Source organism: Chiloscyllium plagiosum, unplaced genomic scaffold (assembly GCF_037043375.1).
Source record: "Chiloscyllium plagiosum isolate Xiang-an unplaced genomic scaffold, Cpla_swu_hap1 HiC_scaffold_21, whole genome shotgun sequence".
In the NCBI taxonomy this organism is placed as follows: domain Eukaryota; kingdom Metazoa; phylum Chordata; class Chondrichthyes; order Orectolobiformes; family Hemiscylliidae; genus Chiloscyllium; species Chiloscyllium plagiosum.
This window is the reverse complement of record NW_028270159.1, coordinates 8,736,435-8,797,337: the sequence shown is the minus strand read 5'-3', so window position 1 is coordinate 8,797,337 and position 60,903 is coordinate 8,736,435. Positions and strand designations below refer to the sequence as shown.

The window sequence follows — 60,903 nt, the reverse complement described above, 5'->3', positions numbered from 1 at the left end:
TTGCTGCTGCTGAACTTTCAGTATTACAACAACTAATAACGTGACTCCAAAAACTCAGACGTGTTCCCCAATTTGCCGGACTTGGCTATCTAACATCATGTCAGATTTGAGTGAAAATGGCAACCAATGCCTCAGTATTAGAATTGTAATTACTGTTTCCAAACCACTCCACGGCCTCACCTTCTACTCCAATCATATGTCCATAACCCCCTCCTGCTCGACAACTCTCCAAGATCTCTGCGTTTCTCCAACGCTGGCCATTTGCTCATTGGTTTCAATCGCTCCACTATTGGTAACAGTGATTCAGCTGCAGTCTGGAATTCCCTCTCTAAATCTCTCTTTTCTACCTCCTTTGCACCAGTGACCACGATACTAATCTCTAAAAGATGGAGATTGTAGGGAAAACCTGAAAGGGTTGCCAACACTTCATGAAGACTGCTTCAGTTTAGATGATTAGATTAGATTTCCCTACAATGTGGAAACAGGCTCTTCAGCCCAACAAGTCCACATTGACCCTCCGAAGAATAAGCAACCCAGATCCATTTCCCTCTGACAAATGTACCTAAAACTATAGGCACTTTAGCATAGCCAATTCACCTAACCTGTACATCTTTGGACTGTGGGAGGAAACCGGAGCACCTGGAGGAAACCCAGGCAGATACAAGGAGAATATGCAAACTCCACACAGTCATCTGAGGCTGGAACCAAACCCAGGTCCCTGGTGCCGTGAGGCAGCAGTGTTAACCACCGAGCTACCATGCCGCCCCTCTCATGATCAGTTGACTTTTGCATAATATTCTAGCTGTCAATGTGCCTGCTTTAACTAAGATTGCTGAAGGAGCCCTGGGGAACAGCAGGATCAGAGCAACTTTATGTGTATATTCAACGCAAAAATCATTAGGACTCTCTGAATTGGAAACACTGACCAGCACTGAATGCAAAACTGGTCTGGAATAATGCCAACTTGTTTAATTTTATTATTGTGTGGATCATTTCTAGAATGACCTGCATTCTTAGTTGTCTGAGTGGAGTAACTGTATCACTTCCTTTGCTAAAGTTCTTCTTAACTCTGATGAGAATTGCTCCAAGATGGCTTCGAAATACCAAATATCCTTTTAATTTCCTCATGGGATTGTGGTGTAGTAAGTATCCAGGTCAGGCAGCACTCTCTATTTTCAGCACTTCCAGCATTTTTGTTACTGTCATTGAGTTGTTTGAAATGTGCAGGAGGACACAGACATCAAAGGTTACTGCTCTAACTCTCCAGCTTCCAAGTAAACCAATTTTCTGACTGTGCTAAAATGGAAACTTTACTTGCTCGATTTCATGTTTTTAAACAAGACAAATCCACTCCTGTGGTGAAATATATTCTTCAGTTGTCTAAGAAATTGCAGGCTGGTCAGTGTAACTTTGGTGGTGAAATTTCTTCCCTCAGAGGGAAGTATATCTGTGGAAATCGTTACCGCAGAAGGCTCCCGAGGCTGTACATACAAGACCGAGATCGACCGATTTTTAATCAGTAAGGGAATGAAGGATTATGGGGAAAGGCAAGCACATGCAGTTGATGACCATCAGATCAGCAACGATCTCATTAAATGGCAAAGCAAACTTGATGGACTGAATGAGTCAAGATCAGAGTGGTCTGGAAAAGCACAGCAGGTTAGGCAGCATCCGAGGAGCAGGAAGAATCAATGTTTCAGGCAAAAGCTCTTCATCAGGAATGAGGATGGACTGAATGGCCTACTTCTGTTTTGTGATCTTGTGTTCTTATGGTGAGGAATTTATTAGAAAGATTTCTGAGGGATAGAATACATCTACACTTGAAGAGACATGGATTAGTCATGAATAGTCAGAATGGATTTGTTAAGAGATGGCTATGTTTGACAAATTTGATTGAAACCTTTGAGGAGTTAACCAGGATATTAAACGAGGGTAATGTGTTTGATGCGGTCTACATGGATTTTGGCAAAGCTTTTGAGGAAGTCCTTCATGACAGGCTGGTCAAGAAGGTAAGAGCCAATGGGATCGAAGGCAAAGTTGCATATTGAATCCAACATTGACTTAGAGAGGCAGGAAGCAGAAGAAGATGAAGGTAGAGGAGCGTTTCTGTAACTGAAGCTCTGTTTCCGGTACAGTTCCATTGTGCTCTTGCTGTTTCTGGTATACATTAATGATTTGGACTTAAATGTTTGGGGCACGATTTGCAGAAGAAACAAATATTGTTAGGGTGGTAATCAGTGTAAAGAATCATAAATTACAGGAGGATATTAATGGACTGATCAGCTGGACAGAGAAATGGCAAATGGAATTCAACCCAGAAAAGGGTGAAGTATTGGAAGGTTTGGTTTCAGATGTTTTGTCACCATATGGGCAGCATGGTGGCTCAGTGGTTAGCACTGCTGCATCACAGCGCCAGGGACCCTGGTTCGATTCCAGCCTCAGGCGACTGTCTGTGTGGAGTTTGCACGTTCTCCCCATGTCTGTGTGGGTTTTCTCCGGGTGCTGTGGTTTCCTCCCAAAGATGTGCATGTTAGGTAAATTGCCCATAGTATTAGGTGTATTAATCAGAGGGAAATGGGTCTGGGTGGGTTGCTCTTCGGAGAGCCCGTGTAGACTTGTTGGGCTGAAGGGCCTGTTTCCACACTGTAAGGGAATCTAATCATATTAGGTATCATCAGTGAACCTCCAGATGAAGCACTGGTGGTATAGCCTGTTTTTTATTTATTTGTGCGTTTAGGCGTCCTTTGGTTGGTGATGTCATTTCCTGTGGTGATGCAATTTCCTGTCTTTTTTTCCTCAGAGTGGTAAATGGGATCCAAGTCACTGTGGTTGTTGTGTGTTCCGGTTGGAATGCCACGCTTCTAGGAATTCTCACGCATGTATCTGTTTGGCTTGTCCTAGGATGGATGTGTTATCCCAGTCGAAGTGGTGTCCTTCCTCATCTGTATGTAAAGATACTAATGAGAGAGGGTCATGTCATTTTGTGGCTAGTTGGTGTTCATGTATCCTGGTGGCTAGTTTTCTGCCTGTTTGTCCAATGTGGAATTTGTTACAGTCCTTGCACGGTATATTGTAAATGACATTAGTTTTGCCTGTTGTCTGTACTGGGACTTTCAAGTTCATTAGCTGCTGTTTTAGTGTGTTGGTGGGTTTATGGGCTACCATGATGCCAAGGGGTCTGAGTAGTCTGGCAGTCATTTCCAAGGTGTCTTTGATGTAGGGGAGAGTGGCTAGGGTTTCTGGACGTGTTTTGCCTGCTTGTTTGGGTTTGTTGCTGAGAAATCGGAGGACTGCGTTCGTTGGGTATCCATTCTTTTTGAATACACGGTATAGGTGATTTTCCTCTGCTTCCTGTACACATCCATCAACATTAACCTGGCCAAGGAAACACTGACTACACCATTAGAAGAACCAAAGGCACATACACCAAACACCACTAACTTCATCAGCAAGGATAACATAGTCAAGCTAGTGGACCTGTGCCTTACCACCCACTTCACCTTCAACAACAAAACCTACAGACAAACCAAATAACACCCATAGGATCGCCGAAATCAGGGTTCTTAGCAGAGGCAGTACTGCAGAGATTTGAACAAACAACTCTGCCAACCATTCAACCCAAACTTTGGATCTGCTATGCAGAAGACACCTTTGTTATCACTAAAAACACATTCAAGAAAATCTTCAAGACCATCAATAAAACCCTTACCATCAAAGAAATTCACTAAAGAGGAGGAAAACAACAACAAACTGCCATTCCTAGATGTTGCAGTAGAGCAAACAGCCAATGGGGAACTTCAAACCAGCTTCTACAGGAAAACAACACATACAGACCAAATACTGAATTACAGAAGCAATCATCACAACACCCACAAACAAAGCTGCATCAGAACATTATTTCAACGAGCCACCACACACTGCAGCACAGAGGAACTATGCAGAGCAGAGGAAAAGCAGAGGGAGAGAGGGGAAATGGGAGAGAAAGACGAAAGAGTAAGAGGAGAGAAGCGGGAGAGAGAAAGAGAAATAAGAGAGAGGAATAGAAGAGTCAAAGGAGAGAAGAGGAGAGAGAGGGAGAAGAGAAAAACTACGCTCTAAGTCCTGACCACCAGAGAGGGGAGTGGAGACTGGAGCTAATTTAAGAAGTTGGGTTCAGCAAACACTGATCTCTGTTCACCTCTGATGGGCCAGATTCTGAGCTGGACTTCATGCAATCCACCTGAAATTGGGAGCAACAACTGGGTTGTGGATTTTCCTCCTTTCCCAGCCTGCCTCATGGATAGGTTTCTATAGGGTGGAGGGAGAGAGGGGAGGGTGGGTGTATTCTGGCTCAGTCCCACTCACCTATCTAATCAGCACCCCACTCACTTGTCACACTCCCACAAACCCACACTACTACTACTGCTGCGGGCCAATGGCCCACCTACATCTCACCAAACATCCGATAGCCAGTCAGACCTACTCTCAGCCCATATCCCCAGTACCTGATGGTATTCCCATTCCTCCCCAATCCAGTACCTTTCTGAAAGTCTCCCAGTTTTCACGTACCTGTCTCCCTGGCCTAGGTCCACACCTCAGGCAGAGTGAAGCCACTTGGACTGTGCTGCTCAGTTCCGCTCCAACAGCTGCCTGTTTCTATCCAGCACTTGCTGCTGATTAGGCTCATTTGTGGTGAATTGATCAGAAGCCTTTGACTGGTACAGTAACTCCTTTAAAAACATTCCAGCTACAATTACTCATGTTCGGAATCACAGCTCAGTGCAGGACCTCTGAGCCAGTGCTTGGTTCAGGGAGATATGACTCTCCTGGGCAGGATGCATCAAAGCCATCAATAATCTATTCAAAAATTCTGGCATTTTGTTTTTATGTAAACTGGAACTTCAGTGGCAAGGATGAAATGACCTCCTTTCTAAGTCAACTTAATGTTACTTTCCTTCGGCACAGCCATGAGATTTCTTCTGGATTTGTAGAGTTGTTGGATGGTATAGGCAATACTTAGATTATGCTCATCTTGAACTAAATGTGAATAGCATGTTGTCTCTGTTTACATTTTGATGGAAGGTCTAGAGTTTACACCAATTTTTGTATAATACTTAAGAGCTTTAATCTTTTCACAGCCTTTATTTCTCCGTGACAGACCTCCAAGGACTGACTCAATATTCAAAATTCATCAATAACTGTGTAGGACCAATCTTTACTCAACTCAGATTTTATCATAACTGAGCACATGTACCTCAAACAGAACTTTAATGGGCAGTCATAATGAGTACAGTACAAAGACACAATCTATATACTTATCTGCAACAGCGATACACAAGACATTTCATGTACACAATTTGTATTCCTGATTTTAATACCATCTGTGTAAACTTCTAATTAGAGCAAAACAAGGCTGGGTTTGAAATTCTAAACATTGCTTGTGATCGCAAGAGGAATGGTCACAGCAAACCAGACGTTCAAACTTACTTCACCAGTCCAGTAAAAATAAAAAAACTCAATAAAGTCAATCAACTAATTTATAGAAACAAGGGTTAGAGTTTCTTCAAAACAGGTTTAAAAGTAGTGTACATGTATTTTCAGATCAGTGAACTGAATGAACTATGAATGCCAGACTTAAAGAGGCTTCTTTACATTTAGGCAAGATTGGCAGTAGCAGTGTTTAAACTCTCACTGAGAGCTTTTCTGTCATAAGGCACTAAACCTAACATAACAAGGAGCTGCCAAAATTGATCATAATTTGGTTATGTTAGGAATAACTATAATACTTAAATGTCATGACAATCTGGCTCATATTGTCGTGTTATATCCACTAGAATACTGCAACATCTCTGGATAATAATCTTTGCCTCAAGAAGCAAAAAGAGGCATCAGCAGTCCTGGACAGTCCCCTGTGCCCAGTACTAGCATTAAACACTACAAGGTAAACAGACAGTATTGTGTCTGATGCACTGTAGTGCTCTCAGTACTTGATGGCAGTGCAGCATCCCATCCACATCAGAAGCCCACTTCACAGCAAGTTATTAACAGTCAATAATCTGACCTATTGCCCGATGACAAAATTATCGTAAATTTATGTAAACCGTAATCTTTTAAAGTGCCTGAATTTCCAAGTTAGAGCTCAAACCTATTTTATAATGAGCGTGCTGTCCTTTGCTTCAGATAGATGCTACCGTCTACGTATGAGAATGTCCCAGTTGTCTTTCCAGCGCAATCCAGTTAACTCAGCTGCTGAAAGAGCTGGATACCCATAGGTGAGAGGACTAAATGTCTGATACACCAAATAGATGGAGGAGATCCATGCTAGCATCACGGCATTGAAGGTGTTTCTAGAGATAGAAGACCTGAAATTGGAACAGAAAGAGTTCAGTATTTTGTATTAGTTAATGCTACATTAGATTTTTTTGTTGTGCTGACTTGAAAAGATCTGTCTTGCTGCCAAGTGGTTCACTGAAAATACAATGAGAACTTGGGAAGATGCAGCTTACAGGGTTCGTCGACTTCCCTTCAGAATAACAGTGCACTGTACATACCTGAGGATGTGATTGTGGATATGCTCAAGAACGATGGGCAGTAAAAGGATTTTGAAGGTGAGACCAGGCAGGTAATGGTACAGAAAGAGTGTTTTCTCCATCAAGAAAAAAGGTAGATAATTAACAACCCATCCTCCAACGCAGACAGCCCCAGCCAGAACTAAATGCTGCCAGGAATCTAATAGAATAGAGACAATAAGAACGTTCAAATTATAAAAGCAGTAGTAAGATACCAAACACATCATATATTGAGTAGTTATTTATGAGATCATAATACTTTATCAATTGGAACTTTCCTCAGTACCAGTAAACCAAAACTCATTGGCCATTTTAAAGAGTACTTTAAAAGTAAAGTTATGTATTTCATTACAAATAGTTTTGAACATGGTTCCTATATAGCATATATGTGAAATGCATTCAAAACTACTTAAACAGAAATACATAAAAAGTAAAAATAAGTGAACTTTGGAACGTTGCTCGGTTACAAACAGCACTCTCTTGCTCTTCCCACAAACTCCATTAAGTAAACATTGTGATAGGAGAACACATGCGTAGTGTCTTCTTTCATCTGTACATGCACTGGTTTGCAGTATAGTCAAGAAGCATCTACTAAAACATAAATCATTACAGCCCATAACTCACTGCCCAACAACCGAAGTATTGGTCTACACATATATCACAATTGTTGTAGATATCAAACAAATTAACTGTAGCCTCCATTGGCCTGGTTGTATTGTAAAGGTAATAAGGCAAAAAACTGAAACAAGAAATTCAGAGAACTTGAATGTATGTCTGGAAATACAACAGCCCATCTGCTTTAGAGGCGAACAAAACAGGAGACTCCGAAAGATGTTAATGCTCCTTCGGAACAAATTATTACATAAGGGTCAACCAAAGTTGAGTGGAGGTGGAGTAACTTATGAGTCAGACTGAGTAGAGATGGTTACTGAAACACTTCTTTTAATTTAAAAACAATAGTATTCAGTTGTTTATTTCCAATTCAATGAACATACTTTGACAACACACAGTGGCAGCTTTGGAACTTAATTGTTCAGTTGCTCATTATGACCACTGCTCTAAGCCAAACTTATGAAATGTTGGATAGGTTAAGGTGGATTGGTGCATGCAATCCATTTTTTTTTTTTAGGTGGGATATTGGAGTTACTTTATAACAGAAACTTACCTTGTCCTGCAACAAATTGGCTTTACAAAGCTTTCATGACTACTAAAATTCTAACAAGCAATGCATTCCTGATGAAGAGCTTTTGCCTGAAACATCAATTTTCCTGCTCCTCAGATACTGCCTGACCTGCTGTGCTTTTCCAGCACCACTCTAACCTTGACTCTGATCTCCAGTATCTGCAGTACCCACTTCTGCCATAACAAGCAACTCAGCTCCTTCCCAATGAGGGAGTACTGTGTCGTGCCAGATGATGCACTACCGATGAGATGGTAAACTGAGGTTCCACGTGCCCCCCTCAAGTGGATGCAAAAGATTGCATGCTACTGTTCGGAAGAAGAACGAAGGCTCTCTCTCATGACGTGCCCAACATTTATTCCTTAATTAATGTCACCAAACATATCATCTGACTATTGCTGTTTGTAGGGCCGTGCTTGGTGTAAATTCGTTGTTGTCTCACTTACATCCTTACAGTGGCTACACTTCAAATGTACTACGCAGCTGAAAAACACTTTGGGATATTTCCGAAGTCATGCATAGTGCAATGCAGGTTCTTTCATACTTCCATATTTGTAAAACCAATCGTATGCATCATGTGTTGGAACAGCTAAAACATGTTTTGCATTTAATCTGAAATGTGTGTTTAAAGAAAATGTTAACTGAAGTTAACAGAAGTTACCTTCTGGGATGGTGTAGATTCTCCTACGCTGCCTCAGCAGATGCCAGAAGAAAAGTAGCAGATAAACGAGAAGTCCAGCAGTTGCTGATGACCACGTTATAATATTTCCAATCAGCTGTATTTGTGCCTTTGGAGCAAGATCCAACATACAAAAAGGAAAGATGCTCTATTAGCATTTCAACATAGTGAGACTTCTCATATCCCTGAAATTATAGGGTTTTTTTGCAATAAAAAAAGTTTGCTGAATTTTAATCTGTTAATTCAAATCGAAGATACTTCCTGTCCTGTTGTATTTCAATCACTTAATTCCAACTGGTGAATAACAATCTTTTTATACAAAGTGAAAGATGTAAAACTAACTTGAGTGGATGACAGCTGCACACCTATTGATTTTGTATAAACTTGCCCTGGGCTAGCTAATAGCAGGACTTGCTTCTGCCATTTTCCTGTTGGCAAACTCCAGAGGCCAGTTAAATTATTGAGGAACCTACTGAGTGCAGGCAAGGGCACCTAACCAATGACATATATCCAACGAGATACTTCCCGTCAGAATTTCTGATCATTGCCACCCTACTGTTCACTAAAACATAGGAATACTGTTACTTTCCACACCGCCAGAATCCAAATTTCCTACCTTTTTTAAGGTAGCTATGGGATGACATTGATAGCAGTGCATTGTTCTTCTCGATTGAGAAATGGTATGCCATGTGAGCAGAACACCAATTTGTATCCATTTCAGTAGCAAATTCTCAAAGGGCTTTTTGCAAGGTTTGTAGCTCAGGTTGAGATTTAGGGTGTAGGCTTGCTCGCTGAGCTGTAGGTTTGATATCCAGACTTTTCATTACCTGGCTAGGTAACATCATCAGTGGTGTATACCAAGTGAAGCGAAGCAGTTGTCTCCTTTTTTCTATTTATATGTTTGTCCTGGATGGGGTACCTGGGGTTTGTGGTGATGTCATTTCCTGTTCGTTTTCTGAAGGGTTGATAGATGGTATCTAGATCTATGTGTTTGTTTATGGCGTTGTGGTTGGAGTGCCAGGCCTCTAGGAATTCTCTGGCATGCCTTTGCTTAGCCTGTCCCAGGATAGATGTGTTGTCCCAGTCGAAATGGTGTTTTTTTTTCATCCGTGTGTAGGGCTATGATGGAGAAAGGGTCGTGTCTTTTTGTGGCTAGCTGGTATTCGAGTATCCTGGTGGCTAACTTTCTTCCTGTTTGTCCCACGTATGTTTGTGGCAGTCCTTGCATGGAATTTTGTAGATGACGTTGGTTTTGTCCATGGGTTGTACTGGGTCTTTTAAGTTTGTTAGTTTTTGTTTGAGAGTGTTGGTGGGTTTGTGTGCTACTAGGATTCCGAGGGGTCTTAGTAGTCTGGCTGTCATTTCTGAAACATCTTTGATGTATGGTAAGGTGGTTAGGGTTTCTGGCTGTGTTTGGTCTGCTTGTTGTGGTTTGTTCTTGAGGAATCTGCGCACTGTATTTTTTGAGTATCCGTTCTTCTTGAATACGTTGTATAGGTGGTTCTCCTCTGTTTTCCGAAGTTTGCCTGTGCTGCAGCATGTGGTGGCTTGTTGGAATAGTGTTCTGATACAGCTCCGTTTGTGTGTGTTGGGATGGTTGCTGGTGTAGTTAAGTATTTGGTCAGTGTTTGTCGGTTTTCTGTATTCTGACAACGGAGAACTACAAGCCTGCGTATACCCATGGAAAAAACCAACGTCATCTACAAAATTCCATTCAAGGACTGCCACAAACACTACGCAGGACAAACAGGAAGAAAGTTAGCCACCAGGATACACTAACACCAGCTAGCCACAAAAAGACACGACCCTCTCTCCATCGTAGCCCTACATACGGTTGAAAAAAAACCACCATTTCGACTGGGACAACACATCTATCCTGGTACAGGCTAAGCAAAGACATGCCAGAGAATTCCTAGTGGCCTGGCACTCCAACCACAACGCCATAATCAAACACATAGATCTAGATACCATCTATCAACCCCTCAGAAAACGAACAGGAAATGACATCACCACAACCCCAGGAACCCCATCCAGGACAAACATAAATAGAAAGCAGGAGACAACAGCTTCGCTTCACTTGGAGGTCGCCACTGATGATGTTACCTAACCAGGTAATAAAACGTCTGGATAGCAAACCTACAGCTCAGCGAGCAAACCTACACCCTAAATCTCAAAGGCTTCTTTTTGCTTCTAGTTTGAATTTGCTCTTCTAATATAAAGTGTCGACCTACAAATCTGCATTGGTGTTTTGCACCAGAATTCAGCAATTTTTCTTTTAAGAGCAGAACTAGTAGGCAAAAAGTATAAATGAGAGTTGAAATTTCAACAGCACATTTTTATAACAATAAGTACTGTTCGATTTGATCATTACATTGGTGCTAGGATGAAGCCAATAGGCAATATTGGTGTCCATGTTTATCCATTCCAGAGGAGTCGAGCTATACTTGTGTTCAGTCTCTTCACTCTTCAACATCATCATCTTCAGCTGAAGAAAACATAAGAAGCTCATATTACACTGAAATTGTGACACAGAAGTAAGCCGGTTAATCCTTGCCCAAATTCATGCTTCACGCGAAACTTGTCCCACCATGCCTCATCTCACCCAGTCAGCTTATCCTTTTTAATCTTCACATCTTTCCATTTTTCTCTACTTCCCCTTAAATTAATTCTTCACATCCTGAACCACATCCTGTGATTGCAAGTACCACAATCTAAGTACTCTCTGGGAAAAGACAATTCTTCTGAATTCCCTAACGGATTCATAAAAATATGCATTTTTATAATCTTCTCAGATCTCCCTTCACAATATCAACAAGTCTTTGAATTCAATATACAGTATAACTCTTACAAGTTCTTTAGAATTTGTATTTTCCTCTCCAGCTTCTTTATGAAGAGGCAACTGAGGGACAGGCAACTTACCTTAAATCACCTGCCAATGGCCCCAGGGAAAGCTGCAAGAGCATTCTGGATGATTCACTCTCCCACCCTCCCATCTTTCTGTGGGGAGTTAGCCATCCCCATCACATTATAGTGTTTGCTGTGGCTCAGGACATAACACACTCACCTCTGCATTCTAGAGACTTGAACACAAAACCTACACTGACATTACAGCGCAGAACTGAGGGAGGCAATGAACTTCAAATGAGATGTGAAACAAAGACCCTTTCTTCCCCCTCAGGAGAGGCACTTTACCAAAGGACAGCAGGCAAGCTCTTTTCACAGCACTGGTCAATATTTATCCCTCACCCAATATAACTAAAACAAATTATTTGGCCATTATAATATTGCTATTTGTGGGAGCTTTCTATGTACAAATTGGGTGCTGCTTGTCCTACATTATCACAGTGCTCTGGGACTCCCTGGGATTGTGATCGGTGTTATATTAACTCAAGTCTTTATTTCGTTCATACTGGGATGGCAAGACTGAGTTACAAACACACAGAGGGGATCAAGTAAATAAACCTGTGATTTAGAAATTTCAATACAGAATATTACTCTCCATTTCACCTGTACACTTTGTTCAGCTTATCCTGTGCAGAAGGTAATTTACAAAAAAATAAACTCTACACTTCAGAGCTTGTATTCATTCTGCCTTTACTAAAGTGATGGTAAGGGAAAACGAACTAACTGAGCTAAAACATTACATTCAGCGTGGTGGCTCAATGGTTAGCACTGCTACCTCACAACACCAAGGACCTGGGATCGATTCCAGCTTTGGGCGACTGTCTGTGTGGAGTTTGCACATTCTCCCCATGTCTGTTTGGGTTTCCTCTGGGTGCTGTGGTTTCCTCCGACAGTCCAAAGACGTGCAGGTGGGGTGTGGAGGTTACATGCATTAGTCAGGGGTAAATGTACAGTAATTGGGAATGGGGTTAGGTGGGAGACTCCTCGGAGGGTCGGTGTGGACTTGTTGGGCCGAAGGTCCTGTTTTCACACTGTAGGGATTCTAATTCCAGATTCCCTTCTGATAATCATTTTATTTAAACTCAATAAATTAAAGGTAGCAGGGCAGCCTTGTTAGCTCCTAGAATGCAGTTTACATTTTTCAAGCAGATACCCTTCAGTAAATTGTTTGATCTTTTCATGCCTGAATGCATGAGCCAATGCTTCACTGAGTTTTACATTCTTTTTATAATTAATGAAAGCCCAGGGATAACCTAAGACCTCTCAACTGACTATTAATGAAGAGGGGGTGGGGGTGGGGCCAGTATTTGTACCCCAAGGTGGTAGAGCACTGAAAGGCAGTGTTTGAACACTGAAATATGAGTAATTTCAGCTGACACCGATTTACTCCAGCCTTTCAAGTCTCAGATTACCCCACAAACCTGAATCAACACCTGTCCAAAATGTTTCCAAGTTTCCCTGTTGCTCATTGCTTCAAAAATGAATGTCATCCCCTTCCTGATAATGGCAGAATCAAAGACCGATACAATCAGCAAACATTGTTTGAAAGCAGTTCTAGTCTTTGCGATCTGAAATATGCCTGTTGCCTTGGAATGCGAATAGACCAATTTTAGACCAGGACAGAAGCTGAAGGTGCTTGTATCTCATAGGAATCTCCGTTTTCTCTGTTATAAGTGGGAGCGTTGAGGCACATTGATGCTGTTTGAGCAGAAAGGAGGATTTGAAGCCTCATTTGGTGCTCAAATCGAGTGGATACCCCTGAAGGACAATGAGTTGGAAAAATTACTTTCAAAAAGCACTTTACAAACACGAACGCTACTTGAGCATCAAGTCTTAACCGTTGACTTCATCTCAGTATGTATTAGCTAGAATCTTGAAATCCTTGCTGATCTCCTAGGTTTAAAATTTAACTGGCATTTAAATAGTAATGAATGAATACTGGGAGATCAAGAAATGGGAAATACAAGCTCCTTGCAATAAACTCCATCTGCTAAATGGCAGGGCAATGATGGCCCTTGCTAAACAAGATAAAGGCAACCCAAGGCAACAGCTGGACCTCAGCACAAATGCATGGTGCACCTTCGGAGTGCCCCTTCTATGGACTGACTGACAGACTACTCACTTTAAACTGAGCAGATGTGGTGGGGATCACTAGTCTTCAGGAATTTACATTCATAAACTAAAATACATTGGAAGATCTTAGCAAGGTTAGTATAAGTATGCTTTTGTGATGATAAAAATAATCAAATCTGAGATAGAAGGGAGAAGGAAGAAAAAAGTATCAGGGAGACCTATAACTGCCTTGACTAGTACTTGGCAGCATTGGTGATAAGTAGATAAAAGGCATTCTAACTCGAGTCAAATAGAGAACTTCCGGTTGCATGATGCAACTGAGTGGGAATGGCAGGATAATAGAAAATTAATTGCAGAGAACATAAAGATCTAACATTCAAATGTACAGTTCAAATACTAATTTACAGCCTTAAATAATTATTTCTGGAAAAAATGTCACCAGGTTTGACTGCCTACTTATTAATGGAGCTTATTATACTTATTCAGGTGTCTGTCTTATATCTGAACTTCCCTCTGAATTGAGAAGCTCCACAGACTAGAGCTCTTAATCTCAACTGACACGTTTGCGTAGCACTGAGGTAATGCCATAGTGCCTGAGATGCCTTTTTTTTGGAAGCTTGCTAAACTGAGACCCTGACTATCTTGAGCACACATAAAAGATCCAACAATACTTTACAGAGACAAGGAGTGTTTGCCAATATTTATCCCCCAAAGCATATAACCAGAACAGGGTACCCTGACCATTGCTGTTTGTGTAATCCTACTGTGCACAAATTGGTTGCATTTCCTATGTAACAGCTATAACCTTCACAAGAAACTTATTGTTTGGAAAGCACTTTGGGATGTCCTGAAGTTACGAAAGGTACAATTTTTTTTTTGCATTCTACCTACTACATAACTAAGTGAACTTCATTACACTGATAATGCCATTACTTGTAGTTCCAGGAATTTAGCCATAAAACTGATGTTCTTGCTGACATCCATCTGTGCTGGAGTCTGAAGTTCTAGCTCTCTCTCCTTTTGCTCCTCACCTTGGGGGAAAAAAATGAAAACAAAAGACATAATTATTTTTAAAAAGTCACCACTGTAAAATGTAATAGGTTGCAGAAATGCCAGAGTTTTCAGCAGAAATATCCCTTTGCATTTCAAAGCACATTTCCAGCTGTTACATATCAACATATTCTACTTTTATCACTTTTGTTGACTAATTTTTAGAAATTAATACATTTTAGTGGCTTTAGTGGCTACAAGGCAATCAATTTTTCAAATATCACCACACAAAGTGGTGATTTCGCATTTTGACTCGTTTTTCAAACTTCTGAAGACTGGCTTTCCAATAAGCCATCCTAAATTTCAACAGACTAGCAATTGTAGAAAACTACATTTTGGATATTGTTCTATACATAGGATCCAAGTGCCTTTTAGTGAACACAGCTACTGATTAGTTTGAAAAGGTAGTACTGAGAGAGGGAGAAAGCAGAAACAAAATGGACACTTCCTGGTTTCAAATAGTGGTTTGCCATGAATACATTTCCTTCTGCTGTATTGATCAGTCCATACCTTCTGGAAAATGGTGAGGGCATCTGGAGGATTTAAGAGGATTGTGCCTCCCAGGCATCACTGTGGCAAGCCAATTGTTTTTAGAACTCAAAATTCCTCTTGCTTACAAGTGCCTAATTTCCAAATGAACTTATGGAAACACCAAATCCTACCCATTTCAACAACAGTTTGCACGTCATTATATAGAAACATGGAAAATAGGGACAGTAGCTGACCCTTCAAGCCTGCTCCACCATTCAACATGATCATGGCTAAGCTAGTTATATCACACTGGCAATATTGCAACAAGTCATACGGGAGAGTGGTCAAACTGAACCACATAAGGAGACATTTAGGCAGACAATAGCTTGGCCAAACATCTACTTAAAGGAAGCTGGCAACGTAGTGATTAATGCTACAGTGATTAAAATTGGGAATATTTACTGAGCCAGAATTAAAATCAAACAGCAGCAACAGTCTCAGACGACTGTGGGCTGGAGGAGACTGCAGAGACAGGGAAGGTTCCACCCCAGAGGCATGAGGAAGCAAGAATGGGAATTTTAAACCCCCACCCCACTGATAATTTGTACTCCTTTGTATATCCTCAATTTCAGGTCTGTTTTTAATGGTCACCAAAGAGCCTTACTTTTTCCATAACGGTGCTCCTCCACATTCCATGCCATGTTCTGGTGATAAACCTGGGAGCTTTTATCCCCAACAATCTCCAACTGGTGATATCCCCAATCAGGCAAAGCAGTACCACTAAGCTATGAGGGAAAAAATATGCAACAACAATCACTGGACTGAGAAATTCAAATATAGTGAACGGTTTAAAATAACACTAATCATACAAATACCAATAATGATTTATGAGGAGCTGAAAGGTAAATAAAGGCAGTGCCTTCCCAAATTAACCCAAGAAGACATGGACTTTTAACAGATATTAGAGAGATCGGCTTGCTTCATCCCTTTAAGGGAGAATTAGACCATTAATTAAAACCTAAAGGTAAACCTTTAAGCACAGGGTTTCCTATTGCAATACGTGGATCTTCAGTCAAAACCTAATGTTGCTATAGTGAGCTTATACAGGCATTATAAGCTTGTAAAGGCATGTAAACCATTTGGAGAAAGATCAACTTTCTGGTTTTCTTCATGGCAATCCACCTGGCTCCCCAGTGCTGCAGTCAAGGTAATGAATCTGGAGTGGGGAGAATGAAGGAAAAGCTAACTGAACCACTTCCCACCACACTGCTCAAAGGCAGCATAGTTTCTTACAGCATCAGTCAGCTATCCTATGCAATTCCATAGTGACTCGATTGCTCCACTGGGTCAGTTGAGCTGAAGGGTCTTTCTGCATTATTTTGATTCGAAGACAATGATTTCCATGGAACCAGCATTAAAAGTAAGGGTATCTGAACAATGAGCATTATTATAAGGGAGTGAAACCTAGCACTCTTCAAGCCAGTAATGTACATAGAACATAGAAGAATACAGCGCAGTACAGGCCCTTCGGCCCTCGATGTTGCGCCGATCCAAGCCCACCTAACCTACACTAGCCCACTATCCTCCAGATGCCTATCCAATGCCCGCTTAAATGCCCATAATGAGGGAGAGTCCACCACTGCTACTGGCAGGGCATTCCATGAACTCACGACTCGCTGAGTAAAGAACCTACCCCTAACATCTGTCCTATACCTACCACCCCTTAATTTAAAGCTATGCCCCCTTGTAATAGCTGACTCCATACGTGGAAAAAGGTTCTCATGGTCAACCCTAACTAAACCCCTAATCATCTTGTACACCTCTATCAAGTCACCCCTAAACCTTCTTTTCTCCAATGAAAACAACCCCAAGTGCCTCAGCCTTTCCTCATACGATCTTCCTACCATACCAGGCAACATCCTGGTAAACCTCCTCTGCACCCGTTCCAGTGCCTCCACATCCTTCCTATAGTATGGCAACCAAAACTGCACACAATACTCCAGATGCGGCCGCACCAGAGTCTTATACAACTGCAACATGACCTCAGGGCTCCGGAACTCAATTCCTCTACCAATAAAAGCCAGTACGCCATATGCCTTCTTCACCACACTATTTACCTGGGTGGCAACTTTCAAAGATTTGTGTACATGGACACCAAGATCCCTCTGCTCATCCACACTACCAAGTATCCGACCGTTAGCCCAGTACCCCATCTTTTTATTACTCTTACCAAAGTGAATCACCTCACACTTAGCTACATTGAACTCCATTTGCCACCTTTCTGCCCAGTTCTGCAGCTTATCTATATCCCGCTGTAACCTGCCACATCCTTCCTCACTGTCTACAACTCCTCCGACTTTCGTATCATCCGCAAACTTGCTCACCCAACCTTCTAGCCCCTCCTCCAGGTCATTTATAAAAATGACAAACAGCAATGGTCCCAAAACAGATCCTTGCTGAACACCGCTAGTGACGGCACTCCAAGATGAACCTTTGCCATCAACTACTACCCTCTGTCTTCTTCCAGCCAGCCAATTCCTAATCCAAACCTCCAACTCACCCTCAATGCCATACCTCCGTATTTTTTGCAGTAGTCTACCATGGGGAACCTGATCAAACGCCTTACTAAAATCCATATACACCACATCTACTGCTTTCCCCTCGTCCACCTCCTTAGTCACCTTCTCAAAGAATTCAATAAGGTTTGTGAGGCACGACCTGCCCTTCACAAAACCATGCTGACTATCCTTGATCACATTATTCCTATCCAGATGTTCATAAATCCTATCCCTTACAATTCTCTCTAAGATTTTGCCCACAACAGAAGTGAGACTCACCGGCCTATAGTTACCAGGGTTATCCCTACTCCCCTTCTTGAACAAGGGAACCACATTTGCCAGCCTCCAATCTTCTGGCACTACTCCTGTAGACAACGAGGACATAAAAATCAAGGCCAATGGCTCTGCAATCTCCAGAGAATCCTAGGATAAATGCCAACAGGCCCAGGGGACTTATCTATTTTCACCCTTTCCAGAATTTCCAACACCTCTTCTCTACATACCTCAAAGCCATCCATTCTACTTAATTGTGACTCAGTACTCACATTGACAACAATGTCCTGTTCCTGATTGAATACTGACGAAAAGTATTCATTCAGTGTCTCCCCAATCTCTTCAGCCTCCACACGCAACTTCCCACTACTATCCTTGACTGGACCTATTCCTACCCTAGTCATTCTTTTATTCCTGGAATAATTCTACTTGGAACATCTCAACAATTTCAATGCCTAAGTGTAATTGAAAAGTGTAACATCCAGGAATTTGGAATTTAAGGTTTACATAACCCTAAATACCTTAAGGGATGTCATTCCTCCCAGCCTGAATCAGCAAGAAAGAATTCTTTGTGTGCTTCAATTCCACAATTATTGAGCAATACGCCCTTGTCTCAGGAGCTGCCAGAGTTTAAGAAAGATGACTGAAAACACTAGGGAGCAATCTAATCTGGCAACCAGTGAAATAAAGTGCAGTGGAGAATTAGTATCATTTGCTTGAACCCTGTGACACGGACCTGAAATAACTTCATTCTTTAATGTTTATGGACCAATAAACACAGATATGCAGCCTCACTGTAAAGAGCATTAATATTTACATTCCAAGTCTGATCAGTTCTTCTGAAATTCTGAACTTCTTTCACCTTTTTTTTAAATCAAGGAACACAAAATATTTCATCTCTGCCTAACAGAAACCTAGCCACATATAGTTAACCCCCGATAACTACCATTTGTTTACCAACAAAAATTCGAATTAATCAATGCAAATAAAAGAAAATTGAGATTTTGCTACTAAATGCTTACATTATAGTTAATTTGAAACAAAGGCCATTAAATTAGTCGCAGTGTCTATACCAATTGAAAATCCCCATATACTCAGTTGTAGGAAGCCTTTAAATATGTTTAGGAGACACCATTAGGATCACTGAATGCAGCAGACACAGATGCTTGAAAAACTGGACAGATTTTCCAAAGTTAAAAGGAATTATAAAGACATGTAGTGAATCCGTAGAGATACAAATTACGACTGTCAAGTGATAACTACAATTGCAGTACTGTATTTAGTGTAGAGATTATTGTATATATTCACGTTAATGTCAAAGGAAAGGACAGAAATTTAGTCTGAACATTAACTGTTTGCACAAGCACAGTACATGGTCAGAAAATACATCCAGTGCAAGAAGACAAAGGAAGTATACCATTTACAAACAGATTTTTCAAGCTCATCAAACAAATAACGAAAGGATCCAGATTTTTTTTAATACATCTGTATAAGGGCTATGATTGTTCAGAACCTTCTAGACACTCAATTCCTGGAAACATAACACATGAGTTGCAGCCAGTAAGGCTGGAACTCTGGATTAAACTCCATCAGTGTGCAGACCTTGGGAATACATTTTAAGCTGCTAAGAGTACACGTACTTTAAAAACTACAAGGGACATAGAACATTAAGAGACCAATGTCTCCCACCTTTAATACTGCAGATGTATTCACATGCAAAAGCTTCACTTCTGATAAGATGGTTTTCCACACTTCATTCTCAGTGTCACGATTAACAATTTCCTAAAGCAAAAGAAAGAAATAAAACGCAATAGGAAACACAGATTAGTAAACGCTATCCTTGAGGTTATCAGGGTGGTGGTGATAGTGATGCAAGTAAAGAAGAGGAGATCTATGGCCAATAGCATTTAATCTCCACTTCTATACGCTTCACCATGCAGAGAACTCTGGCATCTCAGCAAGTCTTAAATAAATTATGCAACTGAAATTAATGATACCGGATCACAGTAACCAGCTTTAAATACAACACCATGTATTAGCCCTTGAGGAAATGAGAACCTAATTGCATGACCTGGAGGAAGGGCGAATTTTGATGTCATGTCAGATGTATAACTTGCATTAGAAAACTAAGAATTAAAGTGGCAGTCTGTGCAACAAATAACACCAGGATTTTCAGGTTCAAGGTCCTGAAATCCTGAAGCTCACTAGTTTTCTGTGTATCGTTTTTTCTGATTTGTTAAATACACATTTACAGCACACAAGCAGGCCAATCAGCCCAACAAATCTATGTTTACATTTAACGAACCTCCAACACCCATAACCACATCCTCCTTCTCCTCCTCTTTTCTCTCACGTATTTATTAAGTTTCCCCTTAAATACATCAATCCTATCTGTGTCAATCATTCCCTGTAGTAACAAGTTCCACATCCTAACCATTCTCTGCTTAAAGAAATTTCTCCTGATTTTCCAATTGGAATTATTAATGAATATTTTGTAGTTAGGGTCTTCTCTACAAGTGAGATGATTTTCTCTCCACTGACCCTATTAACTACTTTCATGACGTGAAAGAATTTGATCAAGCCTCTAATCAGACTAAGTTTTTATGGCTGCCTCAGTCCTAAGTTCTGAAATTCATTTTCTAAAGCCTGCCACCTTTTCTCTTTTAAAGTTGCCATAAAACCAGAAGACCATAGGACTCCTTGCTCATTAGAGAGAGGTGGCTGGTGGTGGTTTAACCTGAGGGTTATCAAGCCTCAGGTGAGGGAAGAGTTAAGAATGGTAACCTCAGTGGACATGGGAATTGACCCATGCTGTTGGCATCACTCTCCATTGCAAACCAGCCATCCAGCTAACTGATCTGACTGACCCCTTCTCTCTTACAGCATTGCTTAAAACCTGTCCTTTTCATCAATCATTGGTTACCTGATACAATGCCTTGTGTGGCACTGCATTGCTTTTTTTTCTTGATAATCCTTCAGGACACTTTACTGAGTTAAATGCACTGCATGAATGCAGGTTACTGCTGTTATTTTGTGGTACTGTACACTAACATTTGGGCAGTAGCCCTGAGGCCACTTTCTTCAATATCTGCAGGGGCTGTCCCTCACAAAGATTTGAAAAACGCTGATTGAATATTTGAGGTAGGCTTGACAAAGTCCACTCAGCACTTACCACTTTCCACAGGTTCTGTGACGGCATCGAGATATTGTAATCGATGTAACAGGATACCTCCTGCCAGTGAGGGCTCATAGGAGCTGCAACATCATGCCTAAAGTCAACACAATGAACTTCGTAACAGTCCAAAATAAATACACTTATTATATTTTCATTTTAATGTAATGTGAATTGAGAGGGTTTAAAAGCTCAGCTGTTACATGTCATGGCACGCTGTAGTAGATTCTAAAATGACATTTATGAGATTCATTTTCAGCACCTTATTGTATGGTTCAATTACACCATTTCAGCTCAGTTACAATAGATAAGTTTGAAGTGTTAGGTGTCTGGATTCAGGAATGAACACAGCCAGGCAAATGCAGCTTGTCCAAATGAATAATTAAAACAGGCAGCTGGGAACTCCTTTTTACATATCACTTAAAGAAGGTCATTTTAGCAATGCAATTCCTCAATGAGAAGGGTGGGGGGTTTAAGCCTTAAGTACCAAGGCCTAGCTTATATGCATAAATTCTGCAGCAACCATCTAACTCAAACAAAGGGGTCACACATCAAATTAGAAGGGGAAATAAACAAAATAAAGATGATCAGGGACGGAAGAGAAAAACTGGCAGAGTGAGGAGGCGAACAGCAGGGCAGTGGGACTAACTGGAAAGCCCCTCCAAAGAGCTAGAACTGCTCTGATGAGGCGAAGGGCCTCCACCAGTGACACAATTATCTCCACCAACTCTGACATATGTTGCACTGGTTAATCGACAGAGGAGAGATCCAACACCAGTTCTAGTTGTCTGACAAAGTAGTCCGTGTGCCACCAAAAGGAAGAAATAGGGAGTTTTTGTTTTGAACAAAGTGGGTCTTTGAGTTTTTGTTGCCAGAAATAAATGGCTGTAGTTTAAAACTCCGTTCAGCTACAGGTCAGAGAAGTGAAGACATTTAATTACAGCTTAACCTTAGCATACCATCACCTCTTTGACACACAGCAAGTTCATCATCATCTAGAGAGGTGAAAGATGTTTTTGGGTTTGTGCATTTCTAACTGTTTCTGCATTTACTTCAAATTTCCACTTCCAACTAGACTAGCAAAATATTCTGAATTAAGGCTCAAATTAAACGTAAGGTTTTCTGTTTAGAGTTCATACTTGGGTACAGACAAACTCCATCATTCCACTGTCAAACCTGATCAACACAATGCACAAACGCAAGATAATGGAAGGTGCAACATAACGCTAAGGTAACAGCAAGCATCTTAAACATACGTGTTGAGGTAACGTGCTGTCATCCCATGGACAAGCTGCACAATATCACCATGGCGAACTGGGCGAGGGGGGTTGCCAACCACAAGTTCCTGTCTGAAATAAGAAAACAGTCACATTGTAAGAGTTCACACATTTTAGATTAAAATAATTGGAGATTAAGGGTTTAACTCCAGCTCCATCCGTCTTCATTATTCAATTAGTGTGGGCCACTGTACCGGGTCCCTGCCTGGGACAATCCTGTAACCTGAGAAAAGTCAAACTGCCCTTCTGTTGCACACAATCGCAGCCCCTACCCCACTTTCTTTTAGTTCTCTGGATTATAACCAATGTTTGTGGCTGTAAATATGCAGCAACATCTACCTTCGAACCACAAACTGAAGTCACCATTTTAAATACGTGTGTAAATTTCCTTAAAAGCTGTCCCTTTCCCAATCACGTTAACAAACAACCTGTTAGCACATACTTGCCGGGGTCCTTTACGATCCACCAATTGTTCACATCTTTAAAAGGATAGCAGGTTACTTGCTGCTGGTGGGAACTACCTCTGCCACTCTCATACCTGCAAAACAAAAACACTTCCAGTTGAAGAACAGCATTCCTGACAGTGCAGCATTCCCTTCGTAAAGAAATGCTTAAAGTCTGCGTTGGCCACTTCTTTTGGCCATTCGAGGGTTTAACATTACATTCTTTGGAAAGTGGTATGGAAGGCTGCACCAACTGATGGACAGGGTAAACATGATGGAACTGATCAGGTATTGTTGCTCTTCATTTCACTTGCACCCAGAATGATGATGTCTGGGGCCTTAACCACATCAAATCCCTGTTCACCCATTACCTCTGCGGCCAATGATGTAACGGGCTCCTCCCCAGCAATACCCAAGTTTGAAAATTCTCATTCTTCAATTCAAATCTCTTATGACCTTGCCTCGTTAATGCCGTAGCCCTGTAACCCTCCAAAATCTCTACACACCTCCAACCTTCCCTAGTTGTAAACGTGGTGGCCATGGTAAGAGTTGTCCAGACCACAAGTCTTCAATGGAGCCTGGCAAGGGGAATTGGGCCCAGAGCGGGGAATCAGGTCTGGAGCGGGTGGGGGTGGGGGAATCAGGTCCGGTGAGGTGAATCGGGTTCGGAGTGGAGCCCGGCGAGGGGAATCGGGTTCGGAGTGGAGCTCGGAGAGGGGGAATCGGGTTCGGTGAGGGGAATCGGGTTCGGTGAGGGGAATCGGGTCCGGCGCGGAGCCCGGCGAGGGGAATCGGGTCTGGAGTGGAGCCCGGCGAGGGGAATCGGGTTCTGAGTGGAGCCCGGCGAGGGGAATCGGGTTCCGAGTGGAGCCCGGCGAGGGGAATCGGGTTCCGAGTGGAGCCCGGCGAGGGGAATCGGGTTCCGAGTGGAGCCCGGCGAGGGGAATCGGGTTCTGAGTGGAGCCCGGCGAGGGGAATCGGGTTCGGAGAGGGGGAATTGGGTTCGGAGAGGGGGAATCGGGTCCGGCGCGAAGCCCGGCGAAGGGAACCGGGTCCGGTGAGGGGAATCGGGTCCGGCGCGGAGGCCGTCGAGGGGAATCGGGTCCGGTGAGGGGAATCGGGTTCGGCGCGGAGGCCGTCGAGGGGAATCGGATCTGGAGCGGAGCCCGGCGAGGGGAACTGAGTCCTGGAGTGTGGACAAGTGAGTCGGAGCAGTCCTGGAGAAAACTTACCTTGGAGCAGCTAAGAACTGGTGTGGAGCAGACTGGAGGCTTGGAGCGGGGACGGTTGTTGGACTGGGATCTGGTGTGAGCTACCAGACCATGTGTGGAAACCCCTGCGCTCAATTACTGCAATGTAATGTTTATTTGCAATTTGTTATATGACTGCCATGACTACCCTTTCTGTAAAGTAATTCAACCACTGCTTTTTATTCCATCCTTTGCATCTAAGATTTGTATCGAGGTCCTTGTACCTAAGATGGCGCCATAATAGGTGACATTGTGAAACCTTTCCCTGTTCTCCTCTACACCCGTCCTCGAGTAAACCTAACCATAAAAGATACTCTAAATTCTATTCCATGCCCTGGAAGTTCTGCGCTAAACCTCTCTATCCTTTTTTTTTTAGATTAGATTAGATTACTTACAGTGTGGAAATAGGCCCTTCAGCCCAACAAGTCCACACCGACCCTCCAAAGCGCAACTCACCCAGACCCGTTCCCCTACATTTACCCCTTCACCTAACACTACGGGCAATTTAGCATGGCCAATTCACCTAACCTGCACATCTTTGGACTGTGGGAGGAAACCGGAGCACCCAGAGAAAACCCACCCAGACACGGGGAGGATGTGCAAACTCCATACAGACAGCTGCCCAAGGCGGGAACTGAACCCGGGTCCCTGGCGCAGTGAGGCAGCAGTGCTAACCACTGTGCCACCGTGTTTCGTCAAATCTCTTATATGCTCAATTTTGGTAATACTCTTGCAAATCACCTTGGAATATTTTGTTATATCAAGTCTTTTTTAGAAATAAAATTGTTGTTGTTATCCATGTAATGCACAAAACCCCTGACAAAGTTCATAGCATGTCAATGGCAGGTTCAAGCACTGTGCAATCACAGTAATTAGACACACAAACCATCAGGTACAACAATCACTAACTCGTTCTAGAGTCTAGAAGACCAACTCGCCAGCCAACCTATGTGTACAGTGCACCCAGAACCCATACATATCATGACTTTTAAAACATTTGTTCATGGGTATGAGGTGAGAGTAGCTGGCCAGTACTGATTCCTTCTCTCGAATTGCACTGGTGAAGGTGGTGGTGAACTACCTTCTTGAACTGCTGCAGCCCTTGGTAATTAAGAGCAGCCATAGTACTGATTGGGAGCAAATACACAGGAATGGCCAATATAATTTGAAGTCAGGATGATGTGTGGCTTGGGGTGGAACTTACAGATGGTTAATATGTCACATGAATCTCTACCTGATGGGGTACATGTTCTTGTGGGAATGTAGCCAACAGGGAACAGGTTTGCTCCAAACATTCCGCAATGTAATCTGGGAACCATAGGCTATTTCAAGAGGTTGACCTTGGGTGATCCTTGCGAGTCCACCCTGTAAAGGAAATCAAGTGTAATTTTCTCATCTGCTTGGGAAATCGTGTTTGAATCAAACAAACTTGAATAATATTTATGCTCATGAAGGCAAGGAAAATCGCCCAATTGGAACAGGTTGTTTCTGTATTCCTTCCTTGCCACAATCTGGCCACATTCTCTCTTGGCATCCTCCGTGGCATCCTCCTTTCCTGAAGCTGCTTATAGTTCTATATCTGTGCTTGGGTGCCTCACTATTTTGGTCCTTCTCATGCTAATCCTGATCATGAATGCTGGCAAACTGTTCAAACAAAGGCCTTTGGAACTCATCTCCTCATTCTACATCTGAATTACCAACGTGGATTGCCATCAACTGCAGAAACCTGTCTCCTTCTTTCAGTGAGAAGAGGCAATGAAACCACCATCTACTGGGTTCTGATTTCTAGCTGACCAGGACTACTTTTAGAAGATAATTATCAAAGGTAAAGTTAACTAAATCACAGCAAGGCATCCTGGAGTTGCATGGCATCATTGATGTGTATCAGTTCACAATTTCCAAGGAGGTGGCCATTCTGCCCAGTGGCTGTGCTGGCTGAGAAATGAGCTATTCAGCCTAATCCACTCTCCAGCTCTTAGCTCACAGTATTTTTAGATTAGATTAGATTACTTGCAGTGTGGAAACAGGCCCTTCGGCCCAACAAGTCCACACCGACCCGCCGAAGCGCAACCCACCCATACCCCTACATTTACCCCTTACCTAACACTACGGGCAATTTAGCATGGCCAATTCACCTGACCTGCACATCTTTGGACTGTGGGAGGAAACCGGAGCACCCGGAGGAAACCCACGCAGACACGGGGAGAACGTGCAAACTCCACACAGTCAGTCGCCTGAGGCGGGAATTGAACCCGGGTCTCAGGTGCTGTGAGGCAGCAGTGCTAACCACTGTGCCACCGTGCCGCCAGAGTATGTTACAGCATTTCATGTACATGTGTTAAAGGTCGCTGCATCGACCTTTCAGGCAACATCCTCCGGATCCCACGATCCTCGGGGTGAAAAAGCTCTCTCAACTGCTCTAACAATTACTTGAAGAAAGACTCCATTTGACTGTTGAGACTTGCTGCCTTTTTTTTTGTTGGGGGCGGGGGAAAGAGATAGTCTTTCCTCTGCACTTCATTCAGGTCTTTCATAATTTTGGAAACCTCAATTAAATCTCCCCTCAGCCTCCTCTGACCAAAGGAAAAATCAAGCCCAGCCTCTCTGACCTTCCCTCACAACTAACATGCTCCATTCCTGCAAGATCCTCATGAATCTCCTCTGTCCTCCCTTCACTGTACTGACATTCTTGCTATAATGTGGTGACCAGAGTTGTACACAAATCTCTGTAACATAACAAGCATTTTGTACAGTTCTCTGATCTCTTATGCCTTGGATAAGAAAAGAAAGCATAAAATACAATGCTGCAATTATAACCTGGAACTCTTTCAGAGTTGCAAAAGTCAAAAGAAATTCTGAGAAATATTTGAGTTTAACCTCCCTTTTAGCTTTGCGGCTGACTAATCTTTGGTGTTGCTCAGTGCTTAAACAGACCTGATAAGATGAGTGTGTGCCCTGAAGTCAAAATGAACTGGGAATGTAACGATTACACATAAACTCCGGAAAAATTCTTCAAGCAATCTGATCAATGCTTTTTTCCCGTGAATTTCAAACTCTACCAAGATCCAAAGATGTCCAGGTTAGGTGAATTGGCCATGCCAAATTGCCCACAGTGTGAGGTGTATTAGTCATAGGTAAATATAGGGTACAGGAATGGGTCTGGGTGGATTGCTCTTTAGAGGGTCGATGTGGATTTGTTGGGCCAAATGGCCTGTTTCCACACTGAAAGGAATCTAACCTAATCAAAAAACCAGTTTAGAAGGGGTAGTGGTTGTTAGAGGCAGTTCTTTCTAAAGTGCATGCATGGCCGCTCAGTAGTTATGAAGCCCTGCATTCACTTTTATCATCCTTCACTGTACACTTCCATTCTGGTTGAGATGTAACTGCTCAGACTATTCAGAAGTCCATGCAGGTGCAACAAAAATTAAAGGGAGCACCAAGGGGGGGGAAATAGGTGGCAATGTGGAGCAATCAAATCAGTCGTGATTTTATTGAAGAGAGGAGCAAGTTCAAGGAACAGAGTGGCTTACTTCTACTCCTAATTCATATGTTCATAAGCATAGAAGGAGTTCGTTCAGCCCATTTAGTCTGCTCTGCCATTCGATGCTTGTGCATCTACTCATCTCACTTTCCACTGTTTGTACATACTAACGAACATTTTTATTCTCTTTCTGTTCCCTTACTAAAAGTTTAAATGAAATGTCAACTGATGCTCTGATTCTACGGCTCAGCATATGTTCTTACCTCCAGACTGGCTTGGAATGTACTTGTCATGATTTGATCATGTGGTCCAGAGCGGTATAACAAAGTTAGGTGGATGTAGAAGAATCCCAGATACAGGATTACTGGCAGGACTAAAAGCGCACAGATCCTCGCCAGTGCATGGCAAAGCACCGTGACCTGCAAGTAGATTGAGGGGAAACTACAAAGCTTTAAATCTGATGACTATCCATGCCCCAAAGGTGAAAGCAATTGTTAAAGTCAAATTACAAATAATACAATCAGCTAGCTAGCTTTCTTGAATCCAAAGACAGAGAACATGTAGTTCCATTTTTATGTTCAAAGACTTGCTTTAATTGCTCACTCCTAATTCAGCCAATAAACAGACAACACATAGTAAAAAGATGTAACCAAGGACGTGGAACACTTTTGGCTGGTTAAAAATCCAACAGATGATTCATGAAAATGAACAACATTCCATGGCTGCTTTCATGGGAACAACGGGTATTGGTTAGAATGCTCCAGAACCTGAAAACACATTTGAATCTCAGTGCAGTCCCTGAGAGTGGGCTGTCACAGTGGTAATATGAGATTGCAGAAATGTTGAGTCCTTCAGCTCTATACTACACTTTAGTTAAATGAGTCTGAAAACAATAAACTTATTTAAACATGTAAAGCTTTGTAAAAATTGTGAGGATTTCTTCTTCAGAAATCGAGAGACTCTTCAAACATACAACTGTACAAGACTACAGTTGTAATCAGTATCTTAAGTAGACTTTTATCATTTAGGGGTAAAGATTTACAAGCAGTTACAACAGCCATCTAATATGGATGCAGTGACAATTCTGAGGTAGCAAGACATTTCTATTTTCAGCTGAGAAATCCAGAGGCCTGACTGAAATGATCAGGAATCAGGAGTTTAAATTCCACCACAACAGCTGAGGAGTTTAAATTGAGTTAATAAAATAAAAATCTGGAATAAAAAGCTTTGCATCAGAAATTGAGTCCATCAGTTTACTAATGTTGTTTGGGTAAACCTGCTGATCTTCTCCAGACTGGCCAGTTTCACTCTAAACATACAGCAAAGTGGTTGACTCATAACTGCAGACTGAACAAGACACCCAGTTACCTAGGGATGGACAATAAAAGCTGGTCTTGACAATAAAGCTCACATCCTGTGGATGAGTTTAAGAGAATTGTTGAATTTGTCATTTAGATTACTCATCTTTGGGTGTATGTATGCACTGATTTTAAATAAGGACCCCTGTCAGCAGCCAAACATTACAACTGCTGTCCAGTCTCTCTGCAAGCAAGATCTGCTGTTGGGGTAAATTAGTGGCAAATCTGTCATAGGGTCGTAGAACAACCATTAATTATATTACTTGTTATGGTGTTTCCAACTACGGGAGGAACCAATTTGCAACCAGGTGCCCATTTGCAGAGAAACAAACATCTTCTCACAGACCAGTACCCAAACAGTACTAACCTGCGCACACAGCTGTTTGTGGTACCTTACTGTGTGCAAACGGGTTGCCAAGTTCTCCATATTTGAGTAGTGACTATGCAGAAGAGATGCATTTTATTGACTGTTAAGCACTTTGGGGTTTCCTGAAATTATGGAAGGAGTTGTAACATTTATTTCCTTTCAACCTTTTAATCCGCATCAGTAATGTGCCTATTGACAGTAATCAGACTCTGTGGCCTCAGCGGAACATTATCTTTTTAGAGTCATAGAGACTTACAGCATGTAAAACGGACCCTTCAGTCCACTTGTCCATGCCGAACCAGATATCCCAACTCAATCTAGTCCCACCTGCCAGCACCCGGCTCATATCCCTCGGAACCCTTCCTATTCATATACCCACCCAGATGCCTTTTAAGTTATAGAATTGTACCAGCCTCCACCACTTCCTCTGGCAGCTCATTCCATACACGTACCACCCTCTGTGTGAAAACGTTGCCCCTTCGGTCTCTTTTATATCTTTCCCCTCTCACCCTAAACCTATGCCCTCTAGTTCTGGACTCCCTCACCCAGAGAAAAGACTTTGTCTAGTTATCCTATCCATGCCCCTCATGATTTTATAAACCTCTATAAGGTCACCCCTCAGCCTCCGACACTCCAGGGAAAACAGCCCAGCCTATTCAACCTTTCCCATTAGCTCAAATCCTCCAACCCTGGCAACATCCTTGTAAATCTTTTCTGAACCCTTTCAAGTTTCACAATATCTTTCTGATAGGAAGGAGACCAGAATTGTAGGCAATATTCCAACAGTGGCCTAACCAATGTCCTGTACAGCCGCAACATGATCTCCCAACTCCTGTACTCAATACTCTGACCAATAAAGGGAAGCATACCAAACACCGCCTTCACTATCCTATCTACCTGCAACTCCACTTTCAAAGAGCTATGAACCTGCATTCCAAGGTCTCTGTTCAGCAACATTCCCTAGGACCTTACCATTAAGTGTATAAGTCCTGCTAAGATTTACTTTCCCAAAATGCAGCACCTCGCATTTATCTGAATTAAACTCCATCTGCCACTTCTCGACCTATTGGCCCATCTGGTCAAGATCCTGCTGTAATCTGAGGTAACCTTCTTCGCTGTCCACTACACCTCCAATTTTGGTGTCATCTGCAAACTTACTAACTGTACCTCTTATGCTCACATCCAAATCATTTATATAAAATCATTTACAAAACACAAATATTATCTTTGTGTATCATATGGCACATTACTCTTGTCCTTACCCTCTGACTTACTGGAGCAGTGCCACAAGACATCTGCTCGTAAAGGTGTGTGTTCCGGCTTCAAATTCATCAAACAATTCAAAACTAAAAAACTTTCTCCGTGAAGAGGTAAAGTCAACAACATTGATACTTACATTGGATAACGATGTATCGCCAATTATCTGCCAGGTATGTACTCCAGCAATAGCCAATAGAAGCAGATAAGTGAACAAGCCCATATATTTGACACTGTCAACACAAAGTCAAAGTCAACAATCGAGACCAGTGTTCAGAAAGTCAAAGTTTACTCTTTTAATCAAGCTAATAACAGACAATCTAATTGGTCACACTAAGTGATAAATGTGAATAAATCACTACACAGGATGGAGGATGTGGCAGTGCTCATGATCCAGGACAGGTGACCTCTTGTTAACCTTTCTGAAGAATTAGGACTGAGGCAGAAATAAAAGCAGCGGTAGGTACAGAAAATGTCATCAGCTCCTACAGAGAATCAGTAATTCAATTAGGCAGCTGATATGAAAATGAGCTGCTTAGACAGGGGTATAAAACATCTGAATAGGACAGGTGGAAGGAGTTTTTACTCGCGGACATGGGCTTCACTGGCTGGGTTGAAATTTATTACTTATCCCTAATTGCCTTTGAAGGTGGTGGTGATGGTGAGTTGCCTTCTTGAACCACCCGCAGTCCATGCACTGCAGGTAGACATACAATATTGTTATGGAGGGAATACCAGAAATTTGATGCAATGACACTGAAGAATGGTGATACTGCGGGCACTTAGAGTCATAGAGATGTACAGCACAGAAACAGACCCTTTGGTCCAACTCGTCCATACCAACCAGATATCCCAATCTAATTCTACCAGCCAGCACCTGGCCCATATCCCTTCAAACCCTTCCTATTCACATACCCATCCAGATGCCTTTTAAATGTTGCAAATGTAGCAGCCTCCACAACTTCCTCTGACAGTTCATTCCATACACGTACCACCCTCTGTGAGAAAAAGTTGCCCTCAGGTCTCTTTTATATCTTTCCCCTCTCACCCTAAACCTATGCCCTCTAGTCCTGGACTCCCCCACCCCAGGGAAAAGACTTTGTCTATTTATCATCCTATCCATGTCCCTCATGATTTTATAAACCTCTATAATGTCGCCCCTCAGCCTCCGACACTCCAGGGAAAACAGCCCTAGCCTATTCAAACTCTTTCTAGAGCTCAAATCCTCCAACCCTGGCAACTTCTGGTCTCCCTTCCAGAGGAAGGATGTTGTGAAACTTGAAAGGGTTCAGAAAAGATTTACAAGGATGTTACCAAGGTTGGAGGATTTGAGCTATAGGGATAGGCTAACCAGACTGGGGCTGTTTTCCCTGGAGCATCAGAGGCTGAGGGGTGACTTTACAGAAGGTTGTAAAATTATGAGGGGCATGGATAGGGTGAATAGCTAAGATCTTTTCTCTAGGATACAGGAGTCCAAAACAAGAGGGCACAGGTTTGATGTGAGGGGGGAAAGACCTAAGGGGCAACTTTTTAACGCAGAGGGTGATGTGTGCATGGAATGAGCTGGCAGAAGTGTGGTGGAGGTTGGTACAATTACAACATCTAAAAGGCAGGAATATTAGAGAAATATGGGCCAAATGCTGGCAAATGGGACTAGATTAATTTAGGGTATCTGGTCAGCATGGATGAGTTGGACCGAAGGGCCTGTTTCCATGCTGCACATCTCTATGACTCTATGTGCTTTCAAGTCACAATAGTTTGTCATTTTGAGGGGAACCTGCAGGCGGTGGTGTTCCCGTGTCTCTGCTGCCCTTCTTCTAGATGGTAGCGCCTGTAGATTTGGGAGGTGCTGTCTAGGATCTTTGGTGAATATCTGCAACACATCTTGTAGATAGTACACACTACTGCTCCTGAAGCATTGGTGGTGGAGGGAGTGGATGCTTATGTATGTGGTACCAGACAAACTAGGATATTTCCATTGGAACACAGGAGTTTTAAAAAGTGAGCTAATAGAGGTTTTTAAGACAGTGAGGGGTTTTGACAGGTTAGACAGTAAAAACCTATTTCCTCTGGAGAATGGATCAATAATCCAAGGTTATAAATTTAAAGTCACTGGATAAAGATTTAGAGGTAAAACTAAGAAAAATTTTTCAGAGTTATCAGGATCGGGAATAATATAGCAATAGACTTAATGGAAGCTGAATCCAGTGGTAATTTTAAAAGGGAGTTGGATAAATACTTGAGTGATGAGAAACCTAGAGAGCAAAAGACACAAAGCAGGAGTCTGGAAACAAGCATCACCAGCCCTTTCAAAAAGCCAGAAATGAGAGGTCAAATACCTTCCTTCTGAGCTGCAAGTTTTAGTATTCAATGAAAAACACATGACTTTATAATAGGGATGAACAGAGAATGCTCATTAGTGGAAATCCTGGCTGAACCGTCTTTTCACTTGTTTATCTCGATGTACAGAGCCCAACTGGAGGACCCGTAATGTGATCAAGGCTAAGAACTACTGCTCACCAGACAATGGTACTAATTTTACCACATTCCTGGTTCTTTTAGCTCAGCAATGCCACAGGTTCACAAAGGGAGAGCCCGAATTCCACCCCTACTTCCTCACCTGATTCTCAACGTCATTAAAATATAAAGTTCTACAGATGACCCAAATACAAGTTGAAGCATTGAAATAATTTTACCTCTTCAGAGAGATTAGCTTCAACAACATTAATTCAACCTTCACCTTCTCTTGTTCAGCCTATCACAGTGCTGCCCCAGCTGATGAGCTGCAGTTCCTAGTTTGAAAACTGTGTTAAGAAACTCACCCAATCGCCAGTGCGCAAGCAGTTCCAGTTAGGAAAAGCCAAAACCACCACCTCAATGAGAATGAACTGAAATAAAACATAATAGATATGAATGAAGTATTAACTTTTCACTGTATCCCTTCCAATATTCACAACAGCTTGAATGCTTCAGCGTACCTGCCTTTCTGCATATTGTAGAATTTCAGATAAGACAAAACTGCCAACAGGACAAAGAAAATGAGAATGGATTCCAGGAGCATAAACCTTGATTGGGTTATTAAGGAGTTTTCTGTTTTAAAGAAAAGAACAGAGCATAACCACAACACCGAACGAATTAGAAATATTGTGTAAATGCTTAGACCTGACATCAATGTTTATATAAGCAGATACAGAACACAAGACAGAGGAAGAGCAAACCATATGACTCCTCAAACTTGCTCCACCACTCATACATACTCTTACAATATCATTTTTTAAAAACTAATCTAAATAGGTCAACAAATTTCTACAGAATCACTTCCAGTCTTGCCATTTGCCTCCAGAAGTCTAGCTCCTTAGGGTAGATTAAAGAGTTGACACTATAGATAAAAATGGGGATTAAAAGATCAACATTTATAATTGCAATGGTCCAGATAGTGGTAAAGATTTTAAGATAACAGTGACATGAGTTAATGAAGGAAAATAGGAATCAGAATTAAGTCAGGAATGCTATCTTTATGTTCAATTAGAACTATATGTGATGTCACTTATCATTTTGCATGCAATTTAAATAGGACTGCCCAGACTACACTTGAGAGCTGAGGACATGATACACCTGTATCAGCCTCTAAATTACAAAGCGAACAAGTAGCTACGCTTGGTTTAAAAACAAAGCTGTGTCACAACTTAACTGCCAGAAAATTCTTTACAAATCATTTTTCTAATTGCTGCTTTGGGCTCAGGATTCCTTTGGGCAGCTTTTGCTACGTTTTCTTTCCCAGGGTCAACAAAGAGATTGGGCCCTGGGGCTGACTTCTGTGGACTCTCACCCCTTGAGGTTCTGGTGGCCCGGAATAGATGGCCTGCTGTGGTGGCAGCCTCCAGTTGGTACTCCAGCAGCCTGGCGTGGCAGTCTGGAAGCGATATTGTCTTTCCTAAACCCAGGAACTGCAAATTTAACTAAGATGGACTACATCTTAACTTTCTTTTCTATTCCTTGTTATTAAAATAGGTGTCGCAGTATGGTGACTTAAACACTTTTCATTGTATTTTCTTAAAATATAAGTGACAATAAATGACTATTCTATTTGCTCTTACCAAACATAATAAGGAGAGCAGCAATAAGAGCTGAGAAGTGTGAATACTTGAGCTCTACTATGATCTGGTATGCCAGTGAGATGCAGAGTGCACCAGCCAGAGCTGGGAGAAACCTCAGGTTCCAAACTGGGACATTCCCCGTGTATTCTAAGAAAAAAGAAAGCATAAATATTCTTGTATTACAAGTGACAGAGAAGGAAGATTACCCATCAAACTAAGCTATACCCACTCTAAGTAACACTTATTTGTGGCCAACAGAACTGGAGAAACTACAGGAGACTGCCCCTTCTAAAGGCTTTGGCAAAGATTCTGCAGAGATTAAACGGCCTCATTCTGACTCTGGATGTTTCAAACAAGAGTCAGAGAAGTGATCATCCAGAGGAGGGAGAATTTGTATATTACCAACTCAAAAATCAGAAAAGTACTGGGAAAGAACACGGCAGCTTTGATTAAGCAAGATGAACTTTAATCAAAGAGTAGGGAAAAGCAAACAACAACTTGCTCTAATATAGAACCATTAATGCACTAAGATGTATTCACTGAGTGATGTGAGGAGATAGGGATGAGGTAGCTTTAAATGAGTTTCTTAAAGGAGAAAAGTAGTAGAGAGGGAGAGGCTTAAAGCAGGAATGAGTACTTCGGGACTTGAAAGCTGAAGCAATGCTGCCAGGGGCTGCAATGACTTTTGGAGATATGCAACAGGCAGTAGGACAAGGAGAGGGATGGATTAAGTGACTGGGAGGAATGGAATTTGCATTGGAAACTGAAGACAATGAATTTGGGTCTTGCCAATATTTAATTGGAGGTAATTTCTGCTCATTTAACACTGGGTGTCAGAAAAGCTGCCAAAACAGCAGCACTGGAGGCATTAAATGAGGTGGGACAGTGTGAGGTAGGGGCTGCATATGGAAGTTGATGCATTCAGATGATAGTATTTAGGGAAGGAATATAGATATGAGCATGGATGCTTGTGGGAACAAAGGATCAAGATAGAGGAGGAAGAGAAACCAACGCAGTGAATTGATGTCCTCAGGTAAAGAACAATACACTCAAATTCTTCGACAGCACCTTCCAAACACACAACCACTACCATCCAGAAGAACAAGGGCAGCAAATGCATAGGTATGTGACAACCTGCAAGTTCACACAGCATCCTGACTTGAAACAATGGCTCTGTTCCTTAAGTATGGCTGGGTCAAAATCCTGGAAGTGCCTTTCTAACCACTGTCTGGGTGTCCCTACCCTCCCAAAAGCTTGCCACCTTCTCAAGGACAATTAAGGATTTGCAATATGGCCACATCCCATGAACGAATAAAAAGATAGGAACAGAACATGAATCCGATTTGTTACATTCAGTATCAAATCACAAATTGAATTTTGATCTCTACCCATTAGCTCTGTCAGAGATGTTATCATCAATTCACTAATCCACTCTTGCTGGTTCACACTGGAATTCTCCTGTTAACAGTGCATTCCAGCTATGAGGATAAATTAAAGACCCTGGGACTGCTCTCCATGGAGAAGAGAAGGCTGACAGGAGATCTGATGGAAATATTCAAACTCATGAGGACAGAGTAGATAGGGAGAAAATATTCCCACTCACAAAAGGATCAAGAACGAGGGGGTACAGATTCAAAAAAGCAATTTGTGAAGGAAACTAGAGTAATTTACAGTGAGAAAATAAATCCCTAACAGCCAGTGGTTAGGACACAGAATGTACTGTCAAAAGTGGTAGAGGGATGTTCAATAGAGGCACTCAAAAGGGATTTGCAGAGTTATTTAAAGAAGATTATGCAGGGTAATGGGGAAGGCAGCTGGAGAATCTAGGTGAGATGCTCACTTGGAGAGCTGGCACTGACAACAGGCGAGTTTGATATAGAACCTGATTTATCAGCTGACAAGAAAGACTCATCATTACTGCAGAAGCATTACAAATGGAAATCATTTTGGCACTTGCCCACACAGTACCAAGTTTATTGAATTTAATTTCAGAATTTGCCAACGTGGAGAATTTGATCCATGGTTTTTGGATTGCTTATCTACTACTACAAGACCAGACCCCTGTACCCTCTGTAAAATGTTAAATCAACCATTTCCAATGTTAATTATCGTAAAAAATGCATCCTGGTAGCTACTTTTAGATATTTGCATTAAGTACAAAAATACCAGAAACCCAAACTTTAAACCTATTTTAACCACTACAACCTATTTCTACAATCCATATGCCCTCAATTTTGTGATGACTGAGACCCAATAGAATTGCAGCATTGGCAAAATATACGATTATACCCAAATGGTATTCCTGAAATCAATCACCCTGCTAGTTCATGGCTAATTTACACCAGCTTACCAAAGCAACTTCAAAAACACAGTTACCATTGCAATATATATGGACAGAATGTAATGTTCTAAAAACCTAAGGTTCTATTTACAGCCAGTAGGTGGCATCTATACAACAGTTGATCCCAATTTTATTTTGTGAGAGCTACTGTTTTCTATCATCACTTGTGGAGAGCCAGTTATCTTGGGCCATCACACCACAGCTCACTTCCACAAGAATAAACACAAGAGTGAAGGGACCGGGTAACTCCTACCTGCACCAATTCTGTTCCAAGCAAAGTTCCCATCAAAGCCACCAAAATATGCTGCAAAGGAAATGCCAAAAATACGTACAGCTATTAGCACTTTCAAAAGGCAACACGTTAAACTTCTTTCACTATTTTTTTGGCAATATTATACTTCTGAAAATAGACAGAAAAGCCAATCAAGTTTATTCCTGTTATTAAAAAGGTCACTGCTTCACCAGGGCTGAAGACCGTTCCAATAACCAAATTGCAATTTAGACTTTGTTTTCTGCTGTTGCTTTTTATTGTGCCTCCACCTGAGTTATTATGCTCCTATTACTTATCTAGTTGCATATTACTTCCCTTCAATGCTTTAAAAGGTGACAGCCCTGCTGGAATGGATAGGACTCCACTGGCATGTGGGTATATAACTGTCAATTGATTACTTGACCATGGCATCTCCCACGTAATCTGATTTCAGCAAGAGTCACTGGAATATTGTGGAGAGTAGGAACCTTGGCACATTTAGTCTTGACCAGGTCATTCAAGCTGAAGGACAACTGAAACATTCCAATTTCACCTACCAATTTCTAGCCTTCCAATCCTCTCTGAAGTCCCCAAATGCTTCACACCTCTCCCTTTAGAATATTATCCATAGCATGCATTCTGCTTTAGTAAAAATCACCAAACCCTGTGATTGCAACATTAATACTCCATAAAACTAGTTAGTGAAGGATAGAATGCGAATCCAATCTTTACATACCTTTCTATAACCATTTATAACCGTTACACATTACAAGCATACACCTAACCCAATAACCATTGTTCATCTGTGCCTGTTTATAAGGGCATGGGGACATCAAAAAGGGGAAAACAGACCACTGTTAAACTTAAGAGTAAACTTATGGGTGGCTCGGTGGTTAGCACTGCTGCCTCACAGCACCAGGGACCCAGGTTCGATTCCAGCCTCGTACAACTGTCTGTGTGGAGTTTGTATATTCTCCCTGTGTCTGCGTGGGTTTCCTCCAGGTGCTCCAGTTTCCTCCCACCATCCAAGGATATGCAGTTTAGATGAATTGTCCATGCTAAATTGCCCATAGTGTTCAGGGATGTGTAGGTTAGGTGCATTAGTCAGGAATAAACCCTAGGATAATAGGGTAGGGGAATGGATCTGGGTGGGTTACTCTTTGCAGGGTCAGTGTGGACTTGTTGGGCCGAAGGGCCTGTTTCCAGACTGTAGGGATTCTAATCTAATAAGATGTTTTCAATGATCAAGCTACTCCAACACTTGTAAAAACATTTTTATGGTGACAAAAGTGGAAGAAAGTGAAATCTTAACATAGTGTTATTCTATACAAATAATAGAGAATTTGGAAATGTGTAGAGAACAGAAACACCCAGGTCAAGGAAAAGATTCACACCCCTTATAAGGGGCCTAATGAGAAAAAACACTGTAGAACTGTGGATGCTGGAAGCCAAATGTAAAAACAGAAACTGCTGGAAAGCTTAGATCTGGCAGCACCTCTGTCGAGTAAAATGTTAATTTTTTGCATCCAATGAGCCTTCATAGCTAGAAAAGGATTGGTATATATGCACTTTACCTGCACTTCATTCAATCTGGTCTATTGTATTTACTGCTGACAATGTAGTCTCCTCTACACTGGGGAGGTGAAGCACAGACTGGGCGACTGCTTTGTGGAACACCTACATCCTGTCTGCAGAAATGACCCTGAGCTTCCAGTTGCCTGCCACTACAACACACCGCCCTGTTCCCTGGCCAACGTCTTTGGCATATTGCAATGCTCCAGTGAAACTCAGGTGCAAGCTGGAAGAACAGCACCTCACTTTTCACTTGGGAATGCTCCAGCCTTCTGGACTCAATATCGAGTTCAACAACATTTAGAACATAGAACATAGAAGAATACAGCGCAGTACAGGCCCTTCGGCCCTCGATGTTGCGCCGATCCAAGCCCACCTAACCTACACTAGCCCACTATCCTCCATATGCCTATCCAATGCCCGCTTAAATGCCCATAATGAGGGAGAGTCCACCACTGCTACTGGCAGGGCATTCCATGAACTCACGACTCGTTGAGTAAAGAACCTACCCCTAACATCTGTCCTATACCTACCCCCCCTTAATTTAAAGCAATGCCCCCTTGTAATAGCTGACTCCATACGTGGAAAAAGATTCTCACTGTCGACCCTATCTAAACCCCTAATCATCATTTGGGCTTGAGCACCTTCTCCCATGTCAATGGTCCCCATTAGCAGCTACCAATTCTCCCAGGCTGAACTTTACCCATTCCTTTGCCTGCTAATCTGTTGTTCTCTCTCTCTGGCTCCATCTCCACCTATTGCTTACTCCTCCTCCCCCACCCTATCTTTAGCGTATTTTCCAATTTTTCCTCGCTACAATCAGTTCTGAAGAAGGGTCACTGTACCTGAAATATTAACTCTGATTTCTCTCCACAGATGCTGCCAGACCTGCTAAGTTTTTCCAGCAACTTCTGTTTGGCTCATAAGAGACCAGTTGTTAAGCCACCAATAACCACAGTAATTGAGGATGTCTGGCAGTATAAAGCTTGTAAAATGGAGGCAAAGGCTAATATGTTTACAAGCAGAGTAAACTGCTGAAATGTTCAGCCTGAATTAGGTCGGCATTGTTTACTCCAACACTTGGAAAAGTGATGTCAGGTCTCTTGGGTCAGCACACGTTCCCAGGATAGTTGGAGCCTGGGAATCAGGCATGCCATCTTGTCAGGGAACATAAAATGGAAGACAGTTACCAGTCAACAAAATAAAGCTTGTTATTAGAAAGATCACTCAACCCTGAGGAAGTTGAACTCACAAACTCTTAACATTCGCCTGTACCTGTGTCGTTGTTTTTGCCGCTGTTTACCTATTATTTACTATCTATGCTACTTAACTCTGATCTGCCTGTATTGCTCACAAAACAAAGCTTTGCACTGTGCCTCGGTACATGTGACAATAAATTCAATTCAATTCACTGTCACTAAGATAATAACACTTAACTAGGAGGAGGTCTTCAACAACTAACTATTCTCATTCCAGTCAGTTCATTTTACCAAACTGGCGCAGATATTAAAAAGTTTTGACTTGAAGATGCCGCTGTTGGACTGGGGTAACTAACAATCAAAAGTATTTTTCAGTATATAATTTCAGTTACATCACACTGTAAACTTTTGCTATAAATTCTGTGTCTTGCAGTTGTGTCCTCCACAACCACCTGATAAATGAGCAGCACTCCGAAAGCTAGTGCTTTCAATTAAACCTGTTGGACTATAACCTGGTGTTCTGTGATTTTTAACATTAAAAAGTTTGTTTTCTATATAGCTGGGAGGATACAAGAAGTGAAGAAAAGTACAAGCAAGAACGTACATTTACAAATACTCCCGTTCGTAGCTTTCCAATGTTATTGGTAACAGCAATGTATAATTCCCAAGATGATGCAACGCTCTATTTCTTTTTAGTAAATGGCTGATAATAAAAACAATGGTGAATCCAGTCAGTCATTCTCCAAAATCTCTTTAAAAGCTGCAGTTTCTTACCTCCAACGGCCAGAATCATGTGACCAAGAGGAGGGCCACTGTCGTCAATAAAAAACATTTGTTTCATGTACAAGGAAACAAACTGCCCATAATAAACTTCATCGAACCTAGAGAGAGATTTTGGATATCACCATCAATGAGAATCTAAGGAGAATGGACAAAACCGAAGTAGGTACATCAACCAGCTCATCTAAGGAATGTAGGTCATGAGATTAATTAATAACAGACTGTAAAGTTGTAAACAACAGGTCCAACATACACTAAAGAGAGATTTAGTTGATATCTTTGAACATTAGCAGTAATTATTTAGCACAGATTTCTCAAATCAGATAGGATTCAAAATCCCTACCTGACCCCTAACTCAGCCATGATTTTTTACATCCTCAGCTGGATTCTCCCTAGGATGCGTGCTTGCACTGTTTCTCCAATAATGGCTATAAACTCCTGGACTTCAGCAAAGCTGCTTATTTTCAAGGTGAAAGGTTTAAAACAGACATGAGGGGCATTTCTCTCCACCATCAAACACCCCCACCCCCTCCCCAGGTGGTTTGCGTGTGGAATGAACTTCCAGAGGTGTGGTGGATGTCATTCCCGTTATGATGTTTAAAATGCAGTCAGATAAGTGCATGAATAAGAAACGTTTGGAGAGATATGCGCCAATCACAGACAGGTGGGACTACTTTAGTTTGAGCTAAGGTTCGGCATGGAATGTTTGGATCTAAGGGTCTATTTTGGTGCCAAATGACTCTATTACTCAACTTTGACAAAACTGAAGAAAGAATGAGGACAATAGGGCCATCTGTCACAATCCACTGGAGTAGAATCCTGGAAATCAAACCCCACTATTTCTAGAACATTCACAAAAGTTAAAGGTTTTAAAATTTGCAAAATCTCCAAATTACCTGCTATTCAAACTCAGAGTGGTAGAAAGCACAGGTCAAAATTCTGTTCTTAACAAGGAGTCATTATTTATTAAAGGTCATTAGATGCTAGCTACAGGCAAACAGTTAAACTAAATTAAGTGAACTTTATAAATTTGCAGATGATACAAGTTAAGTAGGAATGTATAGCTGAGTGGCAGGAAGCAGGGGGTGATGGCCAAGGGGGTACTTTGTGACTGGAAACCTGCGTCCAGTGGGGTCCAGCAGGGATCAGTGTCAGTATACCTAAATGATTTGGTCTTGGACATGGAAGTGTTGCTCACTAAGTTTGTGGACTATACAAAACTTGGTGAGTGGCACAGAGTGAGGAGGATAGACTTAGATTATAGGAGGATATAGAAGTTTAGCCAGATGGACAGTTTCAGCAAAAAGTGAAATTCAAATCTATGAAAGTGTGATGTCTGCACATGGGTGAAAAATTATAAGGGAATACATGATGAACGGTAGGACCATGGGAAGCACTGAGAATCAGAGGGACCTTGGTGTGCATGCCCACTGGTCCCTGAAGGTAACAGGACCAGTAGATAAATTGGTTATGGTGACACATGGTATATTTACCTTTATTAGCCAAAGCGCAGAAATTAAGAACAGGGAAGGTATGCTAGAACGCTATAAAACTCTGGTTAAGCCACAGCTAGACTACTGTGTGGAGCTCTGGAATCCACATCATAGGAAGGATGTGATTGCACTGGGGATGGTGCAGAGAAGATTATCAAAGATCTTGCCTGGGTTGAAGAGATTTAGTTATAAAGACAGATTGGACAGACTGGGAATGTTTCATCGGTGCAAGGGAAGACATGATTAAGATATATAAACTTGTAAGGGGCATAAATAGGGTAGAAACTTTTTTCCCCCTTGGTGGAGTGTTCAATGACTGGACTGAATTTAAGATAAGGGGCAGGGGACTTAGAGGGGACGTGACAAAAACATTTTTCACCAAGAGGTTGATGGGAATCTGGAACTCATGCTTGTAAGGGTGGCAGTCGTAAAAGCCCTCATAACATTTATCAAGAAGCAACGGTTAGTAAGTTTGCAGATGACACCAAAATTGGTGATGTAGTAGACAGTGAAGAAGGTTACCTCAGAGTACAATGGGACTTTGATGAGATGGGCTGAGGTGTGGCAGACTGAATTTTATTTAGATACGTGAGGTGCTGCATTTTGGTAAGGCAAACCAGGGCAGGACTTTTCAGTTAATGAGAGGGTCCTGGGGAGTCTTGACAAACAAAGAGACCTGGTGGTGCAGGTTTACAATTCCTTGAAGGTGGAGTCATCGGTAGACAGGATAGTGTAGAAGGCATTTGGCACACTTGGTTTTATTTGGGAAAAACAATGACTGCAGATGCTGGAAACCAGATTCTGGATTAGTGGTGCTGGAAGAGCACAGCAGTTCAGGCAGCATCCAAGGAGCAGCGAACTGCTGTGCTCTTCCAGCACCACTAATCCAGAATCCACTTGGTTTTATTGGTCAGTGCAATGAGTATAGGAGTTGGGATTCATGTGGAGACTGTACAGGACATTTGTTAGGCTACTTTTGGAATATGGTGTTTAATTCTGGTCTCCCTGCTATAGGAGAGATGTTGTTAAACTTGAAAGAAAAGATTTACAAGGTTGATGCCATATTGAGCTTTATGGAGACACTGAATAGGCTGGGGCTATTTTCCTGGATTATTGGAGGTTGAGGGGTGACCTTATAGAGGTTTATAAAATCATGAGGGGCATGAATAGGGTGAAATATCCCAGGGTGGGGAGTCTAAAACTAGAAGGCATAGGTTTAAGGTGACAGGGGAAAGATTTAAAAGAGACTTAAGGGGCAACGTTTTCACACAGACGGTGTTGCATGCATGGAAATAGAGGCTGGTACAATTACAACATTTAAAAGGCATCTGGATAGGAAGAGTTTAGAGGGATATGGGTCAAATGGTGCCAAATGGGACTCGATTAATTCAGGATATCTGGTTGGCATGGACGAGATGGACTGAAGGGTCTGTTCCACACTGAACAACTCTACAACTCAAAGTATTTAGATATATGCTTGCAATGCCAATGCATGGAAGGCTATGCACCAAGTGCTGGAAAATGAAATAGAATAATTCAGTGCTTGCTTTATGACTAGCACAAACTCGGTGGGCTGAAGGACCTTAGAACATAGAACATAGAAAAACACAGCGCAGTACAGGCCCTTTGGCCCTCGATGTTGCGCCGATCCAAGCCCACCTAACCTACACTAGCCCACTATCCTCCATATGTCTATCCAATGCCCGTTTAAATGCCCATAAAGAGGGAGAGTTCACCACTGCTACTGGCAGGGCATCCCATGAACTCACGACTCGCTGAGTAAAGAACCTACCCCTAACATCTGTCCTATACCTACCACCCCTTAATTTAAAGCTATGCCCCCTCATAATAGCTGACTCCATACGTGGAAAAAGGTTCTCACGGTCAACCCTAACTAAACCCCTAATCATCTTGTACACCTCTATCAAGTCACCCCTAAACCTTCTTTTCTCCAATGAAAACAGCCCAAGTGCCTCAGCCTTTCCTCATACGATCTTCCTACCATACCAGGCAACATCCTGGTAAACCTCCTCTGCACCCGTTCCAGTGCCTCCACATCCTTCCTATAGTATGGCAACCAAAACTGCACACAATACTCCAGATGCGGCCGCACCAGAGTCTTATACAACTGCAACATGACCTCAGGGCTCCAGAACTCAATTCCTCTACCAATAAAAGCCAGTACGCCACATGCCTTCTTCACCACACTATTTACCTGGGTGGCAACTTTCAGAGATCTGTGTACATGGACACCAAGATCCCTCTGCTCATCCACACTACCAAGTATCTGACCATTAGCCCAGTACCCCATCTTTTTGTTACTCTTACCAAAGTGAATCACCTCACACTTACCTACAGTGAACTCCATTTGCCACCTTTCTGCCCAGCTCTGCAACTTATCTATATCCCGCTGTAACCTGACACATCCTTCCTGTCAACAACTCCACCGACTTTCGTATCATCCGCAAAGTTGCTCACCCAACCTTCTAGCCCCTCCTCCAGGTCATTTATAAAAATGACAAACAGCAATGGTCCCAAAACAGATCCTTGCGGAACACCGCTAGTAACGGCACTCCAAGATGAACCTTTACCATCAACTACTACCCTCTGTCTTCTTCCAGCCAGCCAATTCCTAATCCAAACCTCCAACTCACCCTCAATGCCATACCTCCGTATTTTTTGCAGTAGCCTACCATGGGGAACCTTATCAAACGCCTTACTAAAATCCATATACACCACATCTTCCGCTTTACCCTCGTCTACCTCCTTAGTCACCTTCTCAAAGAATTCAATAAAGGTTTGTGAGGCACGACCTGCCCTTCACAAAACCATGCTGACTATCCTTGATCACATTATTCCTATCCAAATGTTCATAAATCCTATCCCTTACAATTCTCTCTAAGACTTTGCCCACAACAGAAGTGAGACTCACCGGACTATAGTTACTAGGGTTATCCCTACTCCCCTTCTTGAACAAGGGAACTACATTTGCTATCCTCCAGTCTTCTGGCACTATCCTGTAGACAACGAGGACATAAAAATCAAGGCCAATGGCTCTGCAATCTCCTCCCTTGCTTCCCAGAGAGTCCTACGATAAATGCCATCAGGCCCAGGGGACTTAACTATTTTCACCCTTTCCAGAATTTCCAACACATCTTTCCTACATACCTCAAAGCCGTCCATTCTAATTAATTGTGACTCAACATTCACATCGGCAACAATGTCCTGTTCCTGAGTGAATACTGACGAAAAGTATTCATTCAGTGTCTCCCCAATCTCTTCAGCCTCCACACCCAACTTCCCACTACTATCCTTGACTGGACCTATTCCTACCCTAGTCATTCTTTTATTCCTGACATACCTATAGAAAGCCTTTGGGATTTCCCTAATCCTACCAACTAAGGGCTTTTCATGTCCCCTCCTTGCTGCTCTTAGCTCTCTCTTCAGAGTCTTCCTGGCTACCTTATAACTGTCAATCGCCCCAATTGAACCTTCACGCCTCATCTTTACATAGGCTGCCCTCTTCCCTTTAACAAGGGGTTCCAATTCCTTATTAAACCACGGCCTCCTTACACGACCCTTTCCTCCCTGCCTGACAGGTACATACTTATCAAGGACACTCAATAGTTGCTCCTTGAACAAGCTCCACATATCAATTGTGCCCATGCCTTGAAGCCTACTTTTGCAAGCCACGCATCCTAAGTCGTGCCTCACCGCATCATAATTTCCCTGCCCCCAGCTATAACTCTTGCCCTGCAGTGCACACTTATCCCTCTCCATCACTAGAGTAAAAGTCACTGAATTGTGGTCACTGTCCCCAAAGTGCTCTTGTTCTGACCTTGTTCTGTACTGTAGATCTCTATGATTTGATGACAATCTTACAGCAACAGACAGCAAATGGATCAGATAATAGGAGATAACTGCAAAAAAGAATGCCATTGTAATTTGACAATAAGATTTACTTACACGACAGCTTTGGGATACGACAGGCCCCACAGTCTACTCCCAACTCCAAGGGCAGTAAGAATGATTAAAACCACATCAACGTGCACAGTCACTATAATTGGCAATTTAAGCAATTCCAGCATTTTGTTAAGTGGTGGAGCTGGAAGAAAAAAGAGATATTGTAAAGATGACCTGAGCAAAATCTCTCACTCATAATCAATTGGATAAAGTAATTGACGTAAAGCATAGACCAGCACGGTGAAAGGTAGTGACCAGTACTCAGGACAGTACTGAACTAATGTTCCAGGGATGGGAGGTCAAATCCATCGAGACAAGGAAATTTAAATTCCAATAATGTGATATATCTGGAATAAAATGCTTCTCTCAATATTGGAGAAAGTGAGGACTGCAGATGCTGGAGATCAGAGTAGAGAATGTGTTGCTGGAAAAACACAGCAGGTCAGGGAGCATCAGAGGACCAGGAGAATCAACATTTCGGGAATAAATCCTTCATCAGGTCCCTGATGAAGGGCTTATGCCTGAAACATCGACACTCCTGCTCCTCGGATGCTGCCTGACCTGCTGTGATTTTCCAGCACCACACTCTCAACTACCCTCAATACTGATCATGAAAGTGCCAGATTAAAGTAAAAATCTATGCGGTTAATTTGTGCACTTTCTGGATGGAAATCTGCCAACCTCACCTGGTGATCAGATCCATAGTAATGTGGCTAACTCTTATCTTCCCCACTGAAATGGCCAGGGAAATTCTCAATTTGATCAAACCGCTGCAGGACGTATAGAGGGTGTATCTCACTAGGTGGGCAGCCACCATCCTCTCAAGGGGAATAAATGTAAGTCTCATATCTGGCAAACGTGGGAGAGTAAAGCCACCTTCAGACAGGGGAGGTTCAGTGCAGCGAGGCCATTAATCCAGAATACGCGCTGCTACATTTCCAATGACCATAAATCTCTCATTATATAAAATACGTACAGAAGTGGGGACATTTGCTAATGATTTCAGTGATGACACGCATATTATATATATATTAAAGGATTTGGATTTGAAAATAGAGACAAATATATATACGTTAATTCTATGAATCTGTAAAAAAGACAGGTCAAAAAGTCAATATACAGTGACCTAAGTGCGTCAAGTTGCATGAAGACTGACAGCAATGCCTGAGAGAAAAGCCTGCAGTGTTAGTGGAGAACGTTTTAGCTTTGAGTTTATGATGGATACAGTAAACAGATCCAAGCCATTATTTTTGTTTTCATTTCAGTTCAGAAGAGTAGTGTAGGTCACAAGGGAATGTGTTTTCCCCTAGGAGTATTGGCCAGAGGTCAGGTTCAGTAAAATAAGGAAAAAAGATAAAAATGAAGGAAAAAAGATAAAAATGAAGAAAGCAATCTTTCAGTTCCAGCAAAGTCCAAAGATGTACAGGTCAGGTAAATTGGCCATGCTCAATTTCCCATAGTGTTAGGTGCATTAGGCAGAGGGAAATGGGTCTGGCTGGGTTACTCTTCGGAGGGTCAGTGTGGACTGGTTGGGCCAAAGGGCCTGTTTGCACAGCATGCCAGCAGCAAAAACTCCAGAAAGGAACCTCTGCTGAGTGGAGGATTAGATTCCCTACAGTGTGCAAACAGGCCCTTTGGCCCAACCAGTCCACACTGACCCTCCGAAGAGTAACCCAGCCAGACCCATTTCCCTCTGCCTAATGCACCTAACACTATGGGAAATTGAGCATGGCCAATTTACCTGACCTGTACATCTTTGGACTGTGCTGGAACTGAAAGATTGCTGAACCAGCGTGACCTCCTATTTGGGAGTATTAGCCTTTATTTTCTGTGACTGTTCAGGTATGTTAGAGCAATCTAGTGAGTGTGTGCATAGATTTTAGTCTTGTATGAATTGCAAATCTGCTGTTAACCCTTAACTAAATGGTGTGAATTGTATGCCTGTTTTAACTAACCAATAAAGTTAGTCGTTAGTTCATACAGATTTGACTCTCTTTCCTCTTTGTGCTGACCAATAACTGTTGTCGACGGCAACAACCATACAACAGGACTTTATTCAGTACAATTCATGGCGACTGGTCACTTCAGCAGAAATGATTTCTACTTTGTGAAGCTTTCAAGCCAGGAGAGTTTGGGATAGAAATCTTCTAAGTTATTAGGACTGAAAAGGTTAAGGCCATCTCAAATTGTGAGGGGCTCAAGTCAGTAGACACATAAGAGATCTAGGTGTTCTTGTACATCAGTCAATAAAACCAAGCATGCAGGTACTGCAGGCACTGAAGAAAGCTAATGGCATGCTGGCCTTCATAACAAGAGGAATTGAGTATAGGAGCAAAGAGGTCCTTCTGCGGCTGTACAGGGCCCTGGTGAGATGGTACCTGGAGTATTGCATGCAGTTTTGGTCTCCAAATTTGAGGAAGGACATTCTGGCTATTGAGGGAGTGCAGCGTAGATTCAAAAGGTCAATTCCCAGAATGGCAGGACTATCATATGTTGAAAGATTGGAGCGGCTGGGCTTGAGTTTAGAAGGATGAGCGGGGATCTGATTGAGACGTGTAAAATTATTAATGGATTGGACACTCTGGAGACAGGAAGCATGTTTCTGCTGATGGGCGAGTCCTGAACCAGAGGAGACAGTTTAAAAATAAGGGGTAGGCTATTTAGAACAGAGTTGAGGAGAAACTTCTTCACCCAGAGAATGGTTGATATATGGAATGCTCTGCCCTGGAAGGCAGTGGAGGCCAGGTCTCTGGATATTTTCAAGAAAGAGATGGATAGAGCTCTTGGAGATAGTGAAATCAAGGGTTATGGGGATAAGGCAGGAACAGGATACTGATTGTGAATGAGAATGGTGGTGCTGGCTTGAAGGGCTGAATGGCCTACTCCGGGCACCTATTGTTTATTTATAAACTGCCTCCATAGCACAAGAAAGAGAAACTGAAATGCATCAGTTAAACGATGATTTGAGAAGGAAGTGGTATTTCTGTTGAATTGAGTCTGCAACAAATGGTGTTGGGATGGTGAAGTTTTGTTATAATGTTTATATTAAGTTCTAACTGCAGTATTACATTCGTGAATATATCTATACATTCACATACAAATGCTGATTTGGTTTACTTTTGTGTAATAAATTTATATTCTGTTAAGGAATTTCCACAGCCTTGTTGGTGAAAGAGGCAAATGGTAATTTGGTCTTCATGGTACCTGGGACTTCGATGTTGTGGCTATTATGGAGACATGGGTAGAACAGGGACAGGATTGGCTGTTGCAGGTTCCAGGGTTCAAATGTTTTAGTAGGGTCAGAGATGGGGGTAAAAGAGGAGGAGGTTTAGATTAGATTACTTTACAGTGTGGAAACAGGCCCTTCGGCCCAACAAGTCCACACCGACCCGCCGAAGCGCAACCCACCCATACCCCTACATTTACCCCTTACCTAACACTACGGGCAATTTAGCATGGCCAATTCACCTAAGGTGTGGCATTGCTTGTCAAAGATCGTATTACAGCGGTGTAAAGGACGATGGATGAAGACTCGCCATCGGAGGTAGTTTGGGCTGAGGTTAGGAATAGGAAAGGTGAGGTCACCCTGTTAGGAGTTTTCTACAGGCCTCCTAATAGTCCTAGAAACGTAGAAGAAAGGATTGCGAGGATGATTCAGGAAAAGAGTGAAAGTAATAGGGTGGTTGTTATGGGGAACTTTAACTTTCCTGATATTGATTGGGAAAGCTATAGCTCTAGTTCGTTAGATGGGTCGGTGTTTGTCCAATGTGTGCAGGAGGGTTTCCTGACACAATATGTAGATAACTGAAAATGTGTTGCTGGAAAAGCGCAGCAGGTCAGGCAGCATCCAGGGAACAGGAGAATCGACGTTTCGGGCATAAGCCCTTCTTCAGGAATGAAGAAGGGCTTATGCCCGAAACGTCGATTCTCCTGTTCCCTGGATGCTGCCTGACCTGCTGCGCTTTTCCAGCAACACATTTTCAGCTCTGATCTCCAGCATCTGCAGACCTCACTTTCTCCACAATATGTAGATAGGCCAACAAGAGGTGAGGCCATACTGGATTTGGTTCTGGGTAACGAACTAGGCCAGGTGTTAGAATCAGAGGTAGGTGAGCACTTTGGGGACATTGACCAGAATTCGGTGACTTTTACTCTAGTGATGGAGAGGGATAAGTGTGCACTACAGGGCAAGAGTTATAGCTGGGGGCAGGGAAATTATGATGCGGTGAGCATGACTTAGGATGCGTGGCTTGGAAAAGTAGGCTTGAAGGCAAGGGCGTAATTGATATGTGGAGCTTGTTCAAGGAGCAACTATTGAGTGTCCTTGATAAATATGTACCTGTCAGGCAGGGAGGAAAGGGTCGTGTGAGGGAGCCGTGGTTTAATAAGGAATTGGAATCCCTTGTTAAATGGAAGAGGGCGGCCGATGTAAAGATGAGGCGTGAAGGTTCAATTGGGGCGATTGAGAGTTATAAGGTAGCCAGGAAGGACCTGAAGAGAGAGCTAAGAGCAACAAGGAGGGGACATGAAAGGTCCTTAGTTGGTAGGATTAGGGAAAACCCAAAGGCTTTCTATAGGTATGTCAGGAATAAAAGAATGTCTAGGGTAGGAATAGGTCCAGTCAAGGATAGTAGTGAGAAATTGCGTGTGGAGGCTGAAGAGATTGGGGAGACACTGAATGAATACTTTTCGTCAGTATTCACTCAGGAACAGGACATTGTTGCCGATGTGAATACTGAGTCACAATTAAGTAGAATGAATGGCTTTGAGGTATGTAGGGAAGAGGTGTTGGAAATTCTGGAAAGGGTGAAAATAGATAAGTCCCCTGGGCCTGATGGCATTTATCGTAGGATTCTCTGGGAAGCAAGGGAGGAGATTGCAGAGCCATTGGCCTTGATTTTTATGTCCTCGTTGTCTACAGGAGTAGTGCCAGAAGATTGGAGGCTAGCAAATGTGGTTCCCTTGTTCAAGAAGGGGAGTAGGGATAACCTTAGTAACTATAGTCCGGTGAGTCTCACTTCTGTTGTGGGCAAAGTCTTAGAGAGAATTGTAAGGGATTTATGAACATCTGGATAGGAATAATGTGATCAAGGATAGTCAGCATGGTTTTGTTAAGGGCAGGTCGTGCCTCACAAACCTTATTGAATTCTTTGAGAAGGTGACTAAGGAGGTAGACGAGGGTAAAGCGGTAGATGTGGTACATATAGATTTTAGTAAGGCGTTTGATAAGGTTCCCCATGGTAGGCTACTTCAAAAAATACAGAGGTATGGCATTGAGGGTGAGTTGGAGGTTTGGATTAGGAATTGGCTGGCTGGAAGAAGACTGAGGGTAGTAGTTGATGGTAAAGGTTCATCTTGGAGTGCCGTTACTAGCGGTGTTCCGCAAGGATCTGTTTTGGGACCATTGCTGTTTGTCATTTTTATAAATGACCTGGAGGAGGGGCTAGAAGGTTGGGTGAGCAACTTTGCGGATGATACGAAAGTCGGTGGAGTTGTTGACAGGAAGGATGTGTCAGGTTACAGCGGGATATAGATAAGTTGCAGAGCTGGGCAGAAAGGTGGCAAATGGAGTTCACTGTAGGTAAGTGTGAGGTGATTCACTTTGGTAAGAGTAACAAAAAGATGGGGTACTGGGCTAATGGTCAGATACTTGGTAGTGTGGATGAGCAGAGGGATCTTGGTGTCCATGTACACAGGTTTCTGAAAGTTGCCACCCAGGTAAATAGTGTGGTGAAGAAGGCATGTGGCGTACTGGCTTTTATTGGTAGAGGAATTGGGTTCCGGAGTCCTGCGATCATGTTGCAGCTGTATAAGACTCTGGTGCAGCCGCATCTGGAGTATTGTGTGCAGTTTTGGTCGCCATACTATAGGAAGGATGTGGAGGCACTGGAACGGGTGCAGAGGAGGTTTACCAGGATGTTGCCTGGTATGGTAGGAAGATCGTATGAGGAACGGCTGAGGCACTTGGGGTTGTTTTCATTGGAGAAAAGAAGGTTTAGGGGTGACTTGATAGAGGTGGACAATATGATTAATGGTTTAGATAGGGTTGACCATGAGAACCTTTTTCCACGTATAGAGTCAGCTATTACGAGGGGGCATAGCTTTAAATTAAGGGGTGGTAGGTATAGGACAGATGTTAGGGGTAGGTTCTTTACTCAGCGAGTCGTGAGTTCATGGAATGCCCTGCCAGTAGCAGTGGTGAACTCTCCCTCTTTATGGGCATTTAAACGGGCATTGGATAGGCATATGGAGGATAGTGGGCTAGTGTAGGTTAGGTGGGCTTGAATCGGCGCAACATCGAGGGCCAAAGGGCCTGTACTGCGTTGTATTCTTCTATGTTCTATGTATAGTGAGAGGACTCGAGCACAATTGCAGCGATGTCTTGCTGTAATTATATGGATCTTGGTGCGAGCACACTGGAAATTTGTGAAGTTTTGGTCTCCTTATGGGAGGAAATATGGTCTGACCATTGAGGGACTGCAATGAAGATGGAGCAAACAGATTCCTGGGATGGCAAGACTGACATATGAAGAGACACCTCATTGGTTAGGATCATATTCACTGGAGCATGGACCATACAAGCGTCAGGCAATGACCATCTTCAACAAGAGAAAATCCAACAGTGCCCCTTGATTTTCAATTACACTGTTATCACTTAATCCCCCACTATCAATATCGTGGGAGTTACCATTGGTCAGAAACTGAACAGACTCGCCACATAAACACAGTGGCTACAAGAACAGGTCAAAGGCTAGAAACCTTACAAGAAGTAACTCACCTCCTGATTTCCCAGTGCTTATTAACCATCTACAAAGCATAAGACAGGAGTGTAATGGAATGCTCCCCACCTGCCTGGATGGGGGTGCAGCTCCAACAACACTCAAGAACTGACAGTGTGACATCCACATGCCCAAAGAGGGGAAGATTGACACCCACAGCCTCTGAAGGGCAGCATGACATGAACATACCACAAACAGAGGGGGGTAAGACCCCCACATCACCACCAGAGACATGGGGTAAGACCGAGAGACACAGTGGGAACAACCACCCCAACACATCCCTACAGTCAGGGGGGTATCACTCCACACCCACAGTCAGGGGTATCACCCCCCCTACTCCTCACACCCACAGTCAGGGGGGTATCACCCCTCCCCACACCCACAGTCGGGGGGTATCACCCCCCCCACACCCACAGTCGGGGGGTATCACCCCCCCCACACCCACAGTCGGGGGGTATCACCCCCCCCCACACCCACAGTCGGGGGGTATCACCCCCTCCCACACCCACAGTCGGGGGGTATCACCCCCCCCCACACCCACAGTCGGGGGGTATCACCCCCCCCCACACCCACAGTCGGGGGGTATCACCCCCCCCCCCACACACCCACAGTCGGGGGGGGGGAACAACCCCACACTCTCAATCAGTGGGGTATCACCACCCACACCCACAGTCAGGGGGGTATCAACCGCCTTACCCACAGTCAGGGTGTATCACCCCCCCCCCCGACTGAGAGTGTGGGGGATCACCCACAGTTAGGGGGTATCACCCACCCCACACCCACAGTCAGGGGTATCAACCCCCTACACTCTCAGTCCGGGGGGTATCACCCACAGTCAGGGAGTATCACCCACAATCAGGGGGGTATCACCCACAATCAGGGGGGTATCACCCACAATCAGGGGGGTATCACCCACAATCAGGGGGGTATCACCCACAATCAGGGGGGTATCACCCACAATCAGGGGGGTATCACCCACAATCAGGGGGGTATCACCCACCACACGCCCACAGTCAGGGGGGTATCACCCCCCCCACACCCACAGTCAGGGGGGTAACACCCCCCCACACCCACAGTCAGGGGGGTATCACCCCCCCCCACACCCACAGTCAGGGGGGTATCACCCCCCCCCACACCCACAGTCAGGGGGGTATCACCCACAATCAGGGGGGTATCACCCACCCCACGCCCACAGTCAGGGGGGTATCACCCCCCCCACACACACAGTCAGGGGGGTATCACCCACAATCAGGGGGGTAACACCCACCACACGCCCACAGTCAGGGGGGTATCACCCCCCCCACACCCACAGTCAGGGGGGTAACACCCCCCACACCCACAGTCAGGGGGGTATCACTCCCCCCCACACCCACAGTCAGGGGGGTATCACCCCCCCCCCACACCCACAGTCAGGGGGGTATCACCCCCCCCCCACACCCACAGTCAGGGGGGTATCACCCACAATCAGGGGGGTATCACCCACAATCAGGGGGGTATCACCCACAATCAGGGGGGTATCACCCACCACATGCCCACAGTCAGGGGGGTATCACCCCCCCCACACCCACAGTCAGGGGGGTAACACCCCCCCACACCCACAGTCAGGGGGGTATCACCCCCCCCCCACACCCACAGTCAGGGGGGTATCACCCCCCCCCACACCCACAGTCAGGGGGGTATCACCCCCCCCCACACCCACAGTCAGGGGGGTATCACCCACAATCAGGGGGGTATCACCCACCCCACGCCCACAGTCAGGGGGGTATCACCCCCCCCACACACACAGTCAGGGGGGTATCACCCACAATCAGGGGGGTAACACCCACCACACGCCCACAGTCAGGGGGGTATCACCCCCCCCACACCCACAGTCAGGGGGGTAACACCCCCCACACCCACAGTCAGGGGGGGTATCACCCCCCCCCACACCCACAGTCAGGGGGGGTATCACCCCCCCCCACACCCACAGTCAGGGGGGGTATCACCCCCCCCACACCCACAGTCAGGGGGGTAACACCCCCCACACCCACAGTCAGGGGGGGTATCACCCCCCCCCACACCCACAGTCAGGGGGGTATCACCCCCCCCACACCCACAGTCAGGGGGGTATCACCCCCCCCACACACACAGTCAGGGGGGTATCACCCACAATCAGGGGGGTAACACCCACCACACGCCCACAGTCAGGGGGGTATCACCCCCCCCACACCCACAGTCAGGGGGGTATCACCCCCCCCACACCCACAGTCAGGGGGGTAACACCCCCCACACCCACAGTCAGGGGGGGTATCACCCCCCCCCACACCCACAGTCAGGGGGGTATCACACCCCCCCCACACCCACAGTCAGGGGGGTATCACCCACAATCAGGGGGGTATCACCCACCCCACGCCCACAGTCAGGGGGGTATCACCCCCCCCACACCCACAGTCAGGGGGGTATCACTCCCCCCCACACCCACAGTCAGGGGGGTATCACTCCCCCCCACACCCACAGTCAGGGGGGTATCACTCCCCCCCACACCCACAGTCAGGGGGGTATCACTCCACCCCACACCCACAGTCAGGGGGGTATCACTCCACCCCACACCCACAGTCAGGGGGGTATCACTCCACCCCACACCCACAGTCAGGGGGGTATCACTCCACCCCACACCCACAGTCAGGGGGGTATCACTCCACCCCACACCCACAGTCAGGGGGGTATCACCCACAATCAGGGGGGTATCACCCACCCCACGCCCACAGTCAGGGGGGTATCACTCCCCCCCCACACCCACAGTCAGGGGGGGTATCGCACCCCCCCCACACCCACAGTCAGGGGGGGTATCGCACCCCCCCCACACCCACAGTCAGGGGGGGTATCGCACCCCCCCCACACCCACAGTCAGGGGGGGTATCGCACCCCCCCCACACCCACAGTCAGGGGGGGTATCGCACCCCCCCCACACCCACAGTCAGGGGGGGTATCGCACCCCCCCCACACCCACAGTCAGGGGGGTATTACCCCACACCCACAGTCAGGGGGGTATTACCCCACACACAGTCAGGGGGGTATTACCCCCCCCACCCACAGTCAGGGGGGTATTACCCCCCCCACCCACAGTCAGGGGGGTATTACCCCCCCACCCACAGTCAGGGGGGTATTACCCCCCCACCCACAGTCAGGGGGGTATTACCCCCCCACCCACAGTCAGGGGGGTATCGCACCCCCCCCCCCACCCACAGTCAGGGGGGTATCGCACCCCCCCCACACCCACAGTCAGGGGGGGTATCGCACCCCCCCCCCCACCCACAGTCAGGGGGGGTATCGCACCCCCCCCCCACCCACAGTCAGGGGGGGTATCGCACCCCCCCCCCCACCCACAGTCAGGGGGGGTATCGCACCCCCCCCCCACCCACAGTCAGGGGGGGTATCGCACCCCCCCCCCCCACCCACAGTCAGGGGGGGTATCGCACCCCCCCCCCCCACCCACAGTCAGGGGGGGTATCGCACCCCCCCCCCCCACCCACAGTCAGGGGGGGTATCGCACCCCCCCCCCCACCCACAGTCAGGGGGGGTATCGCACCCCCCCCCACCCTCAGTCAGGGGGGTAGCACCCCCCACCCACAGTCAGGGGGGTATCACCCCCCCCACCCACAGTCAGGGGGGTATTACCCCACACACAGTCAGGGGGGTATTACCCCCACCCACAGTCAGGGGGGTATTACCCCCCCCACCCACAGTCAGGGGGGTATCGCACCCCCCCCCCCCACCCACAGTCAGGGGGTATCGCACCCCCCCCAAACCCACAGTCAGGGGGGGTATCGCACCCCCCCCCCACCCACAGTCAGGGGGGGTATCGCACCCCCCCCCCACCCTCAGTCAGGGTGGTAGCACCCCCCCCCCACAGTCAGGGGGGTATCGCACCCCCCCCCCACCGCACAGTCAGGGGGGTATCACCCCCCCCCACCCTCAGTCAGGGGGGTATTACCCCACACACAGTCAGGGGGGTATTACCCCCACCCACAGTCAGGGGGGTATTACCCCCCCCACCCACAGTCAGGGGGGTATCGCACCCCCCCCCCCCCACCCACAGTCAGGGGGTATCGCACCCCCCCCAAACCCACAGTCAGGGGGGGTATCGCACCCCCCCCCCCACCCACAGTCAGGGTGGTAGCACCCCCCCCCCACAGTCAGGGGGGTATCGCACCCCCCCCCCACCGCACAGTCAGGGGGGTATCACCCCCCCCCACCCTCAGTCAGGGGGGTAGCACCCCCCACCCACAGTCAGGGGGGTATCACCCCCCCCACCCACAGTCAGGGGGGTATTACCCCACACACAGTCAGGGGGGTATTACCCCCACCCACAGTCAGGGGGGTATTACCCCCCCCACCCACAGTCAGGGGGGTATCGCACCCCCCCCCCACCCACAGTCAGGGGGTATCGCACCCCCCCCACCCTCAGTCAGGGTGGTAGCACCCCCCCCCACAGTCAGGGGGGTATCGCACCCCCCCCCCCACCGCACAGTCAGGGGGGTATCACCCCCCCACCCCACAGTCAGGGGGGTATCACCCCCCCACCCACAGTCAGGGGGGTATCACCCCCCCACCCACAGTCAGGGGGGTATTACCCACCCCACCCACAGTCAGGGGGGTATCGCACCCCCCCCCCCCCACCCACAGTCAGGGGGTATCGCACCCCCCCCACACCCACAGTCAGGGGGGGTATCGCACCCCCCCCCCACCCACAGTCAGGGGGGGTATCGCACCCCCCCCCCCACCCTCAGTCAGGGTGGTAGCACCCCCCCCCCCCACAGTCAGGGGGGTATCGCACCCCCCCCCCCCACCGCACAGTCAGGGGGGTATCACCCCCCCCACCCTCAGTCAGGGGGGTAGCACCCCCCACCCACAGTCAGGGGGGTATCAACCCCCCCACCCACAGTCAGGGGGGTATTACCCCACACACAGTCATGGGGGTATTACCCCCACCCACAGTCAGGGGGGTATTACCCCCCCCACCCACAGTCAGGGGGGTATCGCACCCCCCCCCCCCCACCCACAGTCAGGGGGTATCGCACCCCCCCCCACCCTCAGTCAGGGTGGTAGCACCCCCCCCCCCACAGTCAGGGGGTATCGCACCCCCTCCCCACCGCACAGTCAGGGGGGTATCACCCCCCCCCCCACAGTCAGGGGGGTATCGCACCCCCTCCCCACCGCACAGTCAGGGGGGTATCACCCCCCCACCCCACAGTCAGGGGGGTATCACCCCCCCCACCCCACAGTCAGGGGGGTATCAACCCCCCCACCCACAGTCAGGGGGGTATTACCCCACACACAGTCATGGGGGTATTACCCCCACCCACAGTCAGGGGGGTATTACCCCCCCCACCCACAGTCAGGGGGGTATCGCACCCCCCCCCCCCCACCCACAGTCAGGGGGTATCGCACCCCCCCCCACCCTCAGTCAGGGTGGTAGCACCCCCCCCCCCCACAGTCAGGGGGGTATCGCACCCCCTCCCCACCGCACAGTCAGGGGGGTATCACCCCCCCCCCCACAGTCAGGGGGGTATCGCACCCCCTCCCCACCGCACAGTCAGGGGGGTATCACCCCCCCCACCCCACAGTCAGGGGGGTGTCACCCCCCCCACCCCACAGTCAGGGGGGTGTCACCCCCCCCACCCCACAGTCAGGGGGGTGTCACCCCCCCCACCCCACAGTCAGGGGGGTGTCACCCCCCCCACCCCACAGTCAGGGGGGTGTCACCCCCCCCACCCCACAGTCAGGGGGGTGTCACCCCCCCCACCCCACAGTCAGGGGGGTATCACCCCCCCCACCCCACAGTCAGGGGGGTATCACCCCCCCCACCGCACAGTCAGGGGGGTATCACCCCCCCCACCGCACAGTCAGGGGGGTATCACCCCCCCCCACCGCACAGTCAGGGGGGTATCACCCCCCCCACCGCACAGTCAGGGGGGTATCACCCCCCCCACCCCACAGTCAGGGGGGTATCACCCCCCCCACCCCACAGTCAGGGGGGTATCACCCCCCCCACCCCACAGTCAGGGGGGTATCACCCCCCCCACCCCACAGTCAGGGGGTATCACCCCCCCCCCCACACCCACAGTCAGGGGGGTATCACCCCCCCCCCCCACAGTCAGGGGGGTATCACCCCCCCCACCCCACAGTCAGGGGGTATCACCCCCCCCCCCACACCCACAGTCAGGGGGGTATCACCCCCCCCACCCCACAGTCAGGGGGGTATCACCCCCCCCACCCCACAGTCAGGGGGTATCACCCCCCCCCCCACACCCACAGTCAGGGGGGTATCACCCCCCCCCCCCACAGTCAGGGGGGTATCACCCCCCCCACCCCACAGTCAGGGGGTATCACCCCCCCCCCCACACCCACAGTCAGGGGGGTATCACCCCCCCCCCCCACAGTCAGGGGGCTGTCACCCCCCCGCTCTATCTGTCTCCCTCCCCTGAGGAGGCGGTGGTTGTGGTCTGGGGGGTGGGGGGGTGTTGGGCCTGTCCTCGGGGGGGGGGGTGTTTACCTCAGCTCGGGCCCCCGGGTGCGGTGTTGGCGGCGGCCCGCTGCCTGCGAGCGGACTCCCGGCCCCGGCCGGCGAGAGGCAGGCAGTGAGGGAGGGGGCGGGGCTACGTGCTGAGGTCATCAGAGACGTGTCCCCATGGCAGCCATGTCCTCATAGTAACTCCACGCCCCATGGCAACCTGGTCCCCATAGTTACCCCCATCCCATGGCAACCTGGTCCCCATAGTTACCCCCATCCCATGGCAACCTGGTCCACATAGTTACCCCCATCCCATGGCAACCACGTCTCCAAGGTAACCCCTGCCCCTTGGCAACAATGTCCTCATTGTAACCCCTTCCCAATGGCAAGGGTCTCCATCGTAACCCCTGTACCTTGGTAACAAAATCTCCATAGTAACCCACCCCATGGCAACCATGTGACAATGGTAAACACAACCTATGGCATCAGTCACCCATGGTAACCCCAGTTCAAGCAAACTGTGCAGCTATTTTAAAGGGAGATTGTTAACTGTGATTTGTGGATAAAATGCATTTAAGCTTGCTGCAGAGATACTGGGGGTGTGTATATTCCTGTTGTTTTTTTATTATAAAGTGTAGAATTTCACAAGAAAGAGGTGATGGAGTGATCTCTTGGAATGGCTGGTATATATAGTAGTTTCTGACTATGTGGGAACAATGCTCCCACTCCATTGCAGCTGAGAGCCTTGTCATCAAGTACAAGGTGCTCTCAGTGTTTGCTGTACGTGGTGGAGTTCTGGCCCATTTCCCACTCCGGCACCATGCTCATCACCCAAGCCGTTTTCCACTTTAGCTGGAAGCCTGTGTCCGGATTGGCCACATCTGCAAGGACACAACATAGAAACCTAGAAAACAGGGGAAATATTCTAAGGAAACATTACACTCAATACCCGGACACCCACTGTCACTACATGCTGAGGAACCCCAGTCTCCAGTGAAGGATGGTTTTGGTCATGTTGCCTGAGAACTAGTCAGAGTAATTGGACTGTACCTTGTCAGCTGTTCTTCGTGGAGAAGTTGATGCAGAAAAGCACACTGACCAGAAGTCCAGTATACAGTGGTCAGTGTGTCCTCAAGACCCTGAGGGAAAAGGAGGTGGTAGATCCTGTTGAATTGTTCCCAGAGCAGATCATCAAAGTAACTTGGTTGAAAGTTCTGATGTAGACATTCCATCAGTAAGACATAGCTTGGCTCCTTGGAAGAAAGCCCCTACCGTATACCCTTCCAACATATCTGGAGTCTCAACCTTCTGCAAATTGCCTTTGACATGGCTGAGACGGGGGGAGAGAACTGTTCTGGAATGTGCCTTTGGAAAGGAGGTCTGGGGAGGAATGCAGTGTATCCCATGACACAGGACTTGTACTTCACAGGCTGTTTTCAGGTACACGTACTGAGACAAACATCAGCTGTACCTGGACGGCCATCAACTCAGGGAGACGCTCTTTGGTTTGCCCAAATCTTGCAGGTGCAAGGTGTTGTTCAAGTGTTGCAGACTGGATATACCAAGGACCAGGACTGCATGCTGATGGATGCACC

The 60,903-nt window shown here is 45.4% G+C and overlaps 1 protein-coding gene and 1 pseudogene across 3 annotated transcripts; one reads left to right on the top strand and one right to left on the bottom strand.

The window, feature by feature from the left end:
- The first annotated feature begins 1,841 nt into the window (after positions 1-1,841).
- LOC148146087 (uncharacterized) lies at positions 1,842-4,043 on the top strand (annotated as a pseudogene).
- A 1,187-nt stretch (positions 4,044-5,230) lies between these two features.
- pomt1 (protein-O-mannosyltransferase 1) lies at positions 5,231-59,417 on the bottom strand. Of its 3 annotated transcripts, XM_043720542.2 has the most exons (20): positions 59,351-59,417; positions 46,040-46,178; positions 40,575-40,681; positions 37,033-37,083; positions 34,439-34,585; positions 33,320-33,431; positions 33,164-33,229; positions 30,481-30,574; positions 27,623-27,778; positions 25,113-25,243; positions 22,628-22,723; positions 22,165-22,257; positions 20,909-21,005; positions 19,426-19,518; positions 15,570-15,690; positions 14,318-14,415; positions 10,779-10,892; positions 8,390-8,516; positions 6,531-6,708; positions 5,231-6,341 (listed from the first exon to the last, which is right to left on the bottom strand). In XM_043720542.2, exons 2-20 carry the CDS (start codon positions 46,159-46,161, stop codon positions 6,167-6,169), a joined length of 2,178 nt encoding a protein of 725 aa, XP_043576477.2. In that variant the 5' UTR covers positions 46,162-46,178; positions 59,351-59,417; the 3' UTR covers positions 5,231-6,166. The 3 variants fall into 3 exon arrangements, with proteins under 3 accessions (XP_043576477.2, XP_043576478.2, XP_087854346.1); XM_043720543.2 differs by lacking the exon at positions 37,033-37,083; XM_087998220.1 differs by lacking the exon at positions 59,351-59,417 and having other exon boundaries at positions 40,575-40,718; positions 46,040-46,164.
- Positions 59,418-60,903: the final 1,486 nt, after the last annotated feature.

What these genes read in the sequence shown, in the direction of transcription:
- pomt1 (XM_043720542.2), bottom strand. Translation starts at nt 46,161, where the DNA reads ATGCTGGAATTGCTTAAATTGCCAATTATAGTGACTGTGCACGTTGAT. An exon ending in CATGATTCTGGCCGTTGGAG is followed by an intron (nt 37,084 to 40,574) that starts GTAAGAAACTGC and finishes TTTCCTTTGCAG; the next exon opens with CATATTTTGGTGGCTTTGAT. An exon ending in ACAGCACGTTACCTCAACAC is followed by an intron (nt 21,006 to 22,164) that starts GTATGTTTAAGA and finishes TGTTGACTTTAG; the next exon opens with GCATGATGTTGCAGCTCCTA.